General features: G+C 35.8%; 1 long non-coding RNA gene across 2 annotated transcripts; it reads right to left on the bottom strand.

Annotated features, from left to right (window-relative positions):
* Nucleotides 1-37,345: 37,345 nt before the first annotated feature.
* Nucleotides 37,346-64,718, bottom strand: LOC105370210 (uncharacterized). Of its 2 annotated transcripts, none has more exons than XR_001749881.1 (3): nt 63,397-64,718; nt 43,325-43,460; nt 37,346-37,473 (listed from the first exon to the last, which is right to left on the bottom strand). It is a non-coding gene; the product is annotated as an uncharacterized LOC105370210 (long non-coding RNA). The 2 variants fall into 2 exon arrangements; XR_941972.2 differs by lacking the exon at nt 63,397-64,718 and adding an exon at nt 45,715-45,747.
* Nucleotides 64,719-72,089: the final 7,371 nt, after the last annotated feature.

Genomic DNA, 72,089 nt, shown 5'->3' with positions numbered 1-72,089 from the left:
TTATCTGCAAACAGTTTTCATTTTGAATGAGGTCATAAAGTTTGAAATGCACAGAAAATCATGTATTGACTATATACAGCATTTGGGACTATTAGAGCTAAAGCAAATAGACTCTTCTTTTGCTATGGGACAATTTTGTCAGTAAGCTCCAGCAAGAAAAGATCAGACAGGGGAATTATAAGGACAGCTTGATTTCTTAGGGAGATCAATGAATATGACAGGTTAATAGACGGCATACAGCTGGTGTCAGGTTCAGAAGAAGTAACAAGGGACAAAGGAGAAGACAAGATGAGCGTTTATAGAACCAGAGTCCAGTTCTGTGTGGAAAATCAGAATGCCCTGGGGAAGAAAAGAGTGAGTGGTTATCATTCCTGGGATAAGCAGAGCAATCTAAACATCTTAGACATTCAGAGGGCCCCCTAGGAACGTAGCCACTTCCCCTCAAAGCCACAGGGATTTCTCTGAACAGCACTCTGTGTAGCGAAAACATAAGCCATGGTTTCTGGATTAGTCTCCTGAAGTGACACGCTACCCCAGGGAAGATAGGAAGTAGCTCACAGCTAGTGAAGGTCAGAGGCAGGGGAGACATTTTTTGTGTGTGGCTGTTTCCACCCATGAGACATAGTATGGCTGAGCAGGACAAAAAAAAAAAAAAAAAAAGGTCACAGAAGTCAAACACACCTGTGTCAAAATTCAGTGTCTACCATTTATTAACCAGTTAAGCAATTCAGCTTTTAGGAACCTGCTTCCATAGCTGTCAAATGAGAATAATGAGATCTACATTGACCGATCATTGAAGGTTTTAAATGAGATAATGATGAGATGATCTTGATGATGACAAAAGCAAACATTTGTGTAAAATTTACTATCAGACACTGTTCTAAGTGCTTTACACATGTCGAGTTATTTGAGAAACATAATGCTCATAAAGTGCCTGTATAATAATGGGCACATTGAGAGTGCCTAATAAATGGTAGTTGTCTTGCTGGTTGGTGGGGATAGTAGTAGTGCTATGATCATTTCTTCCCTTTGAGATCCAACCACTAAGGCCATTAGTGTATTAGACTGAGTATGCCATCTCAGGTTTGTGCCTAAAGAGATGCTAACTGAGGAAACAGAAGAACTATAAACAATCTAATGCAAATATATTTAAGGGAGATATTTGAAAAGACAATTTCACAGTAATTGTGGGTGCTGAATATATATTTGTCAGAGGGTCACATACACATGAAAATATTACAAATCCATAGAACATCAGACACAAGCAGATAAGTATCTGTATCAGAAAACATATACTATGATCGTTTTTTAAATTTAATTTAATTTTATTATTATTATACTTTAAGTTTTAGGGTACATGTGCACAATGTGCAGGTTAGTTACATATGTATACATGTGCCATGCTGGTGTGCTGCACCCATTAATTCATCACTTAGCATTAGGTATATCTCCTAAAGCTATCCCTCCCCCTCCCCCCACCCCACAACAGTCCCCAGAGTGTGATGTTCCCCTTCCTGTGTCCATGTGTTCTCATTGTTCAATTCCCATCTATGAGTGAGAATATGCAGTGTTTGGTTTTTTGTTCTTGCGATAGTTTACTGAGAATGATGATTTCCAATTTCACCCATGTCCCTACAAAGGACATGAACTCATCCTTTTTTATGGCTGCACAGTATTCCATGGTGTATATGTGCCACATTTTCTTAATCCAGTCTATCATTGTTGGACATTTGGGTTGGTTCCAAGTCTTTGCTATTGTGAATAGTGCCGCAATAAACATACATCTGCATGTGTCTTTATAGCAGCATGATTTATAGTCCTTTGGGTATATACCCAGTAATGGGATGGCTGGGTCAAATGGTATTTCTAGTTCTAGATCCCTGAGGAATCGCCACACTGACTTCCACAATGGCTGAACGAGTTTACAGTCCCACCAACAGTGAAAAAGTGTTCCTATTTCTCCACATCCTCTCCAGCACCTGTTGTTTCCTGACTTTTTAATGATTGCCATTCTAACTGGTGTGAGATGGTATCTCATTGTGGTTTTGATTTGCATTTCTCTGATAGCCAGTGATGGTGAGCATTCTTTCATGTGTCTTTTGGCTGCATAAATGTCTTCTTTTGAGAAGTGTCTGTTCATGTCCTTCACCCACTTTTTGATGGGGTTGTTTGTTTTTTTCTTGTAAATTTGTTTGAGTTCATTGTAGATTCTGGATATTAGCCCTTTGTCAGATGAGTAGGTTGCGAAAATTTTCTCCCATTTTGTAGGTTGCCTGTTCACTCTGATGGTAGTTTCTTTTGCTGTGCAGAAGCTCTCTAGTTTAATTAGATCCCATTTGTCAATTTTGGCTTTCGTTGCCATTGCTTTTAGTGTTTTAGACATGAAGTCCTTGCCCAGGCCTATGTCCTGAATGGTAATGCCTAGGTTTTCTTCTAGGGTTTTTATGGTTTTAGGTCTAATGTTTAAGTCTTTAATTCATCTTGAATTAATTTTTGTATAAGGTGTAAGTAAGGAAGGGATCCAGTTTCAGCTTTCTACATATGGCTAGCCAGTTTTCCCAGCACCATTTATTAAATAGGGAATCCTTTCCCCATTGCTTGTTTTTCTCAGGTTTGTCAAAGATCACAATAATAATGGGAGACTTTAACACCCCACTGTCAACATTAGACAGATCAACGAGACAGAAAGTTAACAAGGATACCCAGGAATTGAACTCAGCTCTGCACCAAGCAGACCTAATAGACATCTACAGAACTCTCCACCCCAAATCAACAGAATATACATTTTTTTTTCAGCACCACACCACACCTATTCCAAAATTGACCACATACGTGGAAGTAAAGCTCTCCTCAGCAAATGTAAAAGATCAGACATTATAACAAACTGTTTCTCAGACCACAGTGCAATCAAACTAGAACTCAGGATTAAGAAACTCACTCAAAACTGCTCAACTACATGGAAACTGAACAACCTGCTCCTGAATGACTACTGGGTACATAACGAAATGAAGGCAGAAATAAAGATGTTCTTTGAAACCAACGAGAACAAAGACACAACATACCAGAATCTCTGGGACACATTCAAAGCAGTGTGTAGAGGGAAATTTATAGCACTAAATCCCACAAGAGAAAGCAGGAAAGATCCAAAATTGACACCCTAGCATCACAATTAAAAGAACTAGAAAAGCAAGAGCAAACACATTGAAAAGCTAGCAGAAGGCAAGAAATAACTAAAATCAGAGCAGAACTGAAGGAAATAGAGACACAAAAAACCCTTCAAAAAATTAATGAATCCAGGAGCTGGTTTTTTGAAAGGATCAACAAAATTGATAGACCGCTAGCAAGACTAATAAAGAAGAAAAGAGAGAAGAATCAGATAGACGCAATAAAAAATGATAAAGGGGATATCACCACCAATCCCACAGAAATACAAACTACCATCAGAGAATACTACAAAAACCTCTATGCAAATAAACTAGAAAATCCAGAAGAAATGGATAAATTCCTCGACACATACACCCTCCCACGACTAAACCAGGAAGAAGTTGAATCTCTGAATAGACCAATAACAGGCTCTGAAATTGTGGCAATAATCAATAGCTTACCAACCAAAAAGAGTCCAGGACCAGATGGATTCACAGTCGAATTCTACCAGAGGTACAAGGAGGAACTGGTACCATTCCTTCTGCAACTATTTCAATCAATAGAAAAAGAGGGAATCCTCCCTAACTCATTTTATGAGGCCAGCATCATCCTGATACCAAAGCCGGGCAGAGACACAACAAAAAAAGAGAATTTTAGACCGATATCCTTGATGAACATTGATGCAAAAATCCTCAATAAAATACTGGCAAACCAAATCCAGCAGCGCATCAAAAAGCTTATCCACCATGATCAAGTGGGCTTCATCCCTGGGATGCAAGGCTGGTTCAATATACACAAATCAATAAACATAATCCAGCATATAAACAGAACCAAAGACAAAAACCACATGATTATCTCAATAGATGCAGAAAAGACCTTTGACAAAATTCAACAACCCTTCATGCTAAAAACTCAATAAATTAGGTATTGATGGGATGTATCTCAAAATAATAAGAGCTATCTATGACAAACCCACAGCCAATATCATACTGAATGGGCAAAAACTGGAAGCATTCCCTTTGAAAACTGGCACAAGACAGGGATGCCCTCTCTCACCACTCCTATTCAACATAGTGTTGGAAGTTCTGGCCAGGACAATTAGGCAGGAGAAGGAAATAAAGGGTATTCAATTAGGAAAAGAGGAAGTCAAATTGTCCCTGTTTGCAGATGACATGATTGTATATCTAGAAAACCCCATTGTCTCAGTCCAAAATCTCCTTAAGCTGATAAGCAACTTCAGCAAAGTCTCAGGATACAAAATCAATGTACAAAAATCACAAGCATTCTTATACACCAACAACAGACACACAGAGAGCAAAATCATGAGTGAACTCCCATTCACAATTGCTTCAAAGAGAATAAAATACGTAGGAATCCACCTTACAAGGGACGTGAAGGACCTCTTCAAGGAGAACTACAAACCACTGCTCAATGAAATAAAAGAGGATACAAACAAATGGAAGAACATTCCATGCTCATGGGTAGGAAGAATCAATATCGTGAAAATGGCCATACTGCCCAAGGTAATTTATAGATTCAATGCCATCCCCATCAAGCTACCAATGACTTTCTTCACAGAATTGGAAAAAACTACTTTAAAGTTCATATGGCACCAAAAAAGAGCCCGCATCACCAAGTCAATCCTAAGCCAAAAGAAAAAAGCTGGAGGCATCACGCTACCTGACTTCAAACTATATTACAAGGCTACAGTAACCAAAACAGCATGGTACTGGTACCAAAGCAGAGATATATATCAATGGAACAGAACAGAGCCCTCAGAAATAATGCCACATATCTACAACTATGATCATTTTATACATAATTTTAAAAATCACATATAAAAATATTTGCAAAAATAATGAAAGAGTAGTGGCAAGTGCATTGGCATTAGAATCAGACTTTTAACCTGACAAGTTACTTATCTTAAGTTTCATGTTCTTGTCTGCTAAATGGGGATATTAACACCTGCCTCACAGAATTGGATCTGTTAAATGAAGTAATGTATGTGAAATGCATATTGTGCTAGTCTCTTCAAAGAAGTTGCTCAATAAATGTTAGCCCTTTCTCCAACTTAAAAGCTATAAGTTCTTCAATATTAATAGCTGGATAAAATGTGTCCTATTGTTTGGATTAAAAATATTAATTTGTAGACACCTCATGGTACCAAATAAGATCAACTTCATAGCTCTTGTGGAGTAAGGTACAAGAAATATTGGAATTTTTTATTATGTGAATAATGATCATTATAATTTGATAAATTATAATAAAAACAGTAAGAATCCATAATCAACTTTTCTTATCAATTCTTTATAGAGTACAGAATGTTTTTAAATGGTGATCTTTAATGGGCTTGATAGGAAAATGGAAAAATAAAAATTAAAAACTAGACCACAATACAATGTTTTGAGAATAATCTTTAGGAATGAATTAACTGCCTTAGGAAACCAAGGAAACAGAAAACTCTAGAAGAGGACATTTTATATAGGTAATAAAATATGCCACTTTTTCACATCCATAAGCGAAACTTTGTAATATGCATAAACTATGGAAAATCAACTGCTATAAAAATAAAATTATGAATAAGAACTAATAAGATTCATGGATGTATTACATCAAGATTCCATTGGATATTGACATTATGTCTTCATTATTCAAAAAGAATTTCAAATAACTGCTGAAATTCAGTGGTTGGTGCTTTGGGAAGGGATGGTGTACATTGTTTCTAAACATGCAGTGTAAAGTGGTGTATTAGGAGACTTTGATTTAATATCCAGCCATCACCCAATTTCATCTGAAGCCATTCCCTTATATCTACACCAGTTATTGCAGATAGAGCACCAGAGTGAAAGCAGAAAGGCTGCCTGTAGGGTGTCAGCCACAATAGTAACAGAAGAGCTTTTCTAAGGTTTCTCTCTAGTTATCAAGAAGCAGTTTGCTGTGCAACACAAGAACCTACTATTTGCTTTTCTCTGCTCTCAACACCCTTGATTAGTTGTGCTGCAAAGCTGTAGGATATCGTCCCAGGTGAAATAGGTATGTTTCAAGCCTGTCTCTTCCCAACTTCCTAAGCTTTCTAAGTTGCCTGATTTGAAATTGCTCAAAGTGATACAGGTGTCTACATCCACCCACTGATTTTATTAAAAAAAATTAAAAACTTTCATTCCATTGAAGAACAAAATGTCTCCCATTTTTCTAATATGTTTGCAGTGAATCATTTTAAAGAGCGAATGCTTTCTCTAGATCTTTCCATGTAGCAATAACCATACTAAATACAATTTTATATTGTTTTGTTTCTTGAGTGAAGAGAGAATGCTTCAACCTACCTTTAGGTATTTATACCTGATAAGTCTAGCTATAAAGTAGAAATCTCCCTGTAACTCCCTTCACTTTTTCCCACATGAGCTATTTATTAAGCTGTTACTATGTGCTCAGACTGCCAAGCACTAAATGATTGAAACAATTAAAATCCATCCCATTTCCCAAATGCCTATAAAAAGTAAATGAAAACATGTAGAAGCTGTAAGAAAATAATTAAGTGATTAATACTTTTTTCAATCATAAATCAAACAGCCAGCACATTTATTGATCATATATGAGGCAAAATGATATATTTATTAGAAGGAAACCTAGCACAATTTCTCTCTCTCACACAGCCTTCCATAGACCCAGACTCTCCTTCTCTCTCTCTCTCTCACACACACACACACACACACACACACACACACACACAATCTGAGGTCAAAGAAACAGATTTAAATCCAGGCTCTGAGAATATACCAGCTCCAAAATAAAACAATTTATTTAATCTTTTTCAGCTTTGATTATCTCATTTACAAAATGAGGATAGTAAAATCATGAGATATTAATAAAATCTATCAAGGATAAAATATATATATGAGATCACATGCCCGCCCATAACAAATGTTCAGGGAATACTAGTTTCTTTCTCCATGTGCAGAGCTCTGCTATGGTTTGGGGAAGGATGTGTGACATCCTAAAGGGACTTGCAAAGTATCTGGTATATTTTGACCCTCAAAGAACTTCCACTTCAGTAGAGCATGAAAGGTATTTATTCACAGAAAGGTAATTCATAATATTTTAGTAAGCAGAGATTTATAGTAAGATGCCCACAGAATTTTAACGCAATTTTGTGTCTGAAATTAAACTCGTAAAATTGAACCCCTAATTGATGAGAAGTACCATATATTGAGGAGACCCATACTAACAAGTATCCACAAATGCAAGTCTCTGGAGGCTTGAGGAAATCCAATTTCAATTAAGCTTGCAGGGCATAATTTGCAGTGGTAATGAGATAGATGTCCAGGAAGCCGTGAGTAGCAGACATTGTTCTGGTCAGTCAATTCAACAGGTATTGTGTCAGGAATTGGTTCCTTCCAGTGGGTTCTTGGTCTCGCTGCCTTCAAGAAAGAAGCCGCAGACCCTCATGGTGAGTGTTGCAGTTCTTAAAGATGGTGTGTCCAGAGTTTGTTCCTTCTGATGTTCAGATATGTCTGGAGTTTCTTCCTTCTGGTGGGTTTGTGGTCTTGCTGACTTCAGGAGTGAAGCTGCAGACCTTCACAGTGAGTGTTACAGCTCTTAAAGGTGGTGCGTCTGGAGTTCTTCATTCCTCCTGGTGGGTTCGTGGTTTCTCTGACTTCAGGAGTGAAGCCACAGACCTTCGCAGCAAGTGTTACAGCTCATAAAGGTAGTGCGGACCCAAAGAGTGAGCAGCAGATTGATTTATTGCGAAGAGTGAAAGAACAACGCTTCCACAGCATGGAAGGGTACCCTAGCGGGTTGCCCCTGCTAGCTGGGTGGCCAGCTTTTATTCCCTTATTTGGCCCCGCCCACATCCTACTGATTGGTCCATTTTTACAGAGAGCTGATTGGAGCATTTACAAACCTTTAGCTAGACACAGAGCACTGATTGGTGCATTTACAATCCTTTAGCTAGACAGAAAAGTTCTCCAGGTCCCCACCTGATTAGCTAGACACAGAGCGCTGATTGGTGCATTTTTACAGAGTGCTGATTGGTGTGTTTACAAACCTTTAGCTAGACACAGAGTGCTGATTGGTGCATTTACAATCCTTTAGCTAGACAGAAAAGTTCTCCAAGTCCCCACCCCACCCAGAAGCCCAGCCGGCTTCACCACTCAGTATGACACTTAACCTTAACTTACTTTGCTCTAATACAAGCTCACAAACAGTATTTTGATCATAATATGATTTCTCATGTAGGCTTTTATCCCAGGGAGAGGATTTACCAACCAATGGAAATGAAAGTTTCTTTCTGTTTGGAAGTTCTGTTTTTATTTTAAACTTTTTCCCTGTAAATTAATAATCACAAATTTTCCATGAGTTTGTTTAACCATAATTATTCCCCTTGAGACCAGCCATCTCTAGGTACAAAAGCAAAACAGAACAAAGTTCTGGGCAACCAAGCTGTGACCAAATCCTGGTTCATATAAAGCTGCATGCTTTTTCTAGTTTCAACAAATACTAGGCAGTATGGTTAATGTTCTAGATTAGTGCCACAAAATTAAAATCCAAACAAAAAAAAAAAAACAGAGTAGAAAGGAATATCCTTTTTTATGTTTAAATCATTGAAAATGTAAAATAGCAGATAAAACCTCAAATACCACAGCAATGGTTCTCTGCTGTGGTTACACAGTAGGACTACCTGTTTTTTGGTTTTGTATACACACACGCACACACACATATACCACAATGACTACATCCTAACGGACCCATAAATTTAAACCTTTGTGAGCAAGACCCAGTATTAAGATATGGGTTCCTATACTTTAGAAAATTCTTCAAGTGACTCTAGTGTAGGTAAGGTTTATGAATTCATAAATGTAAACAATTAATATAAATGAGTAAATAAAGCAGGCTAGGTGGGAATTATAGGTAATTGGAGACTGTAAAACCAACTTGAAAAGGCAGTCCAGGCCGGGTGCAGTGGCTCATGCCTGTAATCCCGGCACTTTGGGAGGCCGAGGCGGGCAGATCACGAGGTCAGGAGATCGAGACAATCCTGGCTAACACGGTAAAACCCCGTCTCTACTAAAAATACAAAAAATTAGCCGGGCGTGGTGGCAGGCGCCTGTAGTCCCAGCTACTCGGGAGGCTGAGGCAGGAGAATGGCGTGAACCTGGGAGGCGGAGCTTGCAGTGAGCAGAGATCACGCCAATGCACTCCAGCCTGGGCAACAGAGCAAGACTCCGTCTCAAAAAAAAAAAAGAAAAGGCAGTCCATACTTCTCTAAAGTTCACTGTTCCTATGTGGAATCATAGATTCACTGTCAATGGATCACTGGCATGTTTAAGAAAATTCAGAAATCTGGAATTTTTTACCATTTTCCCAATTTTTAACTGTTGACAACAAATACAAAATTTTGAGTATTATTCTGTAAGTCTCACAAAACATCTTCAGGCTACAAGTTTGTGTCCTCTGATGGTAGAGTAAGAAAGGCTATGTGACATGCAAAGCCAACAGAGAATTTAAATAAACCAAGTCCTTTGAACAAGAAAAAATTAACACCATGATTTGGTTGTTTGACATCCTACAGATAAAGAAGACAACCAATATAAAGTATTGTTTTCCTACTAGTATTTTCTTGACTTTATGCAAGAATGTAAGTGTCTTGAAGACAGAAACTGGATTTCATTTCTTTATGTCGGCTTTACTTCCCTAGCTGTGAACACATCCTTGAGCACTTACAAATCCTGTAGCATGTGATCATTGTAATGTACGAAATGCTTTAAATGCAGACTAAGCCAGTCTTTTTCATGTTGATTCAGAAAAAAAAAAATGTGTGGTGAATTGAGCAAGTATCCAGGGAATGTAATTAATGGTCAAAACCAGTTTGTTCATTGCAATGTCTAATCTCTCTGTCTCCCCTTCTGTCTCTCCCTCTTCCTTCACTGTCTCTCTCGCTCTCTTTCTCAAAAACTGGAATCCACCTAGTCTTGGAAATGGCACTTTCTATATAAAAATAACCTATGGAAACTGAGGGGAGTCACTTTTCTTAAGACTAACAATGAACAACCATAGAAAGGCTGAAATATCGACCACGAAAGATTTTAATTACACTGATACTGATTGGGATAATGACAATTTCATTATAAAAAATAATAAAAGTTCTATCCTCATGCCACATTATTTTCTTTTTCTAAGAGTTTTTTGGCTAGTCTTTATGAAAAGACAAGGCTTTAAAAAATTTTTTTTGTTTTTCATTCATGTTTTCTCCTGGAACTTTTCCTAAAAATTCAGCCAAGTATGATAAATCAGATTAAAGCTTAGGAGCATCTCGAATCTAGTTATCAATTTATTATTTGATTTGAAATGCTCAAAAGAGTACACTGCTTATGAAGAGAAACAATGCAAGCATTTTTGACTTTGGAAGAAAGGCTTTGAAAGAATGCAGTGTCCTGAGAAATGTTGATTGGAATTCTATAAGGTATGAGAAATCTACTTCACAGAAGTAAGAAACTGAGTATTTAGGAGACAATAGGAAAGGCTAGCATTGAAATTCAACTGAGACAAGTAGTAATCACAGCTCTGAATTTAGAATCAAAGAGTTGAATATGAAATAAAATATAAAACACTCACTAAAAGACTGTTAAAGGCAGTGCTTGTAGTTGAGGGGCCTTAAAAAAATCCTAGTGTCCGTGAGAGTTTATTTTAAAATACATAAAACATTACTTACTTTGAATGTGCAATAAGGTAATTTATTGTATTGTGGTATTGGAGAATATAAATACATAGCCTCTGATTAAACACTTCTTCTGTGAAATTTATTTGCTCCAAAGAAATAAATATAGACAACTTGGATCTTTAAAACGATGATACTTTCCTTAGACATTTTTCATTACTATAAGTAACAACCTTCATTATAAGAAAAAAGTATTTAACTTGGTTAATTTGATTATTTGTAATAATTAGATGGAATTGGAATAATTTTGCTATGTAGGGATTCGGTTTTATTGGCATTTGTTAGAAGGGAATTGATCCCTGTGAGATATATAAAATCAGAAGATTATAATACAAACATAATTACATAGTTGTATATGACAAAACATGGAGAAGAACATAAAACATTTTAATATATGAGGGTTCACAGCCTGCCTTCCCTGTTTAGTCCTTGCCTGCTTTTAAATCTCATTACATTCTGTTCCTTTATTTTGTTTTTATTTTATCCCTTTAATCACTTTAAGCATAAGTATTTTATAATATCTTTCATATTTTTCCCCCGAGTTCTTGCTAGGTAACTTCTGGCTCTCTGTAGTGAATCATTTCCTCCTGTGGTTTGTAATTTTTACCAGGGATTATTTTAACTCTGGGAGTTCTATGTAGTCTGGGTTGTATAAGATTCCCTATGGAGTGATGATGTGTTTGCTTCTACAGAAAAATCCATAGGTTTTATCAGTATGGGACTAATTTTTACAATTAATTTCTTGGCCTGAAGATTTTCACACCATGCCAAAAATATAAATTTGGTCGCATAATCCAAACATGTTACAACTTGTGGCTTTGATTACTTATGGGAGACTCACCCCACCTCCAGGACTTTAAGCAGAATGTACAGAATTTCACTGACCAGGCAGTGCTTCCAGGGTCCTGCTTTATGCCTAAGTCTCAATGCCAGCTCCCCACTTTCTACAAGCGAATGTTCCTATCTCTTGTCCCAATATGGATATAAGAACCTCAGCCCTTGACCTTAGGCCATATGACCAGCAGTTCTGGACCCCAGTGTGCTGTGACACCAGCATGGATGCTTACTGCTCTGGCTTTAATCTCTGACGTGGATATTTATGTTTTCTTTTCTTTTTTTTTCTTTTCTTTTTTTTTTAGCTCAGTGTTCAGGTATTTAAGTTTTGTTGTATTTCATTTTGTTTCTATGGACTTACATTTTTTATTTCTAATAGTAAGAGGTCAATGTTACATCAGTCTTCCATGTTGCTAAAATCAGAAGTCTTCTCCTCACTCTCTAATAATGGGGGAGGACAGATTTTCCACATACATACACACACAAAGAAATAAAATAAAAGAAAGAAAGGTCAAGAGGAAAAAAATTCCTCAAAAAATTTTTTTGATTTGCATTTCTCTGATGGCCAGTGATGATGAGCATGTTTTCATGTGTCTTTTGGCTGCATAAATGTCTGCTTTTGAGAAGTGTCTGTTCATATCCTTCGCCCACTTGTTGATGGGGTTGTTTGTTTTTTTCTTGTAATAAAAAAAAATTTTTAAGTTACTATGAAATATTTAAAGCCCTTTAAAATTATTTTAAAAAACATGAATATGAGGCCAGGTGCAGTGGCTCATGTCTGTAATTCCAGCACTTTGGGAGGCTGAGGCTGGCAGATCACTTGAGGTCAGGAGTTCAAGACCAGCCTGGCCAACATTGTAAAACTCCATCTCTACTTAAAAAAAAAAAAACTTAGCAGGATGTGGTGGCTGGAACACACCTGTAATCTCAGCTATTCAGGAGACTGAAACCGGAGAATTGCTTGAACCCAGGAGGCAGAGGTTTCAGTGAGTTGAGATCCTGCCACTGCACTCCACCCTGGGTAACAGAGAAAGATTCCGTCTCAAGAAAAAAAAAAGAAAAATGAAAGAAAGAAAAGAAATAAAGAAAAAGAAAATATGAGTATGAGAAAATCTTATCTTGAAAAGACTTATATAAAGAAAGTAGTACCAGTCATATATCTAACATGTTTTTCTTCCACCAAGAAAGTGGAAGCACATTGGTGTTCCTGGAATGTGACAAATGGGAATTATTGATATAACTTAGTCCAATCCAAAATTTGAACGACAGTGAGACAGTTTCATCAATGTTACCAAGTACCTATTCTATATCTCTTAACCCAACAGAGACCAGAATGCCAAAATGAACTGGGGTGGTGTGGTGGAAGCAAAGGGATATAGGGCAGTGAAGAATCACAGAGCAGTAGATGCAGATTCAGTTCTTTCCTTTATAGAAGCTTTTAGGGAGTAGCAGCTGCAATCAACCACCACCAAATATGCCTAAGAAGCATTCCATCCATGCCAGAACTATACAAAGGTAATAGCAACAAACCAAAAAGTCAGGCAGATAAGAAAGCCAGATTCTGATATCAGAGATGAATGACAAAGCAGGGAACAGCGAGGCATAAGGAGTGCATCCAGAAGGCAAATCTGTTCTGACAGCTTATTTGCAATAGTGAACAATTCCTGAAGTTCTAATCCAACCTCTGGGTTAGAATGCCTAGGATGGAAAATGCCTGATCCTTGGACATAGCCATAACTTACCTCAACAACACATATTCTACTGTTTTCACAAGAGTACCATCAAAGTACATGCACCCAAAAAATGGGGATATATGCACCCCAAAAATGAGGAGTATATGCACCCAAACCATATCTGCAGGGGTTTCGTCCTACGCAGGATAGGAAGTCTCTTTGCCTAATATTGACAAAAGAGAAAAGAGCTTCTATCCAGCCTTTTTTTAAAAATAAATATTAACTATATTGCTTCTAGTAATCATACATATGTGTGTAACTCTTGCTGTATGTATAAATAAATTAACATGTTCATATCAACGTTTAAAGCCAGAAGATGCTTTGCGGAGCATACTATCAAATACCTGCACTTGGAGAGAGGAAATTCTGGTCCAAAAATTGATATGGCTTAGTCAAATTTGTACTGCCAGGCAATAAGCATGGCAAATATGGCAGAGAAAATATGAGAGGCAAGTGTTCTGACTCTCAATTCAGTAGTCTTTCCAGAAGGGCAACATTGTTATACAGATTTACCCTACTGGTAAAGAGAGTTGAGTTAATTATAATCCTCATAATCCTCAACTATTGGCATGCTGTCATCCTTAGTCCGTATAAGGCTCTAAGTAATTTTAAAAATTTTTCTTTCATTTTTTCCTTCATCTTTGACCCCCATTCAATTTCCCCTATTCCACAGAAAAATCCATTCAAATGTGACCAATGTGTGACTTTTGATATGTAAATTTCCTTCGCACATTGTATGTCTGTTTGTAAGTGTGCATCAATTTGTTTTTAATTTACCTAAGTGGTATTCATATAGTTCTAGTTCTTACTCCTCTTCCTAGAATCTACATTTTAAGAATTGAGCATGGTGTTGCACACACAGCCAGTTCATTGGTTCTTTTTTTTTTTTATTTTTACTTTAAGTTCTGGGACACATATGCAGAAAGTGCAGGTTTGTTACATACGTATACACGTGCCATGGTGGTTTGCTGCACCTATCAACCCATCATCTAGGTTTTAAGCCCCACATGCATTAGGTATTTGTGCTAATGCTCTCCCTCCCCTTTCACCGTATCCCCAGACAGGGTCCGATGTGTGATGTTCCCCTCCCTATGTCCATGTGTTCTCATTGTTCAACTCCCACTTATAAGTGAGAACATGCAGTGTTTGGTTTTCTGTTCCTGTGTCAGTTTGCTGAGGATGATGGTTCCCAGCTTCATCCATGTCCCTGCAAAGGACAGGAACTCATTCTTTTTTATGGCTACATAGTATTCCATGGTGTATATGTGCCATATTTTCTTTATCCAGTCTTTCATTGATGGGCATTTGGGTTGGTTTCAAGTCTTTGCTATATATACTAGTGCTGCAATAAACATACATGTGCATGTGCCTTTATAGTAATCATTGCATAGTAGTCCATAGTAAATATCTATCACATTTTAGTTATTCATTCTCCTGATGATAGAACCTAACAACTTAGAGATGATTTTTTTAGGTTACTATCTCTTTTTTGCTGAAATTCAATCAGTACAATCTACAGCCATACTTTATGGTTCAATAGGCTGTTTTTTGTATGTTGGTGTTGTTATTCTGGATGATGTATCAAGTAGATGTCTTATGGGCTTCGTGTCTTTAATTTATGGACTCTTTCATTCACTATGTCATTTCTTAAATATACTACTAATAGATAATAGCATGGAAAAATGTCAGTGGTTATAGGAATTAGTGATATGTACATATCATTACCAAGATGAGTGGCATGCAGATTTTCTGTAAGATTATAACATGTTCTCAAGTAAATTTATCTGTGGCAGTTAGCACTAAAATTATTGGTTCACAATAGAAAATGGCTTTATAATGTGTAGAAATATCATTTGTCCATTAAAATTCTAAAAATACAAATCAATTATTCTCTTCATCACTTTAGTCACAAGTAAATAGTAAGAAAGTATTCACAGTACAATGTGTGGGAGCAAATATTCAAAGCAAACAACAAACTAGTGATCCAATATCCCAAAGACTAAATGTTGCCAAATGTTACTGACATGAAAAGAAGAAAGTTTGATTCTAATAGTTAGGATATTTATTCAAATCTGATTATGTATTTGGTTCAATATGCACAATGAATTTTTACTGATAATTTTAAGCTGCAACTTAGAGAGGAAATGATAGGACATCAGGCATGCAAAAGATTGAATGAATGGAGACTCTAGACAAGCAACCCAGCATGGCAAGCTAAGAATTATTTCATACATATTTAAGAGCTACATTAAAATGCAGCATGAACCACAAGCAGTACTGTCAGGAAAGCTTAGTTCAAAATGGAACACCTTGTTTGATTGATGTATGACTTTATGTTAGTCATCCAACCTCTCAAGAATATTCTGTTCCTCTATTAAAAGAGATAAGGAACATGTCCCACCCCACAGAACATGTTTTGATCATAAAATTCAGTGACATTAAAGCACTTAGAATAAAAATGAACATAAGTATTTTAATATTCACGTAGAATGATTCACAACTGAAGCCGATGTGCTGACCGCCAAGAAGGAAATGTGAATAATATGAAAACTGATGCTATAGGCTTTTGAGAATTTTCCCTTGCAGTTAAATCTCTTTTTATTGTAGTTGATGTGCTATATCTTGGGAATAATTTAGGATAGAAGAGTATTTAAAGACCAAGGAAAATTATTTAACAATATTATTAGGTTAATACACACTGGGTCATCAACCAAGAAGTGTTATTGGGTACAATTAAAATATGAACTACTACATACAAAGGAGTGAGAAAGTTCCCACTGAAGCTTACATGAGGGATAGAGTGATCTAAAGCTGTCTATACAATGAAGGTATTTCCATACCACCCACTCTACAAAACAGGTATACACACACACGCTTGTACACATGCACACACACACACACACACACACACAAATCAGGAAATAAAAATAAGTACAAAAATTACCTTGAAAGAGCTGAGGTAAAAATGACAACAATGAAAACGATGCAAAGAAAGGTAAGAGGCTTCGAGGACAGATCCAGTATACATTTAGAAAGAATTTCAAAATAAAAGCAAGATGCAATGAAAATGTAAATAACACAAGAAAAACTATCTACCAGTAAAAGTAAAAATTGAGTTTGCAAATTTAAAAGGAACTTTCCTAGCAGAATTCAAGACAGAATACTTATTTCTAGATCTACCTTGGTAAACTTATTATCATAAAGATTAAAAATCCAAAACAATCGTGAAGGTAAGAAAAAGTAAACACATTTACCTACTAAACAATAAGTAGGTAAAAATTAGGGTAAAAAGAGAAGGAAGAAAGCATAAGTAGTTCTCATCTTATATCGAATAGATTAAATAGCAACTCCACTCTATAATAAGATAAACAGATTCAGAAAAGTTTTTTTTTTTTACTTAAAGGTAATAAACAGAAGAAAAAGAGGGTGCATGCCTTCCACATCACTAATGAAGAAAAGGGAAAACAAATGTCAAAAAAAGAAAGTATAAAAGCAAAAAATGGGAGAAATGGAAGAAAATATCACAATTGCATCATGTTGTTCCCCTACAATACTGGAACTTAGAAAAAAGTAGAAGAGCAGGTATGAATTGAGAAAGAAGACATTGCAACTCAAGGATCCTCTGTCAAACCTAGATATCATTTAACTACAAAGACTCAAGAAAGCTATTCAAGGATAAATAGATTATTAGATAGATAGGTAGTTAGGTACATAAGTTGGTAGGTCGGTAGATAGACAAATAGATTATGTGGTTCATATAGGAGTATATTTGTGTAGGGAGCAGGAAAGAAGAAAAAATACATCTTTTAAAAATGCATGTATATAATTACAGTTATTTATGGCAAGTTATATTTGTGTACACATGTATAAATCTACATATAAAATCCTAAATCAAAAGATATTTTTGGAACTGTATCCTCATCTCTCACCTTCTAAAAAAATCAACTCAAGATGGATGAAGAACTTAAATCTAAGTTCTGAAACTATAAAAATTCTAGAAGATAACATCAGAAAAACTTTTCTAGACATTGGCTTCGACAAAGACTTCATGACCAAGAACCCAAAAGCAAATGCAACAAAAACAGGGATGAATAGGTGGGACTTAATTAAACTAAAGGGTTTCTGCACAGCAATTGAACAGTCAGCAGAGTAAACAGACAACCCACAAAGTGGGAGAATATCTTCACAATCTATACATCTGACAAAAGACTAATATCCAGAATCTACAAGGAGTTTTAAAAAATTAGCAAGAAAAAGCAAATAATCCCATCAAAAAGTGGGCTAAGGACATGAATAGACAATTCTTAAAAGAAAATATACAAATGACCAACAAATATGTGAAGAAGTGCTCAACATCACTAATGATCAGGGAAATGCAAATCAAAACCACAATGTGATAGCACTTACCCCTGCAAAAATGACCATAATCAAAAAATGAAAAAAGAATAGATGTTAGCATAGACGTGATAAAACGGGAACACTTCTACACTGCTGGTGGGAATGTAAACTAGTACAACCACTACAGAAAACAGTGTGGAGATTCTGTAAAGAACTAAAGGTAGAACTACCATTTGATCCAGCAATCCCACTACTGGGTATCTACCCAGCAGAAAAGAAGTCATTATACAAAAAAGATACTTGCACACACATGTTTATAGCAGCACAATTTGCAATTGCAAAAACATGGAACCATCCCAAATGTTCATCAATCAAAAAGTGGCTAAAGAAATTGTGATATATGGAATACTGCTCAGCCATAAAAAGAAATGAATTAATGGCACTCACAGCAACCTGTATGGAACTGGAGACTATTATTCTAAGTGAAGTAACACAGGAAAGGAAAACCAAACGTAAGTTTTTCACTCATAAATGTGAGCTAAGCTATGAGGATGCAACAGCATAAGAGTGATACAATGGACTTTGGGAACTAAGGGGAAAGCATGGGAGGGGGTTAGGGATAAAAGACTACAAACTGGGTGCAATGTATACTGCTCGGGTGATGGGTGCACCAAAATCTCACAAATCACCACTAAAGAACTTACTCATGTAATAAAATACCATGTGTTCCCCAAGAACCTATGGCAATAAAAAATTTTTAAAAAAATTAAATGGAAAAAAAGATATTTTTATAGAAAAAATGAATTCCTAAAATTGACTTAAGAAATAGAAAATATTAATAGGTCAATAAATAAGAAATAAACTGAAAGATGTTTTAGAAGTATTTATAGGAAAAGATGTCAAAATACAAAAAACTAAAATTCTAAAAATTCCAGAAGGAAAATACAGGAGATCGGCAGAGCATCCTTGTGATAAGACACAAAAAAATACTGACTAAACAGAAAAAAAATACAAATTACAATTCTTCAAATTAAAAACTGCAGTTCATCAGAAGACACTAGTAAGAAAATGGAAATAGAAGTATCTGAAAAAGAACATGTAGTCAGAATACACAGAGGACACAATTAGATCAATGATAATTTAAAATAACAATAAATGGGAAAATACTTGAAAAGATACTTCACAAAAGGAGATTAATAAATGTCCAACTAGTATATAAAAGATGGTCAGCATCATAAGGCAACAGAAAAATGCAAATTAAGACCACGAAGGAGATTTTATTTCACACCACTAGAATAACAGGGAAAAAAAGACAATATGAAGTATTGATGATGAGTGTAATAACTGTCATTCTTACTCATTGCTAGTAGTAATGTAAAATGGCACAACCACTTTGGAAAATGTTTGGCCATTTCTTTTATTTTTTTCTTTCTTTCTTTTTTTTTTTTTTTTTTTTTTGAGATGGAGTCTCGCTCTGTCACCAGGCTGGAGTGCAGTGGCATGATCTCAGCTCACTGCAACCTCTGCCTCTCAGATTCAAGTAATTCTCCTGCCTCAGCCTCCCTAGTGGCTGGGACTACAGGCGCATGCCACCATGCCCAGCTAATTTTTTTTGTATTTTTAGTAGAGATAGGGTTTCGCCATGTTGGCCAGGATGGTCTCAATCTCTTGACCTCATCACCCTCCCACCTCAGCCTCCCAAAGTGCTGGGATTACAGGCGTGAGCCACCGCGCCCAGCCATGTTTGGCCATTTCTTGCAAAGCTTCAGGTATCAGCCAGTAACCGTACTTTCAGGTATATATCAAAGATAAATAAAAGTATATTTCTATAAAAATGGCTGAACACAAATATACACACTGCTTCATTAACACTTGACAAATAAATATCTATTAACTCATGAATATATAAAAGAAATGATCACCAAAATAACCAACGGCTTGAAAGAATCTCAAAATCATTACACTAAGTGAAAAAAGTCTCAACACAAAAGACCATATACTTACTAATTTTATTCATATGAAGTTCAAGGACTGACAAAATTTTTGACAGAAATGAGAATAATGATTTCCTTTGGAGTGGTTACTAGAAAGGAGAATGAAGAAATCCCTTGGGATGGCAGACACGTTCCACTAGATGGCAGGTTCAAAAATTTATTTATTTGACTAAAGTCAACAAACATTTTACTTAAGATCTGACATGTTGCTGTGTATAAGTTACACTTCAATAAAACTGAGTTTAAGAAGAAGATCATATATAAAAATATGAATGAATAAAATTGGCACACATAAGAATATGAATGAGTAAAATCAGCATATAATATTAATGCTGGAAGAAAAATTAGAGAACATTTTGCAGTTAAGAAAATTGAATCTGCAAGAATTAAGATTAATAATAGTTTTAGTTATCATTTATTAAGAACCTTATCTGTGCCAAGGGCTGTTTAATGCTCTTTTCAACATGATCCATTTTAATCCTAATAATAACACTATTGATTCTGTTTCTCATTCTTTTCTACCAGAATTTTGTTTTTGTGTAAGTTCCCAGCCCTTTCCCACTGAGCCAGGTGCCTCAGGAAATCCTGCCCTAATCTTCAGCTCCACTGGTGGCTCAAGTTCTACTTGATTCTCCTTGAAAATGATCCATTCAGGAATGGTCAAGTTGTCAAATCTGACCAATGAGATGTAAGGGAAAATCTAATGAGATGCTCTTGAGAAATTGTCTTCACTGTAAAGCAAGCCACATGAAATTATCATTTCTCTTCTTCCTCTTGACATTGTTATGTCTGGATGCATGCCATCTTGAAGTCATCGAAGTGCCATCTTGAAGCTATTGTGTGGTTATTCATACCTAAAAACAGCCTAGGTGACATAGTTATTATTAATCTCTTTTTACAAAATAAAGAAATTGACACTCAGAGTTTTGACAACTTCCCTGAGGTGACATTTTAAGTAAGTGATAAAATCATAATATATCTCTGAATCTATCTCATTCTGAAATTAATGTTCACTCTAACACCCTTATTGTCTCTAGCCAAGTTTATGGTTAGAGCTAATATTAAATTTATGTTTATAAAGCTTTATAAATTCTAGTCCATTGTTTATTCTACTACATCATCATGTAAAATACCCAGGGACACAGACAAACCATATCACAAGGTAAGCCCAAATACAGTTTGGGTAAGAACAGGCTTACTTTATGATATGGTTTGGCTGTGCCCCTACCCAAATCTCATCTTGAAACATAGCTCCCATAATCCCCACGTGTCATGGGAGGGACTCAGTGGGAAATAATTGGATCATGGGGTGGGTCTTTTCCCATGATGTTCTTGTGATAGTGAGTAAGTCTCACAAGATCTGATGGTTTTATAAAGGGCACTTCCCCTGCCACACACTCTCTTGCCTGCCACCCTGTAAGATGTGCCTTTGCTCCTCCTTCATCTTCCACCATGATTGTGAGGTCTCCCCAGCCATGTGAAACTGTGAATCCATTAAACGTCTTTTTCTTTATAAATTGTCCAGTCTCAGGTATGTCTCTTTCAGCAAAATGAGAACAGACTAATACATTTTGCCACTGCTTTTCTTGTCTTCTCTAGACTATTTCTTATGATCTCTCTTTGCATTATTGGCAAGACTCAAGTTAAATGCTACCTCTGGTAAATCTTTCTTGACTTCTGCAGACTCTATCCAGCTTCCCTTCTTTTGTCTTCCTTAACACCAAACATACATCTTCCCTTGTGAGCGTCTGTTCTAGTGCTCTCTTGTTTCAACATAGTGCCATGCCTGGTGCATCATAAATGATTAATGAAAAGGGAGAAGTCCTTGAATGAACTGTTGGATGAGTGAGTAAATGAATGAATGGTGGTAGATGCATCACCCTATAGTCAAGCTCTATTGAAACTCCAAAAGAACAAATTGCCATTGTTATGCCCACATTCTCTGAGTCTCAAAGACATTTGATTCCTCTCCTACTACATGTGCATCCTGCCTGGCATCCCCCTAATGTTTTTTTGCATTGTTATAGTACTTAGCAGCTACACTTCAATAAGCAATACTTGTTTACAAAGCTTGATATTGTTTACTAACCATTCACCAACTGCAAATCTAGCTTTCTCAAAAAGATTGCAATTCTGAGATGAGAAACTGGAGTGCATAGTCTCTGGCATTTGCTTTCCTTGAGAGTCTATTTCTATGTGTCTCTTCTAGGACCAAGACATGCATTATCTTATATGGTATCTATCAAGGTGCTTGGCATAGTAAGTATTAGCTGATCATTTGAATATCTGGATGAGCGTGCCATCAAATGTGGGATACTGGCTATCACGCTAGTAGGGCATTATTAGAAGAGGGAGCAATGCTCATGTTGTTATATCGTGACATTTTTAATACCTCAGAAAAGTCATACTCTGATTATTAAAATTATGAGAGAGGAAGGAGAAAAACAATATGCCCAGTTGGGCTCATTGTGCCAGTGTGAAGCAGGGATAAAAGAATATATGTATTAAGATACAAATCCATGCATAATTCTCCAGAGACACCAGAAAATAGCAGCATTTAAAGTGACCTATAAGATAAATTTGACTAAAGAACATAAATAATTTAGGTAGAATATTTGAAAGTGATAACATGTTTTCCACATCCCCATGCTCCAGCGAATAGTTAAATGAGGGGGTCAGAAAACTATGTCTCATAAGCCAGCTATTTTTTTAATGAAGAGTTATTGAAAAATACATATACTCAGTTGTCTGTAAGTTGTGTATGGCTGCATTTGAGCTACCATGGCAGAACTGAGTAGTTGTAACAGAGACCATATGTCCTGCAAGCCTAAATATTTAATATCTAGCTCTTTAAGAAAAAGTTTGCAGAGCCCTAAACTATGTGCAAATATCAAGTTATTATGGAGGTGTTCCATCACAGCTAAAACACATTTTAAAAGATGTGAAAGAGTTATGTTTGACATGATTAGGATTAATCGAAAACTCTTCTCTAGCTTTGAGGGACAATTCAAGGGGTGTAGAGAGCGTAGGCACAGCACAAGCATTTATCGAATTACCCAAAATGAAAATTTGTCTTTAAAATGCCAAGTGGCCTGTTTTTCTTCATTAGAAAACAGTCGCAGATACATGTACAGTATGGATTCATCACAGCAGCAACATTCTAATTGCAGGTTGTGAAGAGTTCTAATTGAAATAAGATTAATAAAGAGCCATGCCAACCTCCTACAAAATCACAATCTGTATGAACACTTAGCTTCTACGAGTCATTTTCTTCCCCAAAATAACTCAGATTAAACAGTAACTTCCAAACAAATGGCAACATTTCCGTCCAGATTTCTTTTTATGTCTTGCATCATGTTCCAGGATAGAGCACACGGAGCAGCACTCATTTTCTGCCATCAGCTAATGTTGTTAAATGTCAGGCATTTTATAAAGTTAAAGGGCAAAAAAGTTTTAAAGGATTATTCTGCCTAGCAATCAGGAAAGGTTCAGGATAACTCATTGCTTTATTGACTGGATCAGGAGAAATTTTCTTATTAGGTCCTTCAAACATAACCCAATGCCCTTAGAAATTCTAAATCTCTATGAAGTATATTCATATATGTCTATGTATGCATATTTGTGTTTGATTGTACATACCTATGTATTTAAGAATACCTAATATGATATTAACTCTAACCTTGTACACACCAAATGTGGAATTTGCATACTAGGAAAGAGAGTCAGATTCAGGTGTTTGCAAGCCAGGATACAGTTTCTAAAAAGGGCTATTGATATGTTTCAGTTTCCCAAATAAGAGTTTTCTGTATGAACCAAGACAATGGGGGACAGCAGAAGCCTGCCAACTCCGCAAACTGAAATAAAGGCTCTGTCTCTGGTCGTCTTCCCAGTGTCTTTCAGAGAGGGTATCCCCTCAACCTGCCTCCTCTGTTCTCCCATTGGACCTGAATGGAAAGATGAGGTTTCCTTTCTATTGCCTTGATTTTCTCTTTAAGTATGTCATAAGGAGAGAGGAAATAGTTTGTTAGAAATTGAGGAGTAATTATTTAAAATACTGTCTTGGAAAAAAATTCAAATTTGCTAGGAAAGGGTGGTAGGAAGTGTTGGCAATGTCAAGTACTCTGTTTATTGAGTTTCTGTGCTAAGATAGATGGTATCTATCTACACACACTCTAGTGTAGGTATTTCTAGTTAAATTTTAAAACATTGTAGAGATTCCTCTTGTTTTCAGTACGTTCCATAGAATTGATGTCTCTATTAGCTATCTTAAAATGGAAATTCTACAAAAAAGGGACTTCTTTTTACGAAATATGTATAATGAACAACACATCAGTGGCAGACTACCTTTCTACTCTAGGAGCAAATTTACATGAAAAAATATATACATACCTGGAGCTTTTTTAAAAACTCCAGACCAAGGTGCCATGAGCCTAAGAAATTGTTCTTTCTGATCTCTTGGGTTTTAATGATTAGCTAGCCGCATTCAGTTATAAACCAGCCATTAACAAGAAATCTATTTGCTATCAGCTGACAGGTAAACAACTCATACTGGTATAAAAAAGTACATGGAGGGCTATTTTGTAGTATCAAGAGAAATATGGGTTTTCTTGCCAAAGAAGTAACATCATTGTATTTATTAAACTATGCTAATCCTCCACTTCATATACATTGAAATACAGGTAAAGACAACAATGAAGAACAATGATATCTCATTTTTTAAAGCACAACAAAAATGAAGATGATAAATAAAAAGTTGATAAGTCACAAGGGCCACTCTGTAGGAATTACATCCCTACCATTGTTCAGGGTTTCAAGAACTTAATCTACTACTGGAAATTAATCTTTTAACCAAAGGTGATCGAGAAAGTTTACCCATGATTGTATTATGTTATTTAAAATATGTACTTATTCATTCAGTTATATTTATGAAATAGTATATTGTAGTTATATTTTTATTAAAACAGAAAAAAGGAAAATATATAAAAAGTATCAAGAAAATGTGAATTTAAGATAACAAAAAATTATATGTTTTATTCCAACACTGTTTCAAATTCTTTTAAAAAGATTCATGTTGGTTCCTTGACAGGAGTGCCAAAGTTATTCCCCACCTTTGTGGAGTCTCCTAGGTGATTTTGCATCAGCTTCATCAGTTTATCAGTTAGAACTTAAGAATACACACACACACACCGTCCCTTCCAAAGTGATCAAACATCTTCCAGAATCTTTTCCTCTCTAGATAGAATCTTTTTCTTTCTGTGAGTTTCAACTTGCAAAGAAAATCTTATGCTAAAACCATAGAGAATCCTAGTGAAACAAAAAGAGACCTATTATAATAAGAAATTTATTTATCCACATATAAACTCCATCTCACTGATGAAATATGTATAGTGATGACCACGTAGCAAGATAAACATGCCTGGAGTTTCACCAACACTTTAAAGACTCCTGCGGCATTCTTTTGTGACCATGAATGTTCAAAATTGAGTCACAGTGGAGAAAAAGGTAAATATTCTGCTATCAATGTCATCATCGGGTTTGGAAAAACTAATTTTACCTGGAATTATTTTTTAAAAAAGACTTCTTAGTGTTAAAGAGGCTCTGAAAAAAAATCATAAAGATCAGGCAGTGTCAAAGACATCTCAGATGTGCCCCAGTAATTTTGTTCTCAATATTGTATATCTCTGGCTCAGAGGGAGGGAGGGTACTAAGTGATGTTCACCCCAAACATCAGTTTAGAAAAGTCCACACCCCTCTCCCCTAGAAGTTGCCACTTTCACCATTGAATAGTCCTCATGGTTAAGAAAATTATATAATAATCATGTTCTTGTCTTCAGTCTAAGCTCTTGCCACTTTGCAAATTCATTTTCTCTTGTTTTCCTCTTTGGAGACACAGAACAGCTGGTTGTCATCTTCCAAATGCTGTAACAATCCCTCATATACTTGAAGATAGTAATTAAGTCATCTTCTCAGCCTTCTCTTTTTGAGAAACTCAAATTTCTTTTTAACACAAATTATCAAAAAATTGCCACAGCCATGGACGTGAAAAATTGTTATTACATAGACTTTCTCTGTAAACCCCTCTTGTTTCTGTAAATACTCTCTTTAGAAGCAAGAGAAGCAGCACATTGCCTTGATGATTTTGAGCTCCCACCGCCTGGCTTTCTACTTCTTACAACATAATATCACCAGTGAACTTGGGTTCTCCATTAGCCTCCCACGCGCACTTTGCAGTTCTCAGGTAAACTTATGTGACTCTTACCTCCCAGTAACCTTTCACTCTGTACCTCCACCTCCTCATACTCTAAAACAAGAAAACATCATGAGGAGTAGGTTCTTTGGCAACCATGACAGGAGTACAGTATCAAATATGAGGCTACTTGAGCCAAGTGTACCACTCTCAGCTGGGTGAACTTTCATCAGAAGATACTAGTATGGCAATATGATTTTACAACAACAAATTTTTTTTTAGCCATATCAATAGTTTTATAGAATAGCACTCAATGCACAGAGACATAAAAGAAAAATAAATCATGCTTACTAGCTGTGTGATCTTAGGCAAATTATTTAATCTTACATTTTTTTCATCTGTATGATGGGAATATTAACCCACAGAGTTGTGTTAATAAACGAATTAAATAGTATGCTACCTGCCACACTACTGACACGATTTTCCTCTCTGGCACCTAGATGGCATTTTCATCCTTTGGTGTAGTGTTCCTCATGAAAGTACAATGAATTCATGAATGTATTCTCCTGGGTCACATATTTGCATTTAAAGAGGAGCTTTCTAGAGTTTTAGCACACAAAAAAGTGACTCTAATAAGCATTCCAAGTAGAAAGTCAAACTTGTAAGATGATGTTTTGAGGCAGGATTACCCCATGAATAGTGCAAGCTAACTCACAGATGTGTGATTTTATCTCATATGGAAGGCATAAACATGTTTATTTAGAGAAAATATCCTCACCCTCAGTGATCCTGTGTAGTTTATAGCAAGATTTTCTCTGAAATACAATACCACATATTTTGCATTGTATTATCTCACACTGGTAAAAAGGATAGCCCTAATCTTGGAAAGATTTGGCATGACAATTTATCTGCAATATAAATCTAGAATATTAAAGCATCATGCTTTAACTTCATTTTGCTTTGAATAAAGTAAGACAATTACTCTGCTTAAGAATGGAATATTTCATTTGTGAAAAAGTTTAAAATCTTTTTTTATATAACTACAATTTAACTATTTATATTCTCTCTCACTCTGTGTGTGTGTGTGTGTGTGTGTGCGTGCGTGCATGCGTCCCCTGAAAATAAATTGAGCAGGTAGAAAGAAGATCCACCTTATATGCAGATTTTAATAAATATTATTTGAGAATATATTATATGAGAAGAATTTGGCCATCAACTTACATGGAGTTAATGGATGACTTTTAAAGTTTCAGGATTCCATGATTTACCTGTTTGCTAGTATCCATAGATAATGATTAATGATCTGTCCAGTAATTAACGTCACTTAAATTTAGGGACTGCAGAGAAGAGGTGGAGGAAATGTACCTCATGTAAGAAACAGTCATCATTTTTGTTGGAAAAAGAGAGCAATATTAATATTCTAAGTAGGCAAGTGAAATGGCTCAACCAGCTACCAGATGAAACACTTATTTATCTAATATAAGCATCTTAAATGTGAACCAATACAAGCCATCACTTTGCTAGAAAGTTTATCCTTTTGTGTTTACAAGAAAACTATCTGACTATTTATGTACACAAAAATGTGTGTGTGTGTTTGTGAATGACGTTTGTGAAATGTGGGGTGAGTAGAGAATTTTAAATATATATATATATATATATATATATATAAAGCTATTTCTGCTTTTTCCTAAGTGGCAATGTTAACCTGCTACTTAGTGATTCATTTAATATTTCATTTTCATTTTTGAAAAAAAAATTGACAGTAGCATTTGAACAAGTTTTGTTTGGTTTATAAAATGTTCTACCTTAAAATGACTATCAACCTAACAGACCCACAACAAATGAACACTGAAAGGTAAAACAATATTGATATGAATGCAGAAAAAATGAGCATTTTCTCTAAGTATTTCAGAAGCATTTTACCACTCTCATTGGCAATGCTTACTCCATCCCCCCAGCAAATGATATAATTTGTTGTTTGATTAAGGTTTAATCAATGTTAGTAGCTTTTCAGGGATTATAAAATTTCCCTCTAGGAAAATAAGAGTCATGTACCTCCTCTTTGGCATCCTCAGAACTGTATAGAGGAGGCAGATGACTGGGAAACTATTCAATAACTAGCCAAGATGCCTGGACAGAGAAAGTTGAGGAATTCAGAAGGCCAGACTCTTAGGGCAGCAGAGACTAGTACAGAAGAGTACAAGATTTGTTAAAGTAAAGTAACTTTTACCTTAACACTCTTCTAGGTAGCAATTAGACCATTTATTTTGTTTGATCACCTGTTTCCTTCATATTGTTTGAAAGTTCTATTCCATTTTTCTGCCATCGTTTCTTCTGCCATTCAATCCCTCCTCTGTCTGGCTTGTACTACTTACTGATTTGCAAATATTGCATATAATTTAGTTGTGATTTCAAAGGTTACATTAACAGGAAAAATGGTCTCCAGGACTTTCAAAGTTATCTTCTATGGCATGTTCTATTCATTTTTTGAATGTTCTCCCTCAATCCATATGCCTTTCTTTCCTAGTCTTCTATTCTTTCAGGTCTTGCTTTCAATAAGATTTTGGCTTCCTCTCACATGACTCCTTTCCACTTGTTATCTTGTCATTTTTTTCTGCCTAAATATAGTCATTGGACTATTGCTAAGGCACTTATTTTATATCACAACTGAATCCTTCAGAATTACACAAATATGTTTCATTTATACTTTTATTCATTTCACAAACTCTTAAAACATACCAGAGCTATATTGACCAGTAGGGATGCAAGACTCATGTATAATACTCACCAAGAAAATTCACAAATAGTTTCTATCCATGCACATCAGCCACAGTCCATACAGCACTGCTCCCTGCAGCACAGAGCAGCTCCCCACCTCCTAGAAAAGTCTATAATAACATGTTTCCCAACCTTCTTCCCAAGCGAAAAGAAAGGAGATGGGAGGGAGAAGAGAATCAGTACACTGTGTGTCAGAGCAGTGGCAGTATCAGACATAGACTAGTGAAGAATAGAACCTGTGAACGTGATGAATCAAGTGTTTATTGCTTATTGAAAGAAAATAATCAACATGCACCACATACACAGCTGAAGGGGAAAGGATGTACAAAATGATGAGTTCCCTTAAAGGAACAGTGTATGTGTCCAAAGAGCTAAGAGAATGAACTTAGGCAGAAGTATACTGAATCTGTCAGCAATTTGCTTGGGAAACTTTTGGTATAAAAGCAAGGGCACATATGACTCTTCGTAAGTAAACAAAGGAGGAAGAAGAGCATAAAGAAGAAAGTTGAGTCAAATGAAGGTAAAAATGCATAAATAAAGGAAACGATAAAGGACGCATGTTTTTAATAAAAGGAAGAAAATTAAAAATCCACAAACATATTACTAATATAATGATCATGTACATATACACCTGTGTATATTTTCATGTTTATATGTGGAGAGGAGGATAAGAATATAGAAAATTCTTAATCATTGTATATATAAATTGGGTTAGTATCTGAATAAATTTTGTGAAATTTATACATTCAGGCTATTAATGAATTCAGATTCATAACTTGATGGAATAATGGACTACACCTACCAGTATGTAATTTTGAACTGCTTTTCAATTCCTTTTGTGTTCAGGTAACCTTGCAAAAACATATAAATGCATAAGTAAAATAAGTTAATTAATGCAGAATGAACACATTTATTATGACTTCATTACTATAGTGTATAGGCAAAACTCTCATTCCAGGAAGCATATGTCTAATTCAGCCTAGCCCTTTCAAATTCACAATACTGAATTTTTCTAAACAACATTTTTCAAAAAGAGTTTTAATTTTTGCAAAAGTTAAATCAATCAAAATGCTAAACTTGGAAGAAAATGGTATACAGTACAAAAATAAAGGGATAATTAAGTATAATATTCTAGAATACTTAGAACTGTTTACTTCTTGCAGGCAATTATTTTTCCAAATAAAAGCTCAGGGTGAATTAATTGTTGTAAAATAAATACACAATCAAGCAAATAACATTTTATAATTCTGAATCAAGCATATAATGGAAACCATTTCAAAGATGCCTAATTCAAAGGAACTGGCAACTGGAAGTAGATTTGCGAATTAGCAAACGTGATGATCTGGCACTCAACATCTCCGGTTTTCAGTGTTTAAAGCACGCTATAGAAAAAACACACAGGAAATTAAATATATGCACTGTATGAAAAATTTAGCAGGTGGAGGAACAGGGAAGGGGAATGAGTGAACAAGCCTAGCGGGAGCAGAAAAGCAGGGAAACTGGAGAAGGAAGAAGAGAGGGAAATGAAAAAATATTTGAGTTCTCAGAAAACGTAATTATCTTCTTTGTTCAACATCTTCTATTGATCACCATCAGTGTTGGCAACTAGCTTGAAGCTGTGATCCTGAATTGATATTTAATTAAAATCTAGTTCTATTTTAATAATATGGTAAATACATCACAATTCTGTTTGTAAATAACATCAGCAGATGAAGGATAAAAGAAGAATCAAAACTAAGTGGTAGGAAGTTTACAAAGAAGGCAAGGAGCGAATCATGCAGAGAAAAACAATAATTAAACTCTGCTTCCAATTTATTGTTATTGTGGCTTTTATTAAGATTCTGCTTTAGTACAAAAGTTATTTTCTTTCTGTCTTATTTGTCTTGCCAAGGAGGAAAACAAGCTGAAATAGCATTACAGTCCTCTTATCCGTAATATAAGAGTGAAGTTTCCCTCAACAACCCACTCCCAACTCTCCATGGGCTGGGTTAGTTTCTTGATCGTCACCCTCCACTCCCTCTGAGTAAAATTTTTTCTCCAAATTCTTACCTCTAATTACATTAAAATACCAAGTAATGGGAGTTATATGTGAATTATCTAGGGAACCATTTTGCATCACAGATAGATTCCACCAGTCAGCCTAGCCAACTTCTTTGAAAAATCACCATAATGTCTAAGAATCCTGACAGGTTCTACTTCATAGATATGGTACAGACTCCTAGGAGCCATTGTCATGCATATATGTTCATACTTATAAATTGTATGTATGTGCATGTATAAAATGAGAAATTTTTTTTTGTAATTTGCAAACTTCTTTCTAAATTTGAAATAATTTTATATCTGTAATGTTAGTCAATATCATAAATCTGTGGGCATCAACCCAAAAGTGGGCTAAACTATGATTTCTTAGTGGCCTGAAATAGTTACATCTATAGCAAATCTTTGGGTTCTCCAAGTAGGAAAGACTTGCTAAAAACCACAGCTTTTCTTTCTCTCCCAGTTATTGGGAAAAGTTCTTCATAAAATAGAATCATTGAAATTTCTACTTTATCCTCTCCTTCCCATTGATCTATTGTGCCTCAGTTCCAGAGTAAGAAAATGGTAAGCAAATAGAAATATCAAATGGATAGCCTCCATCCATTCAGGGTTGAAAAGAGCAGTTGGAAATGCCTTCCAATCAGGTCACAAAGGGGATGAAATGCAAGTTTACTGAGAAATCACAGCCAAATCATCTATCTCCATATGCTCTACCTCACCTAAGCCTCCCATCAGGCAAAGACTTCACAGAAGCTCCATGGATATGCAGAAAGGGGAAGGAAAGCATCTGTCCCTCTCCTTCTCAGACTCCCTTCTCTTCCAAAAGCATAGGGTCTAGTGCACTTCTGTGCACCATTATTCTGTTCCAAAATAAGCAGATCTTAAAAACCTAAGATTGCTGTACCAGGGGATTCTCAGGGTGAAAGGAATCACCTTTATCATTTGCATACATCTCAAAGACGCATGTAGCAAAGTGTCTGCACAGGTGGTAGCAAGAGGAGAGGCTTGTTTTACTTACTTAGTCTATTCTTGAACTAGCCAAAAAATTCAGAAAAAGAACATTGAGGGGGCCAAAAGGGACGATTTTCCTTTCTCCAAGACTAGCAGAAGGAAAGTAAAGCCAGAGCTCCAGCTCCTCCGCAGTTAGGCAAACTCTAATTACTTGAATGGAAAGAGGTATACCAATGCCAGAAACATAAAAGAGGCAGAATAAATTCAAACACTTAAGAAAAGGATGTGATTTGGCTAAATTATTATTTCTGCCTTTCTACACTTCCAACCCACTTTAATTCAAGCAGTTCACATCTGGTGTTTTATATGAAGTCAGGAAGAAAACCTCATTGAACTGATGCAGAGCAGCTCTAGGCTGGGAACGAGGCCCATGTGCTCACAGAGGTAGAGAAAATCACAGAGCAGACTTGCCTGCCAGTCTCCAGTTTTCAGAGCCCAGGATTTGCACCTTGAATACTTTCATTTCAGTTAGAAGAAATTTAAAAAGAAGAAATATACTGTTTATAATAAGTAAAAATCATATTGGACCCATGATATTAAAGAATGATGACCTTATTATTCTGCTTTGATCATAGGATGCTATGTTTTACATTCTTTTAGAATATCCTTACTTTTGAATTCAAAGTTATTTATTTAGAAAGAGACTTAATTTTTAGTCATAAAACTTGTAAGGCTTTAATTACAAAGTTAGAGTTGAGATATTCTACATACTGCATAAATCTGCAGGTCAAAACAAAATATAGCTACATGGAAGCTTGACCCACTGTACTCTATAAGTACATTGTGTTAAAATGAGCTCTGATAGCACCACGGGTCTCTACTAATGTTTAAAGTTGTCAAGCTAACAAAATAACTAAAGGAAAACACTACGTTCCAGGTAACATTTTTCAAAAATCTGGGTGCATAATTTGAAAAACTAGATTGATGCATGGTATTCCCTCAAGAACTAAAAGGGGAATTTCTGCCCTAGAAAATTCCATCTCTAATCTTACTCAGAAGGCTTGCTGCCAACATCTTGTATTTCTCTGTCCAAGTTTTATTCCCATTTATAAATGAATATTTCAAAGTGATTTATCAGAAGCTCCTTAATTCTGAGTCCAATCTGAGCTGATAAGATAGGCACCATAAATTTGTGAGTACTCCTGGGGTATTTCCCAGTTTAGCCTGGCTTCTAGTTGAGATCCTTTTGTGAGTTAGCTCTCATTATTTTCTTCAATTCTCAGGGATCAGTCAGAGCTTCAGTTCTTATTGCCTATATTCCCTTTAGAGGAGTTCTGAGTTATGTCAGATTACTCTCTGTTTGCCCAAATTAAAACACACACACACAGAATTTTTATTTTCCTCAGGATGTCAGTATTGTATGTACATCTGGTCAGTCAGAGACACATTTCATACTCTGCATGATAATGCTCTTGTATAAAGAGAGGGTCAGCCGCTCCCACTTCCTCCCCAAATCTGAACTGTATGTGGAGCCATTGCCAAAAATGGATAGTGAATTCTGTGATCAGGGGACTAGTCAAGGCCTTGGCTGGGAGAGGAGAAAACATGGTTCAAACTTTAAGCATGGGCAGGAGGGGGTGAAGAAACAAATTGGACTACAATAGATGTGTTTATTGGATGTGCAAGAGGCAGGGAGTATTACAGTAATTGCAGGGCCTGGTGAGGGGTAGTAAAGGGAGCAAGTAAAGTAAACCAAAGAATGCATAATGCATTGGTCAATTAATCACACAGGTAAGTGCACAAAGGAAAGGTATCATGGTATTTATGAAAAGCAAGCTACTAGTTAGACATACCTCTTTAAAGATGTCGCTGATGGCTGGACAATCTTCAAAAACCATAATACCTACATTCATGACTCCTATTAATCACCAATTCAGTCTTGCAAGCTGAAACTTTACTTCTTACCTTTGTTTTCCACCTGAAGCTTTGGAGTCTTTAGGAGTTTTCAATTCTTAGAATCTGAATTCTTTCAAAAAATAATGGCACCACAGAAGTATATTCACTTTAGCAATTGTCTGCCATCCTATTTACTAATGTTGAAAAAGCATCCAGATATTACAGAAAATGTGACCATGACTCTAACTGAATTAAATCAGCATTATTCAACAATATGAAACAAACCCTGTGGCTACAAATGTGTTCATCTTTCTTTACAGCTCCATTAGTTTGGACCTGAACTTCAACCCTTTGAAAATGTCAGTCCTACATAGGTTGTAGAGATAGTCAAATTTCTTATCTTTGATTTGTTAACAAGAATGCAGTCATGAATTAGTCTGAATTCACGTCCAAGGGCATTATGTACTAGCACATTTTCAAAAGATAGAGTAGAGATGAGACAGAGCTGGAGATAGAAAGTGGAAATGGATGTTATTATAGATAAATGAAATATACATCTTGTATTATTTTTCACATCTGCACAGCAAAGGACTTTTTAAAAAGATCATGAATATCTCATTAAGGAAATATTTTTGATACTTTCTTAAAGAAAATGTTCCTAAAACCACTTTTAATTACCTTGTAATCTCTATAGCATATATTGTAGATTCTACTCTAGACTTGATATTTGTTTGGAGTTACCTTCAGAAAATAGAATTGTCAAAAGGTGATTGTCAAGCCTTAAATCAAGGGTAAACTCTTAGAGCTTGAAAGAGCGACACAGATTTTCATTCTATTAATGGATATAAAAACTACAGAATACCATACACAGCTTGGCTCAAGTGTTAATTGCATAGAGTAGAAACAGCAGGTCGGGGTTTGGGGGACATGTGAACAAGCTATGAGAAGAGAGCAAAATGTCGAGTCAGAAGGAAAACAGGAATGTAAGCACATTGAACTGATGTGATAGAAAGTTAAGAAGTGAAACTAAAATGTACAAGATGGCAGATCATTTTTCCTGTAATTTTTAACATTTCCTTGTTCTGCCATGGCCTCAAACGTTATAAAAACTTTGTTACTGTATTTAAACTTTTCAAGTACACAGAAGCTTGAGAGTTCATTGTTTAAAAATGAAAACAAAAGTTAAGCAAAACTTGACCAAACATTGAAAAGAGATTTCACTTCCATTTAAAATAATATCTAATTCATCCCTGCTGATTTTTCATTCATGTTGGCAAGGTTAATTTGTGTCTCATATTATTATACTCTTTACTCACTACTTTTGCAAAGAAATAAAAATAAATGCAATCTTACTTTTGAAGAGTGATAATTATGTTTCTGTAGCTTATATGAAAGATCTTAGAAACTCCCTCCTGCTTGAGACTTTTTGAGTTATAGGTCTTTCACCTTCATGACAGAAAGATAATAGTCATACTTCACAGGTGAGGCATTCTGCGATTGTGAATGGGAAGATAAGAGTTCCAGTTTCTCTTGGCAAAATATCCTCCACTGGAGGTTGGAAGAGTCAGCCAAATCATTCAAGGTACTGATTCCTCAAGGAGGTATTCTTTTCCTCAGATAACAATTTGGGGATTGAGAAACCCAAGATTATCTGAGCATGGAAAATGGAAACACATAAACACACACAGATGTGTATACACACACACACACACACACACACACACACAGTTGGTTATACATAAGCATACATAATCTATTAATTTATATAATATATATGTGACATATATATATGAAAATAAGCTTCAATCATGGTGCCATTATATATGGCCACACAGAAGGCCATATATTGTCAACATAATACCTTCTCCTCCATGACAGTCCACTAAATAATTGAAGCTAGCTGCTATGTTAATATGCTTATAACCTTAAGCATAATTTCATAATTATCTCATAATTGGGATACAAAATAGGGCTTCTGTAAAGATTAAATGAAATTATTAACCTATTATAATCAACAAACTGCCATATAAGTAAAAATAATTTAATTGCTATATTATATCATTTCTTAAGACACAATGACTTTGTTCTGTCCCAAAGATTTCATGGGAGAAATTAGGCTTTTAGTTAAATTTAAAAGGTGATGAACAACCCACTTGTTAGGTTCAACCTGTAAATTGTGTGGCACAAGACAAATTTAAAATTTATGATATAGAAGAAGTTTAAAGAGTCAGTTTTACATACTAAACCATAATAGATCTGGGATGAACCTCATTCTGAATTGGGGGTCAATTTCATTTTAAAAAGCAAGGTTATTGCTTATCAAATATTCCATGTGCTTCTCCTTCCTTTTTGTTTCCCAGATTCCCTTGTATTTAAGATGGGGCCATGTAACTATTTCTAGCCAATTGTTAATAACCACATATGTATGCCATTGCTGGTACAAGAGATTTAAGAGTGGCTGAGTTCTTCTAACTCTCCCAGCCATAAGATGGGATGTCTTATATGAAAATAACAGGATCTTTGGATGGAAACAGCCCAGATTTCTCAAATATGATCGGAGATTTCAACACTGCTATTTAAATAACTGACAGAACAAGTAGACATAAAAGCAATTTTAAAAAATTACAAAGACTACTTTGAAAAAAAACACTGTCTTGACCTAATAACTTGTTCTAACCAACTTGACATGACAATCCTACCCAGTAACAGCAAAAAATACATTCCTTTAATACATCTGGAATATTTAGCAAGCTAGACAAACTTCTGTACCATAAAAGAAGTCTAAATAATTTGAAAAGTGTGCAAACCACACATGTTCTTTAAGTTAGAAGTTAATAACAAAATAATAAACAGCAAATCCCTTAATATTTATAAACTAAATAATATAATTCTAAATAACCGATGGGTAAAAATAAAATTTAAAAATACTTTGAACTGAATCAAAATAAAAAATAAAACATATTAAAAGTTGTGGAATGCAGCCAAAGTAGTATTGAAATGGTAATCATAACATTTATTTACTGGCATTAAATAACTGTATTACAATAGAAGAAAGTTTTCAAAATCAATGAATTTGTTTTCACCTTAAAAATCTTAAGAAATTATAGAAGTTTAAAGCACATAAAAAAGAAGGAAATAATAAAGACAAGATCAGAAATCAATGAAATAGAAAACAGAAAAACAAACCAATAAAATCTGGTTATTTAAAGAAGTCTATAAAACTGATAAACAACTAAACATACCATTAAGAAATGAAAGATAAAGACATAAATTACCAATGTGAAAAATGACAGAGATGGTGACACTGTATCTTCTAAAGATATTTCAAGAGAAATAATGAAATATCAACAAATATGTGCCAATTAAAAAAAAACTTTTTTGCAAACAATCGACCACTTCCTTCTGTGCCAGTAATTTTGACAATCAATATAAAATGTAAGAAGTATTTGACTGACACAAACTATCAAAGCTCACTCAAGAAGAAATAGATAACCTATACAGCCCTTTACCTTTTTTAAATAAATTGAATTTGTAGTTAAAAACATTTCCCCACAGAACACTTTAGTCCATAAGGCCTCACTAGTGAATTCTAGAAAATATTTTGAGAAAAAAATAATACGAATTTTACATAAACTCTTCTAGAAAAGGAAGAGAGAATACTTCCCAATTAATCCTATAGGGCCAGCATATTATGGTATCGAAATTGGACAAAGACATTGTCTTAATCCATGTTGTGTTGTTATAAAATAATAGCTAAGGCTGGGTAATTTATAAAGATAAGTTTATTTAGATCATCGTTATGCAGGTTGGGAAGTTCAAGAAGCATGGTGTTGGCATCAGTAAGCTTCTAGTAAGGGTCGTGTGCTGTATCAAAACATGGCAGCGAAGGTCAGAGTGGAAGTGGATATTTGCAAAGAGATCACGTGGTAAGAAAAGGAAGCAAGAAAGAGAAATTAAGCAAGGAAGTCAGACTCCAACAATCTATGCTCTTGGGAACTAATTAATTTCCATGACAGCAAAATCTCACTCACCACCACCTCCCCCAACCTCCACCTTGGGGATCTGTCCCATGACCCAAACATCTTCCACTGAGCCTCACTTCCCAATGCTGCCACATGGAAGATCAAATTTCAACATGAGTTTTGGTGGGGACAAACCATATCCAAACCATAGAAGACATTAAAAGAAACCTATAGGTCTTTAACTCTTATGAATATAGATGTAAAAACTATTTAAATTTTTTTAAAAATCCAATATAATATAACAATATGTAGAAAAGACAATACATTACAACCAAGTAGATTTTATCCCAGGAATGGAAGATAAGCTTAATGTCTTACAGGAAAGGGAACATCACACACTGGGGCCTGTTGTGGGGTGGGGGGAAGGGGGGAGGGATAGCATTAGGAGATATACCCAATGTTCCATGACAAGTTAACGGGTGCAGCCCACCAACATGGCACACGTATACATATGTAACAAACCTGCACGTTGTGTACATGTACCCTAAAACTTAAAGTATAATAAAAATAAAACCTACATCAAAAAAAAGATCAGTCAACGTAATCGACCATATTAACAAACTAAAAATGAAAAGTATATGATTATCTCAATAAATGCAAACAATAATAATTTAACAAAATCCAAAGTGTATTTCTCATCAGAAAATCTTAGCAAACTAGAACAGTAGGAATCACCAAAAACCTATAACTAACAGCATATTTAATGATGAAAGCATGAATAACTTTTCTCTAAGAGCCTTAATAAGACAAGAATGTTCACTCTTATCACATTTATTCAATGTTTTTCCATAGGTTCTAGCCACCACAATGGGTCAAGCAAAAAGAAGTTTTAAAAACATCCTTAATGGAAAGGAAGAAATAAAGTGTTTTTTGTTTTTTGAGACGGAGTTTCACGCTTGTTGCCCAGGCTGGAGTGCAATGGCACAATCTCAGTTCATTGCAACCTCCACATCCCAGATTCAAGCAATTCTCCTGCCTCAGACTCCTGAGTAGCTGGGATTACAGGCATGCACCACCTTGCCTGGCTAATTTTATATTTTTAGTAGAGACGAGGTTTCACCATGTTGTCAGGCTGGTCTCAAACTCCTGACCATAGGTGATCTGTCCACCTCAGCCTCCCAAAGTGTTGGGATTACAGGCATGAGCCACCACGCCCAGCCAAGTGTTTCTTATTTGAAGACAACATGACTATCTATGGAAAAAACAATTATATGAACTTTATTTTAAAAGTACTAGAACTATTAAGTTTAGCAAGATTACAGGATCCGAGATAATATAAAACAGTCAATTGCATTCCTATATTCTAGCAACAACAGTCAATTGCATTCCTATATTCTAGCAACAAACAATCAGAAATTGGAGTTATAAAACACATAATTTATGATGACATCAAACAGTATTAAATTTATAGGGATAACTCTGGCAAAAGATGTTGAAGACTTGTACACTGAAAAGTACAAGACATTCCTTAGAGGAACTAAAGAACACCCATATAAATGGAAAGATAAACCATGCTCATGAATCAGAAAACTCGTTATAGACAAGAGATTTTTTTCCCAGTTAATCTGTAGATTCAGCACAAGCTCAATCAAAAGTGAGCAGCTTTATCTGTAGAAATTGAAAATGATTCCAAAATTCACATGGAATAATAATGAGGCTTAAGTAAACAAAATGTTTTTGAAAGAGAATCATAAAATTCTGTGAGAGAAGACAAATTTTCAAAAGCAATCAATCAATAAAGGATAGTCTTTTCAACAAATGCTACTGGAACAATTGGATAGCCATATACCAAAAAGAAGAAGACAAAGAGGAGGAGAGATGGGGAGAGGAAGGAAGAACTTTGAGCCACATAAATATTAACTCTCAAAATGGATCATATACCTAATTGTAAAACCTAAAGCTATAAAACTTACTATAGAAAAAAAATAGTAGAAAATATTTAAGATTTTTTGTTAAACACGGCTTCCTTTGCAACAACACCAAAAGCACAATTCATAAAACTTTTTAAAAAAACAATAAAATTGGCAATTTTATTTCATTAAAATTAAGAAAGTCCTCTTTGAAAGGCACTGTTCAGAGAAAGAAAACATAAATCTCAGACTGGGAGAAAATACTTGCACATCACCAATAATTCTCAAAATTCAATAATAAGAAAAAATAATAATCCAATAAAAACAAGAGCAAAAGATTTGAACAGGTGCTTCATAAAGAGAGTATATGGAGCTCAAAGAAGTACATGAAAAGATTTCTAACATCAGTGTAGTTCAAGCCATATTGGTACCTGAAATGAACAAATCAGTAATATTAATACTATATTTAAAATTTAATATTTTGTTTATTGTGAGTATTTTGCAGTAATTTTTTAAAAAACATTATACTAGAATATGATTTATGATGATGACTGAATTTTTTGGTATCCCTTTAAATTTTATGTCCAAAGTTAATGTCTCATGCACCTCATCATATTGTCTCTGCTTAAAATTATTAGTTATTAAATAAAAGGAAAATAAAACCCACAATTAAATATATCTACACACATATTAGAATGTCTAACATTTTTTAAAAGATTAATATTTTGTAATGTTAGTAAGAGCAAAAAGTGACTTGGACTCTCACACACTGGAGATAGGAGTGTAAAGTACTATAAGCCCCATTTTGAAAAGCAGTTTGTCAGTTTCTTAAAGAGTTAAACATACTGCTACCATATGACCAAATTGTTCCACTCATATATTTACCCCAGATAAGTGAAAGCATATTTTCATAAAAAGACTATATACAAATATTAACAACTTAATTGGCAATGGCCAAAAACTACAAACAACCAAAATGTTCAACACATAAATAGATTAACAAACTATAGTTATCCCTAAAATGGAATACTGCTCAGCAACAAATAGGAATAAAGTACTATTATGTGCAAAAACAGATAAGTCTCATAAATATTATGCCATTTGGGAAAAAACAGAAAAAATAGCTACTATATGTTTCCATTTACATAAAATTCAGGAAAATATCAAGTAACCTATAGTGATAGAAAGTAAATCAGTTTGCTTGGGGTGGTGGAGGAAGTTGCAGGGAGAAGTGGGAGGGAGATGACAGAGGGGCACAAAGAAACTTTTAGTGGGAATAATATGAACCTTGTCTTCACAGTAATGATGGTTTTTCAAGTCAGCACATCTGCCAAAACTTATGGAATTGAACACTTAAATTTTGTACCGTTTATTGTAGGTCAATTACACCTTAATAAAGCTGTTTAAGAAACATATGGTTGTATAAGAAAGAAGTCATGTCTTACTCTATTCCTTGATATATATCATTTAGAAGTGTCAAGGGAGATGTCTGGAAGTAATCAGTGTTGGACTCAAGAAGATAATACATTACACATGGTGAAAAAAGAAATACAAGTGAAGTTCAGGGTACAGAAAAAGAGGCTGTTATTTTTCATTATAAGGCTTTTATATATTTTTACTTCAAAATTATCTATAGTGTATTGGTTTAATACAATTTAAAGTAACTTTAAAAAACAAAATGTTGGTGTTCCTGTAAATTCTAAAACTTCTTGAAAATTCTGAAATTTCCTGACAGAAATTTTGATGCAAGGTAAAAGTTAAAACTCACATAATTTTGGTGGTGCCTACAATAATACTAAAAAATACAAGATAACAGTGTGTAAAATAAGTTAAACTTTATTATTTTATGCTAAGAGCCACTGATTATTGGCCCTGTTGTTTATCTAGAATTATCTAGATGTTAAACAAATGCTATTCATTTTCCCCTAAAATAATAGTTCCTGAAATATTAGGAAACCACCACTAAACTCCAAAGTACTTTGAATATGTTGGTCAAAAAGCCATAATTTTATACCTCCTGGGAAGTTCCCAAATATGAAAAATACTTTATCCCTTTCTTTGTTTGATCATACAGTACTCTTTTTTTTTTTTTTTTTTTTTTTTTTTTTGAGACGGAGTCTCGCTCTGTCGCCCAGGCCGGACTGCGGACTGCAGTGGCGCAATCTCGGCTCACTGCAAGCTCCGCTTCCCGGGTTCACGCCATTCTCCTGCCTCAGCCTCCCGAGTAGCTGGGACTACAGGCGCCCGCCACCGCGCCCGGCTAATTTTTTGTATTTTTAGTAGAGACGGGGTTTCACCTTGTTAGCCAGGATGGTCTCGATTTCCTGACCTCATGATCCACCCGCCTCGGCCTCCCAAAGTGCTGGGATTACAGGTGTGAGCCACCGCGCCCGGCCTACAGTACTCTTATATTAAGGAAGAAGTATGCTCACTGTATGGGAAAAGATAGCATTTTATTAAAAGTAAATAAACTTCATTCATAACAGTTGTTAGTGGTGACCTCTGAAATAACCTCGGTGTCAACATCATACATCAGGGAGCTGTGTAATCGCAGGCTACTCATTTAATTTCTTTGCGTCTTACTTCCTCAAATATTAAATGGAGAAGTTAAACTAGTTCTCTAAATCTCTCCTGGCTTTAGGTGTATTTAGTTCTATGATATGATGACTAAAGGCTATATTTTATTGAATCTAAAATACCATTGATTTATACGATGTATTATTATTTACCTACCACAAATAATAAAATAAATGCCAAGTAAACTACATTTTACTGTCCTTTGAGATTTTTGTTTTAAATGTATTGAAAGAGCATTTAAAAACACATTAGGTTTGGCTTTCCTCCCTCCATGTAGTGTTCTTGTTTATACATTGAAAAGGGAAGTATAAATTAAATAAATATTTAAAGGTTTTGCAAAACTTCTTGGTATTCAGAAATCAATTCTTCCAAACTACATTTTTTACTCAGCCAAGAACATGGATGCAGCACTTCCTAAAAGAGCATTCTGCTATTTTTTTCAGGATTTTCTCCAAGCTATTTGTATACATTATTCAAGATTTCATATTGGTGCATTCTTAGAAGAGTTTCAGAATAGCAATCTCACATTCCTTTTTCAAATAGTTCTTAAATGATGTGTTGATTAACATGTCAAGGAGTTACACTTTTTCAGTTATGCCAATACATTCAAATATGGATAGGCAATGACAATCATGGCAAAACTGTCCCCAGACACCATTAGCTGGAAAATGTTCTTGATTTCAGAGGAGTTAAATATGAGGGAAAACACATTCATCTTAGAACTGATGAAATATGACAATAGCAATGAAGAATCAGTGAAGTATATAAATTACTAACTTAGAGATTTATGGCAGCTATACTAATTAAATTAACGAAGGCTCAGGACATATGCCCATGGACAGTCTACCTCCTTCTCTCTCTCTCTCTTTCTCTCACACACACACACACACACACACACACACACACAGAGAGAGAGAGAGAGAGAGAGAGTGACATAGAGAGAGAGACGTGCATGGCTTAAGTAGACCAAGAATTAGGATATGTGCAAGAAATATTCTTAATATAGGAAAACACTTTTCTCAATTTAGATAGTTTGTTTCATCAGAGTATTAATGATTTTAATCATACATTAAATAAATTGTGGTTATGCTCTGTGCAAGGAAAAATTTGAAAGAACAATCAAAATATACATCATCATCTTAACCATGTAATAATTTCTGGTGTGCATGCCTCTTACCTATACTAAAGTATGAATACAAACATTTAAATACACAATTTCCATTTCTCCCATCATAGTGATATCATACATTCTCACCAATGAGCTACCTCTAATGGAAAAATTCTCTGTTGATTTCTCCATCCCAAGTAGGCTCTATGTTTTGCCTGGTCAACTGGATTTCATCATATCTCATTGCTTGAATGAATGTTGGTTCCTCTCAGGAGTCAATAAGGACTGTTTCCTCTAAGAATTAGAAAAGCAAAGCATTGTAGGGTCATTAGCAGTATTATTGCGGGGCAGGCTGTAAATAGAAAATAAATATACATGGGTCTTCATCACTTTTACCGAAAATGAATTGGCAGAAAAAAATACCCAGCTGATTGGTAACAAAATATGTATTTACTTTTGCTTGCTCAAGCTTGGGAATGAGTGCAGAAGCAAGCTAGCTCTGGGACCAATTTCTCTCTGCCCTTGCTGCCCTGCAAATGACATTCTTATCAGACCATTAAGAAAACCGTTATAACTTCTAGTGAGACCACCTGCTAGGTCTCAGCGCTGGGACGATTACATCTATCGGAAATAATGACCCATAACTAGAATAAAACACATTAATAACATCACATTTACCCAGGATAATGCCTTTCACCATTTTATATCGCAGAGACCAAGTTAATCAGTAAAAGCAATACCAAAAAACGAAGCAACTAACAGCACAGAGTAGATAATGAATATAAAAGCAGAATGTTCAGGCTATTTTTTTTTCCTTTAGAACTGAGAAGATGTATAATGGGCAGTAATGGATGGAGCATTCGGTTGAGAATGGCTAATCCTACCTTCTGTCTGTGGCTTTATATGTTAAGGAAGAGCTGAAAGTGCCTTCCTTCAGACATAAGAGAAAACATGAGGTTGTGCAGTACAATGGAAAGAGCCCTGGATTAGAAGTTGGGAAACCAAGGTCTTATTCCAGCTGTGTTGTTAATGAGCTGTGTGACCCTGAGCAATTCACTTCACTCTTCTGAGTCTAAATTTCTTATCTGCAAAATGAGCCGCTTAGATGAGGTGATCCCTGAAATCCCCTCCAATTCTCATATGTTGTTATTCAAAGCAGACTGTCAACCTGACATGGGAATGCTGTGAGATGTAATAAAAATGCCTATAAAACCTTGAAGCTTCAGGATCCTCAGAGCTGCAGGCAAAAAGGGTAAGATTGCAATGGCATTTAGGAGGCTACTTCAACACTGGACCCAGGCCCTGGTAAAACACGGAGACTTTCAAGAAACAACACACCTGAACCACAGCAAGGCAAGCCTATGGTTCTTCTATTACTTACTTTCTTAGGCAAGAGCTTGGGTTGACTATAGTTTATTTCGGAAATTTTCATATGTAGAATTACAGGACAAAACTAGCCCGAAATAAAACTGCGAATATACAACCTAAATAAACCTCAATTCTTACAATATATAATGCACAAAATTTAACCTAACAATTCCATATTTTTGGAGTGTAAGGAAACACGAGAACAGGAAATTATTTAAGGATTTTGAAGCCCTTGATCTTTCATACTTTTCTGTTTTGTTTCTGTGACTAAGAATGGTCGTCTTAGAAAAACACATTTCCTAACTCACTGCAACAGCATTTCCACTGAGACATAAAGTAATCAGAAACAGTCATGAGGAAATGCATATGATGAAACCCAAAGATCTAAAGATTCCAAGGCCAATGCCTAGTGTATGTCTTATCTTCTTCATCCTGGTTTGTAGATACTCAGTTCTCAGGACTACTGTCAATATTTTGAAGGAGAAAAGTCAGAGTGACCTTTTCATTTTAATCAAGATGCAAAGTGTTGAGTTGATTTTACGGAAAGGGTAGAAGTGGGTACAGTACATGCTGGCATTTTACATGCAGAGAGCTGCACTGACACCTGCACACCAAACCTTCTGGGACATTAACAACTCTAATCTTGCTACATAATGCTCTTTCATTTTAGCCTCGCATTATTACTTGAATCGAATTTTAAATTAGTCCACTTTAAGAACAAATTACCAAAAGTTTAATTTTCCTGTTTTCAACAAATCCCACTACAAGCACCAGCCACCTGAAGCCAAGTGAATTGTACAGTTTTGTCCAAATGCTAGTGTATTAAATATTAAAATCAACTAATTCTCCCTCAAAATAAATGTGCAGCCCATTTATACTAACATTCTTTGGTCAATCCATATTTTAGCCAAACATAATCAGAAATGGTTCTTTAGTCAAGCTCTCCTTGTTACCCCAAAATAAAATACAGAATATAATAGAAAAGCTGATAGCTTCTTGTAATGAAGGCAAAGTGACTGAAAAAAGATGTAAAAATTAATGATATCTGGCTGACATTATTTAAATAGACAATGGCTCTATCAATAAAAAGAAACCCTAACAAATGTGTTTCATGACAGAAATATATTAACCACTTTTCATCATCTGGAACCTTCATAAATCAATAAGAGATAATATTTACTCTATCCTGCTGGGGTGGCTTTTTGTATTTCTAATAGAATTCATTTAATTCTGGTTTCCATAGTTACGACGGAGTTTTAGAATGAGTTTGTTTCATCATAATTGCTGCATGTTCGTATATAAACAGCTGAACTCTACCTTCAACTAGCAGCATTCATTTGTGAATAAAGAAAATCTCTTATCATAAAGTAATTGAACTAGAATTCAAAATATACCACTGAGTCCTCGTCCTCCTCAGAGAGTTGGCAAATATGTCTCAAACTTCTTTTTAGCATAGTTATCTCTGAAACCCACATCAGTAGTACAAGAAGAATTTGGAGGAAGATTAAAAATGTTTAAAGTGTTGTGGATATTTGCAGAATTGAAAATAATTTATTTTTGGCCTGTACCATAAGGCATAAAGAAAATTTTGTTTCTTCTAATTGCAACCTTCGATATGTCTTTTTACTAGATAGTTGTCAGTTCATGTAAATATTACATTTGAAATGTGTTCTTTCCCAGCCAGTTCAGTGCCAATTGGTTCAATATAACTTTATCCATTTAAAAAGCACAACAGCCAGAGAAATTACTGTTAAGCCTGATATCTTTTTCACATTAATTTCAAAAGCCACAGGTAAAGGTAAAGTAAAAGAAAATAAAAATGTATTCTTTCTTGTTACTTGTTTAAGGTAGCAAAGAACCAGAAAACGTAAAATCAAAAGGGAATAATTGGATCCCACCGCTTGGGTAACAGGGTATTTAGAAATCACAAGGTGTAGTATTTGTGCCCAAAGCAAAGCTGATACAAAAATTTCGTGGACAAACAAATCTATGCCAGTAGTAAGTAAAATAACAGTTAAGTTAAAGATACAAACTTTAATTTTTTTTTTTTTTTGAGAAGGAGTCTTGCTCTGTCGCCCAGGCTAGAGTCCAGTGGTGCAATCTTGGCTCACTGCCACCTCTGCCCCACCAGGTTCACACCATTCTCCTGCCTCGGCCTCCCAAGTAGCTGGGACTACAGGCACCCGCCACCAAGCCCGGCTAATTTTTTTGTATTTTTTAGTAGACACGGGGTTTCACCGTGTTAGCCAAGATGGTCTCCATCTCCTGACTTCGTGATCTGCCCACCTTGGCCTCTCAAAGTGCTGGGATTACAGGCGTGAGCCACCACGCCTGGCCCTACCCTTTAATTTTTTAAAAACAAATACTTCTATTTATCACTAAGTTTTTTTCAGATGTATTTATCCACTTGTAAAATTCTACAGTGATGAATGTGAAATCCAAAAGAACAAGTCATGAGAATATGGAAGGACAAGCAACTTAAAGTAAAATTGTCTTTTCCCAAATGGCAGCTTTAAACAAATAGTCTTAGCCATGTTAGTTTGAGAGATACACAAGTTTTAAATAACTGTAGATACCTCAATTATTCTAGAAATGAAAATAGAAATACTTTCACTTATTTGCCTTATACTTTTTCTATTTAGAGGTTACTATTCAATATATTCTACTTGAAACTCTTTATTTTCTTTATATTTGTAGAATGTATTGATTTTGAGGGGAACCATTTTCCTATGTATATGTTAGATTTGAGTTGTGACAATTTGCATGAAATTCTATTAAAATGCATGGTTTTGAGCATGAAGAAAATGATGTGCTAATAATTCAAGACATACAGTGGTAAATAAGACAGTTCTTGCCCAAAGGAACAGATACTAGAAGAACTTAGAAAAAGAAATGGGGAGATATGTTGTAATAGGTAATATTATATGTTGTCATGAGTCACTTAATGACAGAAATACATTCTGAGAAATGCCTCTTTAGGCGATTTTGTCCTTGTGTGAACATCATAGAATGCACTTATACACATCTGGATGGTATAGCCTCCTACACAACTAGCCTGAATGGTATAGCCTATTGCTTTTAGGCTACAAACCTGTACAGCATATTACTGTACTAAATACTGTTGGCAACTGTAACACAATGGTAGGTACTGTGTATGTAAATATAGAAAAGACACAGTGAAAGTATGATATTATAATCTTATAGGACTACTGTTGCATATGCAATCAGTCATTGACCAAATCATCATTATGCAGCACACGATTGGTTCCATAATATGGGCTGGTTTTGGAATGTGGTAAAGGAAAATGGAGCAGAGTTTGTTGTGAGATTCAACACAGCAAAGAGATATAACCTTAGAAGAATTAGAAAAGGCTTCAAGAAAGAGGTAGTGTTTGAATTGAGTGTCCTATTAAAGGTAAAGTCAACAGGCTAAGAATAGTGAGAAACATTCAGAAAAAAGGGAAAATATTAGCAAAAATAAAATTGATGACCAGAACAGGGTATGCAAAAGTTTGTTCCAGAACCTGGACCAACTTTTAGATGTTGTTATAACCAAAGGCAAGAGTATTAGTCTGTTTTCACACTGCTAATAAAGACATACCCAAAGACTAGGTAATTTTCAAAGGAAAGAGATTTAATTGACTCATAGTTCAGCATGGCTTGGGGGGCCTCAGGAAACTTACAGTCACAGCAGAAGGGGAAGCAAACACATTCTTCTTCACGTGGCGGCAGCAAGGAGAAGTGCTGAGCAAAAGGGGGAAAACCCCTTATAAAACCATCAGATCTCATGAGAACTCACTCACTATCATGATAACAGTGTGGGGCTCCCACAATTACCTCCCACCAAGTTCCTCCTGCAGCATGTGGGGATTATGAGAACTAAAATTCAAGATGAGATTTGGGTAGGGACACAGCCAAACCATATCAGAAAGTTATTAGAAATACATTTTGATTTTGGCCAGGCACAGTGGCTCACGCCTGTAATCCCAGCACTCTGGGAGGCTGAGGCTGGCAGATCACAAGGTCAGGGGTTTGAGACCAGCCTGGCCAACATGGTGAAACCCCATCTCTACTGAAAATACAAAAATTAGCCAGGTGTGGTGGCGGGCACCTGTAGTCCCAGCTACTCAGGAGGCTGAGGCAGGAGAATTGCTTGAACCCGGGCAGCAGAGGTTGCAGTGAGCCGAGATCATGCCACTGCCCTCCAGCCTAGGCAACAGAGCAAGACTCCAACTCAAAAAAAAAAAAAAAAAGAAAAGAAAGAAAGAAAGAAAAAGAAAGCCATGCAACATTTGTGAAAATTGTAAGACCTTTTTATAAATTGAGGGTAAAGCATCTTTCCACCATGCAGCAGGGGCCTTGGGAGAGGAAAGGCAATGTTTGAGTGATGCCAGGAAGCCACTGCAGAGGTAAAGAACTAGCTTTGAAGGCAGCCTGTTTCTGTGTGAATACTTGCTCTAGGTGAAACTAGAAAGTTCCTTAACCTCTTTGTGCCAGTTTTCTGATATAAAGGAGGATTATTAATAGCATTTACAATTTAGTATTCCTAAATTGTCATAAGTATTAAAGGAAAATATGGACAAAACACTTAGACAAACATCCTGCAAATTGAAAGTGTATATTAGTTCTTATTATTATTGTGTAGAACAGAGCTGAAAATATTTCAATACAGATATAAATATTGTTTTGAAAACTGTCTTTTTTCCTTATAAGTAATATCATCCTGCTCTGGAATATCTAAGAATTTCATTAATGAGGGGAAAATATAGTAAACTAAGCTGGTCAATTAAAGATAACATCCAATTTAAAAGTATTCTTCAAGTTTCTTTTTTCTTGTTGCAGTGGTTCTAGAATCTGGCTATACTTTTTAATCATATGAAGAATTCTCAAAGGTAAGAATGCCAGGATGCCAACTTCGGAGATTGTAAGTTAATTGGCCTTAGCTTTAAGGAATTTTAAATGCTTCCCAGGTGAATCCAATGTGCAACCAAAGTTGATAACCTCTGATCTAATGGTTACATCATCTACCAATTTGAAACTTAAAATCCCCATGAGAGCCATTCACCCCTTCTCACCAGGGTTTTCTCTTCATTATATCTTTACCCATAACATTGGTACTGGGGAAATTGTGACACCTCATAGTGATGTAGCTTTGGTTTGAGTCTTGACTATTCTCCCCTACCATGAGTTTGGTCCACTTTTATTGTGAGAAGCTTGCACTGATGCCTACTAATGTATAGATCCAGTATGAACCCTGCCTTCCCTGTCCTGATATCAGCCCACATAGCAATTAATCTTACCTAGTCTTGGTAGGCACTTTGCTTGACCTGCTGCTAAGGCCCACAGTCTCACACATGTGCCACTTAGGCTCTCTGCTGGTCCCTGGTCCTCTTGAAACCTCCCTAAACCCCCTACTCTATTCTCAAAGCCATGCACATGAGAACCCTTGGGTAGCTTGCAAACTCTGTGCAAGCCTTGGTGGCTTATGATCCTTTTACAGGTGGGTCTATCTAGACATCCCTTTCTCTATGCTCTTGCTCTCTCTATTCCTCTTGGGCAACATTGGAAGCAAAAGAGAGAATAATCTGGGATTTGACCAGATTTATATTATCTTGTGGCTGAGACCTAGGAGTGTAGATTCTAGTTACACACAAGGGACTCAGGAGTCACCTCACTCTAGTCCGTCCTCTTCTGGTGCACCTCTTCCTTCCCCACTCCTCATCTAGTTTCTATTATCCTCTTTGCCACATGCTTCTCATTTCTATTATTAATAGCTTGGCATTGGTCATACGCTTTCTATACTATAGCTTAAAGCAAACTCTGTGATCGAAGTCTCCTTGGGTTGCCTCTGGAAATAAAAGGGGGAAATTTCTGGAATTCAGAAAAATCTTTTTCTGTTAGTGAATCCTGGCGTACTTTCTCACCACAGGGAGAAAACCCTTCATTTGTAGTCCAAACTTGAATAGTAAAAAAATTATCTTTGTTTTCTAGCCCTAACATTTCTGCCTAAATCCTTCCTGAGGCAATGGATATATCTGGCTGAATCAAGGGACAGCCTAATACAAGGAAGTATAAATAAGAAAAGTACATTAATATATTTCAAACTATATTATTCCCATGATATTAGTAATTGCAAATAATTCCAGCACGAATCTTCCACTTATCTTGAAGCATTTAAACCTTCTAGCTCAGTAGACAGAATAAGCTTTTTTCAGCCTCATGCATTCATACCACTGTTTTTTCTTTCTATCTCTCTCAATTCAAATCTGTGTGTTAACTCTTATATATTACTCTCTAGATACTTTCTGTATGTGTCACAGCATGCCAATATATTCTAAGCATTTAAGAATAGGAATCCTGTCTTGACTATCTGTTTTAGTCAGCTTAAGCTACCATAACAAAAATACCATAAACTAAGTGACTTAAATGAAAATTCACTTCCTTACAGTTCTGGGGCTAGAAGTTCATAATCGAGGTCCATGTAATTTGGTTTCTGGTGAGGGCTGTCTCTTTGTGTTGCATGTGGCTGTCTTCTCACTGTGTCCTCACATGACCTCTGTGATGATGTGAGAGAGTGCAAGCTCTCTGGTGTCTCTTCTTGTAAGGGCTCTAATCCCATCCTGAAGGCTCACACTCATGACTTCTCAAAGATTACACCTGTGGGTGTCACCATTTGAATTTTGGGGGAAAATAAACATTCAGTCTATAACACTCCATCCTTGGCCTTCAAATAAATCTGCATGCTTCTTATATACAAAATACATCATGTGAGGCTATCTCAACAGCCCCAGAAGTCTTAGTCTTAATTCATTCCAGCATCAACTCTAAAATCTAAGGTCTGAAGGCTCAACTAAATATTATCTTAATTTGCAGGTATGTGTTAATATCGATGTAAAGATTTATCCTGAAGCAAAATTTCTCTCCAGCTGTGAATTGGTGAAACCAGACATGTTATGTTCTTCCAAAATGTAATGGTTGAGACAGGCATGTTCATATCTGAGGAGTTCTATGGTCTGGTGCTATAGAATCCAAGTCCAGCAGCTATCTTTTATCTCATCTAACATTCTCTGTCCCCTTTAGTTCAAGTTGGCAGTGTTTAACTGACATAATTCCATGTTTATTCCTGTCTTCTATTGAGATGGCTGAGCCCATGAGTAGCATGGCTGATCTCTTTTTCAAATCAAGGTTCATGCTCAGACGAAAAGAATGGCATATTCTGTTTTTATTGGGTGGAGGGTCCTGTAGATGTCTGTTAGGTCTATTTGATCAAGAGTCAAGTTTAGATCCTGAATACTTTTGCTGGTTTTCTGCCTCAATGATCTGTCAATTACTGTTAGTGAGGTGTTGAAGTCTTCCACTCTTATTGTGTGGTTATCTAAGCAACTTTGTAGGTTTCTGAAAACTTGTTTTATGGCTCTGGGTGTTCCAGTGTTGGGTGCATATATATTTAGGATAGTTGAGTCTTCTTGTTTAATTGAACCTTTTATCATTAGGTAATGCCCTTGTTTGTCCTTTTTGTTCACGGTTGATTTAAAGTATGTTTCATCTGAGGGAACATATCTCAGTAACAGTGTTCTATCTTACTCATACTGAATGGGAAAAGCTAGAACTATTCCACTTGAGAATGAAGCAAGAAAAGGATGCCCACTCTCACCACTTCTGTTGAATATAGTACTTGAAGTCCTAGCCACAGCAATCAGGCAAGAGAAAGAAATCAAAGGCATTTAAATAGGAAGAGAGAAAATCAAACTATTTCTGTTTGCAGATAATATAATTCTATACCTAGAAAACCCCATAGTCCCTGCCCAAAGGCTCATAGAGTTGACAAACAAATTCACCAGTTTCAGGATACAAAATCAATATATAAAAATCAGTATCATTTCTATACACCAGTAAAGTACGAGCTGAGAATCAAACAAAGAATGAAATCCCATTCACAATAGCAACAAAAAAGAATAAAATACTTAGAAATACAGCTAACCAGGGAGGTGAAAGTTCTCTACAACGAGAATTACAAAACAGTGATGAAAGAAATCAGAGATGATGCAAACAAATGGAAAAAAATTCCATGCTCATGAGCAGGAAGAATTAATATTACTAAAGTGGCCATAGTTCCCAATGCAAATTTACAGATTCAGTACTATTACTATCAAACTACCAACATCATTTTACACAGAATTAGAACAAAACTATTCTAAGATTCATATGGAACCAAAAAAGGCCCAAATAACCAAAGGAATCCTAAGAAAAAAGAACAAAGCTGGAGTTATCATACTACCCAACTTCAAACTATACTAAAATCCTACAGTAACCAAAATAGCATGGTACTGGTAATGGTACAAAAACAGAGGCACAGACCAATGGAACAGGTTAGAGAGCCCAGAAAGAAAGCCATGCACCTACAGCCATTTGATTTTTGACAAAGTCGAAAATAACAAGCAATGGGGAAATTACTCCCTATACAATAAATGGTGCTGGGATAACCGGCTAACCATATGCAGAAGATTAAAACTGGACCCCTTCCTTTCACTACATACAAAAATAAACTCAAGATAGATTAGAGACTTAAATGTAAAACTTAAAACTATAAAAACTCTAGAAGATAACCTAAGAAATACTATTCTGGACATAGGAACTGGCAAAGATTTCATGACGAAGACACCAAAAGCACTTGAAACTAAAGCAAAAATTGACAAGTGGGATCTAATTAAATTAAAGAGCTTCTACACAGCAAAAGAAACTATTGACAGAGTAAACAATCTACAGAATTAGAGAAAATATTTGCAAACTATGCATCTGACAAAGGCCTAATATCCAAAATCTATGAAGAACTTAAGCAAATCACCAAGGATAAAAACATTAAAAATGGGCAAAGGACATGAACAGATAATCCTCAAAAGAAGACATATAAGTGTCCAACAAGCATGTGAAAAAATGCTTAATATCACTCATCATTAGGGAAATGCAGGTTAAAACCACAATAAGATACCAGTCAGAATCGCTATTATAAAAAGTCAAAAAATAACAAAATCTGGTGAGGTTTCAGAGAAGAGGGAATGCTGCTACACTGTTGTCGGGAATGTAGATTAGTTCAGCCACTTTTGAAAGCAGTTGGGAAGCTTCTCAAAGAACTTAAAACAGAACTATGATTTGACCCAGCAATCCCATTACTAGATACATATTCAAAGGAATATAAATCATTCTACTATAAAGACACATGCATGCATATGTTCATTGCAATGCTTTTCATAATAGTGAAGATATGGAATCAATCTAGATGCCCATCAATGGTGGACTAGATAAAGAAAATATGGTGCATACACACCATGGAATATTACACGGCTATAGAAACAAACAAAATTATGCCCTTTGCAGCAACACACTTGGAGCTAGAAGCCATTATCCTAAGTAAATTAATGCAGGAAAAGAAAACCAAATACTGCATATTCTCACTTATAAGTAGAAGCTAAACATTGAGTACACATGGACACAAAGAAGGGAAAAATAGACACTGGGTCCCACTTGAGGATGGAGGGTGGGAGGAGGTTGGTGAGGATCAGAAAACTACCTACGACATATACTATGTTCATTACCTGGGTGATGAAATAGTTTGTACACCAAACCCCGGTGGCATGCAATTTACCCATGTAACAAAACCCCTGAACCTAAAATAAATTTGGAAGGGGAAAAAATAAAAACACATACACAGACCACAATAACAATACATCTTCAAAGCACTTAGTTGATTATTATAGTTGAGCCCAAGAATTATGTGAAGAAAGCCTCACTGATACATATTCGTAAGTCTTTAAAAGGATTCATATAAATATAAGATTTTTCAGTGTCCTCAGAAACAGTAATAATATTTAAGAAAATAAGACATTGATCTACATTCAAACTGTTGTTGTTATTAAATGTAACCAAAAGACAAAACAACCACTTTGAATATACTGGAGTACAGATGTTAGTGATATGTTAACATGATACTACTCTTTTTGTGAGTTGTGGTGGAAGAGTAAGCACAGTAACTGTAGCAACCTGAAGCTCCTTTTAAATAAAGAAGTACTAAGAAAAATTATGCAACTTCTTTTAGATTACCTTTAGTTCAAAGTGAAACGGTATGAGAAGGGATGAAAAACCCACAAGACATTAGAATGATAAATAATAATAGTGTCAAACCTACTATACTCCAACATCTGAGATCTGCTGCTTGGGCATTAGTTGCAATTAATAAACATAGTATTGAAAGAGAAGCTCTGGCTTTATCCTAGTGGTTTAATGTTGTAGGGAATAATAGCCCTGCCTCTTCTACCAGATCACATAAAAATGGAATATGATATCAGAAAAAGACAAATGCATGTTCAACCATATCCTTAGTATTCTCTTAAGAATGAATGTTCTCATTTTTTGAAGTATGAATAGGCTGAGAATTTTCCAAATCTTTATGTTCTGGTTCCTTTTTGCTTAACAATTTTTTCCTCAGTTCATCTCTTTTCTTTCACATTTTACTATAAGAGATCAAGAGGAACCAAACTATTCCTTTAACAATTTGCTAAGAAGCCACCTCAGCTAGATACTCAATTTTGTTGCTCACAAGTTCTACCTTTCACGAAACACTAGAACACAGTTCAGACAAACTCTTTAACAATTTTTAACAATGATCACCTTTCCTCCAGTTTCCAATAATACATGTCTCATTTCTGTCTGAGATCTTATCAGAATTGCACTTCGTGTTCTTATTTCTAGCATGTTTCTCAAAACCCATCCCAAAAACCGACATCAGCAAGATGGTAGAATAGGACTTCCCAGCCCATATCCTTCCACCAAAACAGCAACTTGAACAACTATCCCCATACAAATACAACTTCACAAGAGCTAACAAAGCCAGGTGAAAGAATACAACACCTGTGAGTAACAGAGAAAATTTAAAAGGTGAATTGAAGAGGTTAGAAAGGAAAGTTTTATATTACCCAAGTTTTCTCTCTCCGAATCCCAGGCAATACAGAATGGAGCGGAGAGAGGGAAATGAGCACTAGACTTTTCCTCAGACTCTGGGTTTCTAGGCCTACCCCAGGGCCAAGATGGTCTGGCAGCCCCAGCCTCCAGAATATTCTCAACACCTGTCTGATCCACGAGGCCTCAGGCCTCAGGCCTGCCCTAGCATCAAGCCAGCTTAGAAACTCTAGTCATCTGGCCAGCACTTGCAGATCCAGTCTTCAAGCCAGTCCCTCTGGATACAGGCTCCAGGTCCACCAGCCCCAGGCAAATCCCTGAAGCTCCAGGCTTCAGACCTGTCCCAGATTTCAGACTATCCCAGAGCATAGCCTCAGGCTTTGTACCCTTTGTACCCTTCCCCCCAGTCAACAACACTAGCCTCAGACAGCAGGCTGGCACCCATGGACACAGGCTCCAGGCCTACTCTAGCAGATCCAGGGTTCATGTTCATTCTACCCCAGTGCCAGGCCAACCCCCATGGATGGAGGCTCCAGGTCTGTCCCTGCAGAGCAAGGACTCAGGCCCAACCCTGTGGACTCAAGTCCCAAGCCTGTCTCAGTGCCAGGTCAGCCCCCATGAATTCAGTCTCTAGACCCACCTAGTGGCCGCAGGTGCCTTCCCCATCCCAGCAACTGTCAGCTCCTTTGGACCCAGACTTCAGACCAACCTCTGTTGATACAGGCTCTAGACCTACAACATAGACCCAGGCACCAGGCCCACCCACATTCTGACCCAGGCACTAAGACAGCCTTGCTGAGGTCTCTAGCAGCAGGCCCATCTATGGGCCATGCCAGACAGGCTGCCTTGAATCTCTGGATGGGGTGACTGGTGAAGGGCTTTCCTAAACAAAGCCAGTCTACAAAGACTGGAATTCATCCCTATTTCTTCAAATGTACACAGATCAACATAAGGCAATGAGAAACATGAAAAACCAAGGAGACACAGCACCACCAAAGGAACACAATATGCCAATAGCTTGCCCTAAAGAGGTGAAGATATGCAAAGTGCCTGACAAAGATTTAAAGATAATTTTTTCAGGGAAGCTCAGAAAATTTCAATAAAATACGGAGAAATAATAAAATAAAATCAGTAAAACAATAAATGATCAAGATAAGAAATTTAACAAAGATTTAAATTATTTTAAAAATTCAGACAAAATCTGGAGCTGAAAAACAATGAAACAAATAAAAAATGCAATAAGAATGTCACCAGGAGAATTGATCAAGCAGGAATATCTGTGAACTTGAAGACAGGTTATTTGAAAATATACAGTCAGGAGAAAAATAAAAAAGGATAAAGAGGAATGAATAATGCTTATGGTATTAATAGCAGGGCATCAGAAGAGCAAATATTTAATTTATAGGAGTTTGTGAAAAAATAGAGAGACAAAGGGATAGAAAGCTTATTTTAAAAGATAATAGCAGAAAACTTTCCACATATTGGAAAAAATATAAATATCCAGATACAGAGTACAGGAAGGCCAAACATCCCCAATCGGATTCAATCCAAAGAAGATTACATCAAAAGATATTATAATGAATCTGTCAAAAATCAAAGACAAAGAAAATATCTTGAAAGCAGCAGGAGAAAATAAGCAAATAACACATAAGGGAGTTTCAATAAAGTTAGCATGAAATCTCTCAGCAGAAACCTTACAGGACAGTAGATAGTGGGACAATATATTCAAAATGATTAAGAAAAATAACTGCTAATCAAGAATACTGAATATTAGACCCACTTGTATGGTTCCTGAAAGAGACTCACTTCAAATGTAAGGATACACATGGATAGCAAATAATAGATGACAAAAGATATTCAATGCAAATGGAAAGCCAAACAATGCAGGGGTGACTTTACATGTAGAGTATATCTTATCCACAATGCTTGGGACCAGAAGTGTTTCAGATTCCAATTTTTTTTGGGGGGAGGGGAATTGGAATATTTGCATTATACTTACTGGTTTTGCATCCCTAATCAGAAAATCTGAAATCCAAAATGCTCCAGTGAGAATTTTCTTTGAGCATGGCCATTGAGCATCATGTAGGCATTCAGAAGTTTCAAATTTTGGAGCATTTTGGATTTCACGTTTTCAGATTAGAGATGCTCAACCTGTACCGTATACCACAAGTACCATTGTTACCATTTTGGTATATTTTCTTTAATGAATTCAGAATAGATTATGATCAAATACATAGCTGCCATTTTCACTTTAGAATATTGTGAGGATATGCTCATGCTATTAAAATGTCTTTGAAAGTGCTTGTTTCAACTGTTTTTACTCTTATAAATAAAACTGATGAAAATAGCAACAATATGAACAAAATGTAATATTACTTAAATTTATAATTGCCATGCACAAGGCTAACACTTTAACATGTATTATGTCATATAATCCTCACAGAAACTGTCAGTCATTATTAGCATCATATGCATTTTATAGATGAGGAACCTGGGAGATCCGATGATTAAAATAATATGGCCCTTAACACAACAAATATAAAGATGTCTTCTGTGGCGTGTGACACTACATTTTATAGTTACTAAATCTCTATTTATGTTTGAGTGGTGTGGACAGTGGGACTCCTGTTATAAAGTGATTTGTGTGCATGTGTTCTTGCTCACTCTAGGCTCAATTATGCACCACTCTTCGAATGAGGGTGTGAACTTTTCTGCCCAACACCTTATGTAAAACAGCCTGGCAATCCCCTCCAAGGGAAGGGTGAGTGAAGTCAAGGGCCAGCCATAGACCCTGTCTACTAGCACCACCACTTTTGAATATGCCTCTCTTTACTCCACCTCACACAGATAGCAGGACCCACCTGAAGCACCAGGCATACCAAGTGACCTACATGTAGGACTGTAAAGTAAGTGGCCCCACCCATGCTGCCCACAACACTGACAGAGAACGTTTTTACAACTCTTCATCCTTGGTGTTCTCATGAAACTCCAGAGTAACAAAGATAAAGTAATAGACAGAATAAAGACTATTATTCTCCCCCAATGAGTACTGCTTTTCTTATCCCTTCTATTCTCATCTTATCCTAAAGATATCTTGAATAATGCTCTCCAAATGGAAATGAGCTAACCAGAGATGGACTTATTAAGTAGCCAAGTTCTTTCTCCATAGAAACCTAACTTGCGGATTTTTAAAAAATATTTTTCTCCAGCTGTTTAATTTAGCTTAGTGTTCATCCAACAACAACAACAAAAGAAAAAAACGGAAAAGAAAACCTCTACCAAATAATATGAATACCCATATATAGATTTTTCACATTTGCTTTCAAATCTAAAAGAAAATAAGATTTGAAGCTAATTTACAGTGATATAATACCTTATCTTTTGACTAAGACCTGAATCAATGAAAGTCTTCACAATTTGAGCTAACATGGATTGTGCTTGAATTAGGTTAGGTAATGTCTAACATTATCCACTTCAATTTATATTCACCAATAATTGCCATAACATGTTTATTCTCTCCCAGAATTCTGCTACTAGCTTCTCTGCCCTGGCCTCTGACTTAGCCTGCCAGTGTGAAGTTTGTCTTGGTTCATTAATACCTATGTAGGTTTCTGACTTGCCTCCAAGTCACGGAGAGGATTTGTGGCTCTGTAAAGCTCTTGCAAGCATCTAATCCGTGAGGGTCCTTATAGCTGTGCAGGAGTCACCTCTGGCTCTGGGCTGCCTGTATCCACAGGCACAGCTGACTGGTTTTCCCTTGGGTCTCAAGGCCAGGCATTGCACTAGACCCAAGACTCTAAGGCTGAGTAAGAAACTGAACTCCTTAGGAATGGAGGAAAGCCTTTAAGCCTTTTTACCTTATTTCCCAGCTCTTCTCTTTGGGGTAGTGAGAGCTACAGCAAACAAAGACTCTATCTCTCTTCCCTGTAGAGTTTCTTGACTAATATTAAAGCCATCTCAAATATCCAAGTTCTGCTATCAATTTTATTTCTGATCATGTTGTTTGCGGCTATTCTTTCCCACCAGTCAGGACAGACTTGTCCATGGTACCAGTGCATTTCATTTCCTTTATTCATTCTCAAATCCCTCCTGCCAATACACTTAAGGATTCTATAAAAAAGTCACTCAAGTTTCTCTTACGTATTTCCTTCTCACATGGTCTAGTTTATTGAAAAAAAAAACTAGCTTAACATTTGAAATAGATACAAAAGAAAAAATCTATACCAGCTAATAGAAATATCATCATCATCATCATCATCATTATCATCATCTCTAACAATTACATAGTATTAAAAGGTACCAGGCACTAATATAACCGCTTTACACATATGAATTCTTTCATTCCTTACAAGTTAACAGGGGAGGTAATAGTATTGTCCTTATTTTACAGATAAGGAATCTACAGCACAGAGAGAATAAATAATGTGTGCAAGGTCACAGAAACAGTAAATCATAAAGGCAGCATCAAAACTGGATTCAGACACCCTGCTCTAAACCCCAGCAACATGCAGCTTTCCTACAATGTCAATTCTTGATGGCTTCCACAAATCACTATTTCATGTAACCAAACACTCTGTCTTTTGAGTTTGTAATTCTCTCCTGAGTGTGTATCATGGTGTATTTACCCTAAAGGGATACTCAGTGAGAAATTCAGCAGGTATGACTGTCAAGCAGGCTAGTATAAAAACTGAGTTTGAATGTCCACAACAGAATAGAAACTTTGACACCTGCATACCAACATGTAAACTATATCAAAACTTTTTTTTTTATTTGCAACATTTATTTTAAGTTCGGGGGTACATGTGCATGATGGGCAGGTTTGTTACATAGGTAAATGTGTGCATTGGTGGTTTGCTGCACAGATCATACCATCACTCATGTATTAAGCCCAGCATCCACTAGCTATTTTCTTCCTGATTCTCTCCCTTCTCCCATCCCTCACCCTCCAATGACCCCAGTGTGTGTTTTCTCCACACCATGTGTCCATGTGTTCTCATCATTTTGCTCCCACTTCTAAGCCAGAACATGTGATATTTGGTTTTCTGTTCCTGTATTAGTTTACCGAGGGTGATGGCCTCCAGTTCTGTCCATGTCCCTGCAAAGGACATGATCTCATTCTTTTTTATGGCTGCTTAGTATTCCATGTTGTATATGTACCACATTATCTTTATCCAGTCTATCACTGATGGGCATTTAGGTTTATTCTATGTCTTTGCTGTTGTAAATAGTGCTGCAGTGAACATATGTGTGCATGTGTCTTTATAATAGAAAAATTTATATTCCTTTGGGTATATACCCAGTAATGGGATTGCTGGATCAAATGGTATTTCTGTCCTAGGTCTTTGAGGAATCGCCACACTGTCTTCCACAATGGTTGGACTAATTTACACTGCCACCAACAGTGTAAAAATGTTCCTTTTTCTCCACAGCCTCACCAGCATCTGTTATTTTTTGACTTTTTAATAATAGCCATTCTGACTGGTGTGAGATGGTATCTCATTGTGTGGTTTTGATTTGCATTTCTCTAATGATCAGTGATGTTTAGCTATCAACAACTTTTATGTAACAGTATGGAAAGCATTGCCCACATTTTATGGAGGAGAAAACTAAAGCTCAGGACATTCAAATATCTTGACCACCATCACATATGTAGTGGCTGAACTATTTTATTATAAATTGTATATTCTTTTCCATTTTAACACAATTTCCATTCAATAAAGATAGTCTAGTAAATTGCATAAAAGTCATAACATACTCTAACAAGGTACTCTTACACTTAATCCTAGTGGAAATTTTCCACATCTCCATGGCCTTCTCCTCAAATTCAGATTACCCTCCTGAGACATTCAAATGCAGGCAGTGGCCTAAGGTGGAGGTAATAGGAACTGTTAGATGGACCAGGCAAACGTTACACTGAGACAGTCTATCATGTATGCTTCACAGCCACACCCTTAAAGTTTTCTGTGATTCCACAAACAGCTGAAAGTATTTTCTTCAATTTCTCTAGTCTGCTCATTCAGTGACAGAACATACAAACTGACTTCTCTGCTAGGGGATAGCCAATCACTTTGACCAAAAAACATTTGCAAAGGGCAAAGTTTCACTATTCACATTTTTTAGAGTCATTATGGTGTGAAGTACAGAAAAAAAATCTTTAAAAAAGCAACAGTCAACTAATTCAAGTCCACTGATAGTAATTCACTATCAGTGTGAACATGGGAAAATATCCCCCAGCCCCAGTTTTAGTTAATTCACCTGTAAGTATATAAGAATAATATGTATTGATAAAAAAATATGATTTTTAAATTTTAAAAATTAAAAAATAAAATAAATAAAATAAAAAGGAAAGAGGAGGTGGAACAAAGTTTGAAAGTGCTAATGTCTATCTTTCAAATCATACAGACAATAAGTATATTCTTTAAAATTAAAAAATCTATATATGAGGTGGGAGGATTGCTTGAGCCCAGGAGTTCAAGACCAGCCTGGGCAATATAGTGAGATCTAGTCCCTACAAAAAAAAAACTTAATTAGGCAGGTATGGTGGCATAAACCAATAGTTCCAGCTACCCAGGAGCCTAAGGTGGGAGGAACACTTGAGCCCAGGAGGTCCAGGTTGCAGTGAGCTGTGATAGCACCATTGCACTCTGGCCTGGACAATAGAGCAAGACCCTGTCTCAAATACATATATGTATATATATATATATATGCTTAACATTTATGCCTAACTCTAGGCTCTATTATGCACCACTCTTTGAATGAGGGCTTGAACATATATATTTTTATTATTTACATATATATAATACATACATATGCATACACTTAATATTGTTATAATTTTTGGGATTAGAGAGAGGCAGTAAATGCCACTGTATCTTCCACTGTAGAGTTTAGAACCAGCTAAGAAATAAGAGAAACGAAAAGGGCAAATCCTTATCAAAGTGCCTGATTTGTTGACAAAACTGTTCAAAGACCATAACTTTAGTTCTGCAGCTAGGTTGGGTTCCTTGAATGTCTCCAATATTGGGCATGATTTTCCTCTACTTACAGGTAGAGTAAAATAAGGTCTAGCCGCTGGCATCTAGCCCAGATGGAAATCTACTCCTGTGTCCTGAAGACATGTGAGCTCTGCCAAGAGCAGACCCAGAAAGCACAAAGCCATGCATGCTAAGCTCCTTCTACAAGATTTATCAGTAAGATAAGTCAATAACTTCCCTCAAAAGAGGAGTCAGTGAGGAGGAAGAGCTGAAAGTGTTCCTTTAATATTTTTCTTCTGTGGAGTGGAAATTCTCTCCTCATTATAAATTCACAAAGATGATGTTTTCAGCTAAGAACTCTCTTATGCATACCTAATTGCATGTTGAATATTTCAATTTGGATACAACACAAGTACCTAAAATTTAAAAGCCTGAAATTGAATTAGTAATCTTATTTCTTAATTTATTCCCCCTCTAAGGTGCCCCATCTCCATAAAAGATACCACCCCCCTTTCAGGGACTCAGACCAAAAATCTAGGCTTTCCTAATGCTTCTCTGTCTGACTTTATTGAAGTAAACACGAGATCTTACTTAATTCTACCTTCTAAATATTCCATATAAATCTCAATTATCTCCCCATTCCCACTATCATCATTCTCTTCCAGGACATTATCTTCTCCTGTATTTTTGTCTTATGTCCTATTTTTCTTTTTCTACTCCTGCCCTCTACCTTATCATTTACTTGAACTAATTCTCCTAGCAATGCCCAAATTTACTTTCCAAATATGTAAATTGAATTCCATTTATCTGATGCCAAGCTATGATTTCTTCAGGTTTCAGCTTAAATCTTATTTTTTTCAGGAAGGACTTTATAATTTTCTGTAGAGTTAGTTTACAGAAACTTATTATTTACTTTGTCTTATGATAATACTCACCATACTTTACTTTAATTGCTTTTAATATCTGTCTTCTCCACTAGCTTCTGATTTTCATCAGAGAAGATACCAGGGTCAAATTGTTCACAACTGTACACAGAAATTCAAGCAGCATAGCTGAAGCATAATGGGAGCATAAAAATATTTAATGAATGAGTGAGCTCTGAATTATATTAATCTTTGCTGATATTGAAAATCTCTAATATGAACTGTAAATGAATCAGTCAAAAACCTATGACCAGTCAGCCAGTCAGCTTGCAGAAATGATAGTCTAAGAACTTATCAGATTTTTCTCCTGCAGAAAATAACTATAAAATCTGGAAGCAATACAAAAAGCAATTCCATAAAGGTACTAGAAGTTAAAAAAAGCAGACAGATTCTGGCATGAGTACATACTCAGAGGAAGAAAGCTGGGTGATTTACAAATAAGTTCCCATCTTTATGGCTTTTAGCTTAGGAAAGTAGAGTTGGTACAGTGAGATGCTGATTGAAAAAATATAGTCTCTGTTGCCTAGGTAACCAGACAACTGAAGCAAAGTGAAACATGGTTGTTGAAAACAGCAATGAAATCTCAGAAAGAAAAGAGAGAAGGGGGATTCCCCATTTGTGTCTACCCACATCTCTGACTGAGGACTGGGCTGTAAATATTTAGAACAAAGCAAAGCAGAATTTCAGCTAAAGCAGAATTTCAACTCACGTAACTCTGAGCTGAAAGCAAAGCTACCACCCGAAAATCTGGGTTTTCTCTTTGTGTCCAGATTTTTTTTAAATGCCTGCTCAGAAGGGGAGGAGGAAGAGGAAGAAGAGAAACAACAATACTAGTTGGAAAAAAATAATAGAATCCTGAATATTCACAACTTTATACTCATAATGTCTAGGATATAATCCAAAATTACCTGATGTCTAAAGAACCAAGAAAATGGAAAATATTCTCAAGACGAAAGAAAATCAACCTTGCTCAATCCCTAAATGAACACAATGCTAGAACTACCAAATGATGAGTTAATGATTACATTTTAATGATAACAATACTATCACATCACATTTCAGTGCTATAGCAGTTAATCTAATTAACTGTTAGAACTTTTCTAAATAAAACAAAGTAAAATAAGTGTATGATACATTTTTTAAAATCCAGCAAAGAAATAGAACATATAAAGAAGAACCAAATGGAAAGGTGAGAACTGAAAAAATACAATATTGAAATTTGAAAATCACTGGATGGACTTAACAGGGAAATAAATATTACAAAGGAAATAGTACATGAACTGAAATGTACATCAATAGAAATTACCTTAGGGACTTCTCATGAAAACCATGGAGGCCATTAAGAGATTGTAACACATCTTTAAAGAGCTGAAACAAACAAAATCTTGCCAACCAGAATTTTCTAACTAGTAAAAATATTTGTCAAGAATCCCAGAAAATAAAGACATTTTGGATAAAACAAATTAAGAGCATGTGCTGTCAACATTACTGCACTAAAATAGATGCTAAAGGAAGTTCTTCAGGCTAAAGGCATATGATGTAACATGAAAACTTAGGCTCTCAGAGCAGAAGAAAGAACATCAAAAATGTTATATATCTGGGTAAATGTCGAAGACTTTTTTTCTTTTTGATTTATTCCTCTTAAACCATACAACCACTTAGAACTAAAATTATATTATCTTATGGACTTTATAAATGTATTTAGATGAAATTAATATTATGATATGCATTAATTTTCTTTTGCTGCCATAATAAATCACCAAAACTTAATGGATTAAATGCACAAATTTATTATATTACAGTTCTCTAGGTCAGAATATCTGATTTGAATCTCACCAGGCTAAAATCAAGGAGGCAGATGTGTTTTTCACTTAAAGCTCTAGGGAAGATTTTGCTTCTTTGCTCATTGGGTTATTGGCAGAAGTCCCTTGTATGTGTAGGACTAATATCTCTATTTCCTTCTGGCTGTCAACTAAAGGAATTCCTAATTTCTATGGGACACTCTTATTCCTTGTCTCATGAACCTCTTTCTTTATCTTCAAACAAATAGCAGGTCAAATCCCTTTTTCAATCCTTTTTCTTTCTTCCATTTCTTCTCTGTGACCTAGCTAACAAAAACTCTCCTTCTTTAAAGACATTATGATTAGATTTGGTCCACCCATATAATCAAGGATAATCTCCCCATCTCAAATATATCTGCAAAATATGTTTTGCCATAGAAGGTAACACATTTACAAGCTCTGGAAATTAGGGCATGTGGATCTTTGGGGGCATATAGTTCCGCTTATCACATAAAAGTACACTAAAATTTGGGGAAAGAGAATATACAACTATAGCATTGAAATTTTAAAATATTTTACAGAAAGTAATACAATATTAATTGTAAGTAAAATATAAAAGGTTAAAAAATGCAACCCCAAACACAAGCATTTTTTAATATTGCAGAAAAATATAGCCAAAATTTTATAGACAATTTTTAAGAATTGTAAAACAAAATCAAATTTTTAAAAATCTGTCAGGAAAGGAGGAAGTGAGGACCAGAAACAGAGACAAAAAGAAATAGTAACAAACGGTGGAAATAAAATTCAAACATACTGATACTTACATTAAAGTATAATGACCTAAACACACACTAATTCAAAGGCAAAAATTGTCATAATAAAATTTAAAAGATAAAAACAATTATATGATATCTGTAAGAAATGCATTTTTAACATAATGAACAGACCGAAAGTAAATAAAGAGAAAAAGACATACAAACAGTAAACATAGAAAGAGTGGAGTGACTGTTTTTACCAGATAAAATATATTCAAAGACAAAAATTATTCTCAGAGGAAAAAAAAAACCTGACACAGAAGGCCATATAATATATGATTACATTTATATGAAGTGTCCACAAAAGGCAAATCTAAAGAGACAGAGAGTAAATGAGTGGTTTCCAAGTGCTTGACAAAGGGAACAATGGAGAATCACTGCTAATAGGTACAGAATTTATTTTGAGAGTGACAAAGTGTTTTGAAATTAGATACTATTGATGGATGTAAAACTCTGTGAATATACCAAAACTCTCTGAGCTCTGCACTTCAAAAGAGAAAAATTTATGATATGTGAATTATATATCAATACATCTATTATTTTAAAAGTATTCTGAGTAAACATATAACTCATAATAATAAAAGGGTCAATTTATCATAAAAGACAGGATAATCATAAATATGTAAGTACTAATTAAAAGAGCTTTCAAATACATAAAACAAAAATATTACAGTATTTAAGGGAGAAATAGACAACCTCACAATCATCGTTAGCTATTTAAAGACCCTCCTCTCACTTGATAAAACTAGACAAAAATATAGCAATAATATAAATGATCTGAACATTATCTACCACATTAACTTAATAGACAACTGATGATAGATGATAGATTAGAGATAGATAGATGATAGATAGATAGATAGATAGATAGATAGATAGATAGATATAAAAGAAGGGAGGGGCCGGGCACAGTGGCTCATGCCTGTAATCCCAGCACTTTGGGAGGCCCAGGTGGGTGGATCACAAGGTCAGGAGATTGAGACCATCCTGGCTAACACGGTGAAACCCCATCTCTACTAAAAATACGAAAAATTAGCCAAGCGCGGCGGCGGTCACCTGTAGTCCCAGCTACTTGGGAGGCTGAGGCAGGAGAATGGCATGAACCTGGGAGGCAGAGCTTGCAGTGAGCCAAGATCATGCCACTGCACTCTAGCCTCGGCGACAGAACCGGACTCCATTTCAAAAAAAAAAAAAAAAAAAAAAGAAGGGAGGGAGGAAAGGAGGAAGGAAGGATGGAAAAAAGGAACTATACCCAACAGCAAAATACTCATTTTTTCAGGCACCTAAGGTGCTTTTCCCAGGATATATCATATGATGTGCCATAAAAAAAGTCTCAATACATTTAACAATATTGAAATCACACAAAATTTGTTTCTGAACCTCAATGAGACTAAATTGGAAATCAATAGCAATAATATAACTAGGAGAAATACAAATATTTGGTAATTCGTGAACATACTTTCAAATGATATGTGGGTTAAAGAAGACACCCAAGAGAAATTATAACATCATTTAAACTAAACAACAATAAAAATGTAACATATCAAAATTTACAAAATATAGGTAAAGCAGTATTTAGAGAGATATTTATACATGTAAATGTCTATGCTAGAAATAAATATTAAAAGATAATTATTTGAATTCCCATCTTAAAAACTAGACAAAGAGAAAAATGAACCTAAATGAAATGGGAAGAAGAAAATAATAAAGGAAGAAATCAATGAAATGGAAAAGAAGAAAAACAAGACTATTATCATTAAAACCAAAGCTAGTTATCTCAAATACAAGTAAAATTAAAAATCACTTGTCTATGCTAATAAAGAAAAGAGGGTCCAGGCACAGTAGCTCACGCCTGTAATCCCAGCACTTTGGGAGGCTGAGGTGGGCAGATCACTTGAGGTCAGGAGTTTGAGACCAGCCCAGCTAACATGATAAAACCCAGTCTCTACTAAAAATACAAAAATCACCTGGGTGTGGTGGCACACACATGTAATCTCAGCTACTTGGGAGGCTGAGGCAGGAGAATTGCTTAAACCTGGGAGATTGAGGTTGCAGTGAGCCGAGATTGCTCCACTGCACTCCAGCCTGGGTGACAGAGCAAGACTCTGTCTCAAAACAATAAAAAAGAAAGAAAGAAAAAAGAAAATAGAAACACATGTCAAAATATCAACATAGAAAGAGGGTACATCAGTACAGATCCTACATACAATGAAAGCACAATAACGGAATACTATAAACAACTTTATGCAATACATTAACATCCTAGATGAAATAAATTCCTTAAGGTCATAAAGTACCTAATTCAACCAAAGGAAACACAAAATCCTTGAATATCTTATATCAATTAAAGAATGAATTTATAATTTTAAAGCCTTCCCACAAAGAAAACTCCAGGATCAAGTAGCTCTGCTGTTGAATTCTATCACATATTTTTAAACCAATTCTATGCAAACTCTGTCAGAAAATAGTAAAGAACACTTCCAAAATTCCTTTATCTGGACGGTATTACCCAGATCCCTAAATCAGAAAATATTATAAGAATTATAAAACTATAAACCAACATCCATTATGAACATGACTGCAAAAATTTTGAACAAAAGTTTACAAATCAAATCCAACAGTATAAAAATAGATAAAATGCATCATGACCAAGTGAGACTTATTACAGGAATGGCTAAGTTGGTGTAACATCTGAAAATCAATGTAATTCACCATATAAAAACATAAAGGAGAAAAATTATATAATCCTTTCTCTTTTTTTAGTGGCTTAAATCAACACACATTTATTATTTTATGGTTCTGGAGGTCAGAGTCTCACTAGGCTCAAATGAAGATGTCACCAGGTCTAATTGCTTCTGGAGACTCCAGGGGCAAAATCATTTCCTTGCCTTTTCCAGCTCCTAGAGGCCACTTGCACTCCTTGGCTCCTGCCCCCTTCCCCCCATCTTCAAAGCTGGCAGCACAGCACCTCCAAGTGTCTCTTTCTGACTCTGAACCCTGCCTCCTTCTTACAAGGACCTTTGCAATTAAATGCTTGTCTCTGCATCTCGGGATCCTTAATCATTCATATTGCACATTCCTGTTGCTGTGGGAGGTGCCTATCACAGGATCTAGGGATCAGGCATGGGCATTTTAGGAGGTCATTATTATGTTTACCACCATACTTCTCTCAAAGGGCTCCAAAGAAGAAAAGGCTTGGGAATGGGGCTGGGGTGACAGGCTATGAAGAAGATGCTGCTGAGCAATTAACTCAAGCTCCATCTTAGAATATCTGGGTTTGGTGAGGTTTGACGGGCCCAGGAGGTACAACCTGATGCTTAGTGTGATCAGTGGTGAATTCCTCATCAGTGGACGTATTCAACTAGAGGTTATGAGATGTTTGACCCTGGTCATCTTTTTCTTCATTGTAATTTATTTTGAAATAATTTTAACTGCAAAACTAGTACAGAGAGTTCTGATACGACGTCACCCAGTTTCTCCTAGTGTTAACATTGCACATAATCACAGTACACTGACACTGACACACTTTAACTCACTACTCTGCAAACCCCAGTGGAGTTCCACCCATTTACCCCCTTAATGTCCCTTCTCTGGTTGGAGACCCCACCCAGGGTCCCACACGCATTTGGTTGCCATGCCTTCTTAGTTCCTTCCAGTCCAGTACAGTTCCTGGTCTTTCATCACCATGACACTTTTGAGAAGGGAGCATTGACCTGTTATTTTGAGAATGCCCATGAATTTGTGATTGAAATTTTTCATGATCGTTTCTATAGATGCAGAAATAGTATTTCACGAGTTGTAATAAGTGTCTGAAAACGAAGAATAGGAGGCATAGTTTAAAGACAGCTATGAAAATCTGCAGCTAATATCATACACAGCTGTGGCATGTTCAAAAACTTTTAGCCAAGATCAGGAAAAAAGCATGGATGTCTGTTCTTCCCCACTTCACTTTAATATTGTACTGGAAGTACTAGCCAACTCAGTAAGGCCAGAAAAAGTAATAAAAAGAATAAAGATTGGAAAAATGGAATCATACTGTTTACAGAGGACATAATTGTGTTTATAGAAAACCCTTTAAAAATCTACAGAAATATCTACTAGAACAAATAAGTGATTTAAGTAATATATCAGCATACAAGATCAAACAGAACAATCAACTTAAGTTTTACATATTAGAAATAAGAAATTTAAAAATAATCTTTAAAAATGTAACTATTAGGCTGGGCGCAGTAGCTCATGCCTGTAATCCCAGCACTTTGGGAGGCCAAGGTGAGTGGATCACTTGAGGTCAGGGGTTCGAGACCAGCCTGGCCAACATGATGAAACCCCCATTTCGACTAAAAATACAAAAATTAGCAGGGTGTGGTTGCTAATGCCTGTAGTCCCAGCTACTTGGGAGGCTGAGATGGTAGAATCGCTTGAACCCAGGAGGCAGAGGTTGCAGTGAGCCGAGATTGCACCACTGTACTCCAACCTGGGCAACAGAGCGAGACTCCATCTAAAAAAAAAAAAGAAGTAACTATTGCAATAGCAGAAAAAAAAAGTAAATTTAACAAAAGATTTCTAAGAACTGAGCAATGAAAACTACAAAACATTGCAAATACAAATTAACGACCTAAAAAAAATGGAGAGCCATGCTATGCTCATGGTTCAGAAGACTAATATTAGTAAGATGGCAACTCTCCACAAATTGGATATATAGGTTCAATGTAATTCTAATAAGATACTAGGAGGCTTTGTTGAATAAATTGACAAGTTATTTTATACTTTACATGAAAAGAGAAACTAACCTAGGATAGCCAAAAACAATCATGAACTCAAGAGTAAACTTGAAGTATTAGCTTGATTTGCCTTCATTACTTAAAACAAAGCTATAGTACTTATGGCAGTGTGGCATTGGTATAAGTTGAGAATCCACAAATAAACTCACACATTTATGGCCAATTTATTTTCAACAAAGGCACTGAGGTAATTCAATGAAGAAAAAGTCTATTCAATAAATTGCACTGGAACAATTGGATATCTGTAAGAACAAAAAAGAAATAATAAACCTCAACCTGGGTTACGCAAAGAAATCTTAGACAAGACACAAAAGACTACTAAAATAGTGATAAGTTAAACTTCATAAAAATTAAAACCTTTTTCTCTTTGAAAGACAGGTACAGATCATATAACTGGCAGATGGGAAACTGGAATTCCATTTTAGGTATCCTAGGCCCTAAAACCCTAGCCTTTTTCACCACTCCATGTGGTCTCTGACACTCACTCTGGGGTAAGGTAGTCTGGTCAGAAATAAACAGCATATATCAGCATATATATCTAAAGAAGCCTAGGAAATATTTGATACAATGAGTCAAAGGTCAATGATAGTAGCTAACATATGTATTACATAAAACTAAACTTTCTTACACTACACAGAACGTTTCCAGAAAGTAGATACCTTTTGCCTCCTCATATTACATAGATAACCAATAAAACAGATGACATAAAAAAGTAAGAAATGCACCCAGAATGGAAATAGCACTGACTGACCAGGGATCTGGACCATTAGTCTTAACTCCTTACTGACAAGGAGTATGACCTTAAATTTCTGCACATTAGATTACCTCTACCTAAAATACAAAGGTTAACTTAGAAGGACAAACCCTCATGCTCCTTTCAGATTCATAATATTAGAAAAGATTCTCCAGTCCTTTAGTCAACAACTTTTATTGCCAAGTTCTAACTGTGCGTAGTTCCTCAAGTTGAGCGAGGAGCGTTAGAACAAACAGAGTCCGAACCCCAGATCTGAAGTCAGGACCATCACGATGGCTAACGCTCCCCTTTGGCAGTTGAGCTGCATAGTCCCTGCTGGGGCACCATCTGTCACAGCCCTATGAAGCCAGAGGATAAAAGGTGGGAAATGTTCACTAGCTGTGGTGTTTTATGTGGTGGGTTATTTTTCACCAGCTGCAGATGGCTCTGCAAGAAAAAAAAAAAAAGAGGACACCTCAGTGACTGGCAAATCACACCCAACAGTGTCACCAGAGATGAATGAGCTCTCTGTCTAACTGGGAGCTAGGCCTGGAGGTTCACTTTGGGGAGAGTCCAGCCTCCTCTGTGTTTTCTG

Source organism: Homo sapiens, chromosome 13 (assembly GCF_000001405.40).
Source record: "Homo sapiens chromosome 13, GRCh38.p14 Primary Assembly".
Classification (NCBI taxonomy): Eukaryota; Metazoa; Chordata; class Mammalia; order Primates; family Hominidae; genus Homo; species Homo sapiens.
The sequence above is the reverse complement of the archived record's forward strand: the minus strand, read 5'-3'. Positions and strand labels throughout refer to the sequence as shown.